This window comes from Schistocerca nitens, chromosome 6 (genome assembly GCF_023898315.1).
Source record: "Schistocerca nitens isolate TAMUIC-IGC-003100 chromosome 6, iqSchNite1.1, whole genome shotgun sequence".
In the NCBI taxonomy this organism is placed as follows: Eukaryota; Metazoa; Arthropoda; class Insecta; order Orthoptera; family Acrididae; genus Schistocerca; species Schistocerca nitens.
In genome coordinates this window covers 60612299-60684387 of record NC_064619.1, presented here as the reverse complement: position 1 = coordinate 60684387, position 72089 = coordinate 60612299, and positions in this window count along the sequence as shown.

Genomic DNA, 72089 nt, shown 5'->3' with positions numbered 1-72089 from the left:
GTGATAAGCTTGGGTACTGCAGGTTGCGAACAACATAAAAATTCAATTAAATAAAAAAATAAAATGTCTGCAGTCCATATAGTCTACTGGAGCGAAGTAGCGGACTCTAAGCTGGTATACGATATTACCGAACACCTACCCGCCTTCCTTTGGTTCTGTGACTGTCTAAACTCCAGTAAAGGGGCTGGAGGCGTATAGTATGCATACTGCTCAAAACAGTACTGCCTACTGAAGATATGTTTATACACACGTTGAAGGAGACATTCATTATTACTTCGTCATCTTTGTTCGCCTCTCGTCGGCTGTAATTACGTTCTGTTTCCGTAGAAAACGACTCCTCAGGCGGAACCATCCAATTATTCCCTCCTCTAGTTCGTAATGAGAAACACCGGAATCAAATCCCTCGTGGCCTGTCTTTCTATTTTAGGCGTTCTTTAGTTTCGCATAACCTGCCTGCAAGGTTGAAGGGGACTTCTCTTTGTGCGGAGGCAACCTGTTTCCTGAGCATTTATGGGATTACAGGGCGATTTTGGTACGCGAGGCCAAACCAGGACTGCCACTTTGGAGGCAAACTGCTAAGGGCGAGCTCTGCTAATGGCGCTAAAATTACACGTCGCGCCGCGCCTGTCCCACGACGAATTACAGGCGGCGTGGCGGTCGTTTCAGGTCTTCCAACTCGCGAATGTTAACGCAGTTTCATCTCAAGTGTTTCCGGCAACTACAGCTTTGTGGTACCTGCTACTAACCAGGTGTTTGCGCGATGCATTTCTGTTATCTCGTCAGAATAAAAGCTGGAAATCTGCAGCAATGCTAAGGGAAATGCTCCCTTTGTAACAATTTGAGCCTTACAAGGGGACATAGCTGTCTTCAATGTCTTACTTACATTAATCGAGCTCTTTCAGAAAGATTAATCCGATTTCTCAGTACTGTATCTGCAACATGTAAAAGAATAGCTATTCATTTCTTTTTATTATACCGGTAACATTCTTTGATCAGAGCTAAACATGACTGTCACAGCTGCATAACCTGAAATGTAGATGACACAAGGAGCTAAACACTGTAATATGCGGTAGGAACTGAGTGGTGGAATCTCGGGGTCGGCATATTGGGGCTGTCTCCTCACATTTTATAAAACAATTGTCATCACACCACTTGACTGTAGCAACAAAGTGCATGGATCAGCTGGACCATTCTGCTTGAAGATACTGAATGCTTTTCACCATGCAGCTATTGCAATGACCACAGGAGCCTACCAGACCAGTCCCATACTTATCTTCTGTGCAGGAGCTGCTGAGCCACCTCCTACTATCTGCTGGGAACTCATCGTGGTACGTCATCTGTACAAAGTGAGGTCCAATTCCACACTTCCCATTGCCAGTACTGGGGCTGAATAGTCCATGAACTGAAGGTTTAACAATGGCCTAGCAGCTAAGCCTTGTACCATCCAAGCGAAGGAATATCTCCAGCAACTTAGTGTAACAGACCATTTCGTAGAAAGGGCTGGAACACGTATCTTCTCCGGATGAGTCCCAAGTCCCCACTTACCTTGAACATGACGTATTAGATAAAGGCAAACCTAATACTAAAAAATAATTCCATTTGCATTTTGTCGGTATTTCTTCAGATGGCTCTAAGTAAGGTAACAGTACCGGTTCTTCTGTTAGCCTCTCTCGTTATATAATTACAACCATGGCTCCGGAGCAGATGAAGCTTCTTCGCGGAGAAACATTCTATGGCAAACATAATGGAAAGTTTGGTAAAGATTTAAATATACATCGATGCTGCCCCCTTATCGTCATGGGCCTCATTTATGTTTGTTGTGCAGCAACAGTTTTTGTGAATCTCCCATTTCTGAATCCCTGCTGTGGATCTTTTATTTCTTTCCCTAAGAAGCTTATTATTCTGACTTTAGTAACTGTTTCCACTGTTTTGAGGAACATCTGTTGAGATAACTCTAAATCTATCATTTCTTTGGTCAGACCTTTATCATTTCCTTCAACTACTGGTACTTCCTTGTCGTTTATACGCATTTTGGCAATACGTCTTGCTCCATAAATAAGTTGATCAAGAATAACAGAGGATTAAGATATCTAGCACCGTGTTTGACCAGTGCTGCTGGTATACCATACAAGCCCTCTATATATTTATTTTAAATACTCAAAATACCGTTGAAACTTTCAATTAATCCCTCTGTTATAAGCTCTCAGTCAACCCTTTGGGACTTTCCATGTTCGTTGATATTCCTATATCTTTCTTTCGGAAGATTTCCGAACTACTTGTGTTACACACGTATAGAGGACCTGTCATTTCTTTCCCCTCCCTTGCCAGTATTATATTTGTATCTTTTGAGAGATGTGCATATTTCCTGTTCTCATGTGTGAAATTGCAGGCTCTTTTACAGATATTAAAAGAAGAAAATGTTTCTACATTTTGGTGGCAGGCCTTTCTGTATCTTGTGCTCACAGTGCATGTTTTCTTCTGGCACCTATAAACCTCATGCCTGTCCTGTCCTGGATCTTTCTAGTAATTTTCATAAGCCACTATAAGTAAATTTCTTGCCTCTTTAATTTCCATGTTCATTCAATTCTTGTACGATTTACCAGTCAGTCAGTCAGTTAGTTAGTTACGTGAAAGATTCCACTGATCAATCTCACGGAAACCGTTCTGATGTAGAACGTGTGAAATGCATGAGAAATGCATACATGAATCAAGGGTTTTTAAGTTTAAATTTCTTTTTACCTATTCCATTACCTGAAATGACAGAAAATGCGTATATTATACCGATATATTTGTTTATTCCTAATCAAGACTTCTTCTTTGGTATGGAAGGAGCTGTGAAGAAAATATGATTTCAGTTTATTTTTGAAACTATTACTGCTGGCTGTCGGATATTTTTTTCATCTTGTAATTAATAAAAAAGTTTTACAGCCTCATATTTTACCTCTTTGTATGCCAAGGCTAGGTTAATTAGAGGATAGTCTAGGTCTTTCTTTATTTTGGTAATGTAATCATAAATGTCACTGCTTTTAAAAAGGTGCATGTTGTTGAGAACAAATTTCACTACTCAGTAAATGTGTTGTGACGCTATTGTAAGAATTTCTAACCTTTTAAACAGATGCCTACAAGAAGTGCGATTATGACCGCCACAGATTATTGTAACCACTTTATTTTGAGCAGTGCAAGATGCGCGATTATGACCGCCTCAGATTATTGTAACCACTTTATTTTGAGCAGTGAATACTTTTTATCTAAGTGTTGAGTTACCCTGGAATATTTTTCCATGTGATACCAGAGAGTGAAAGAATGAGAAATATGTTAGCTTGCTAATTTCTGTACCCGCACAATTAGCAGTTATTCTGATTGGAACGGTCTCAGAACCTAGTCGTTTTATGATATCCAAAATATGAATTTTCCAATGAAGATTCTCATCTATACGTACACACAAAAACTTAGTATTCTCTACCCTGGCTACTGACTTCTGTTGGTGTGTTATATTTATTGAAGGAACTGTACACCTTGCAATAGAAAATTGGATGTTCAGTATGTTTTCAAAGTTTAGAGGAAACCCATTCGCAGAAAACCAATAAATAACTTTTCCAAAGACATTATTTGTCTAATTTTCTTTTGGAGTTTCTTTTACTGGATTAATAATGATGCTTGTATCATCAGCAAACAGTGTCAATTTAGCTTCTTGTTTCAGATAAGAAGGGTGGTCATTCACATTTATCAAGAATGGAAGAGGACCAATGATCGAACCCTGTGGAACACCTAATGTAATTCCATCCCAGTTATATGAAGTGGGAAACTTCATTAAATCACTTAATCCATATAAAGGAACAGTTTACTTCCTGTTCTGTAGATATGACAAACCACTCATATGCTGTTCCATTTACACTACAGAATTATAATTTCTGTAACATAATCTCATGGTTTATACAATTAAATGCTTTGGATATGTCACAGAAAATTTCCATTGTTGACATTTTACTATTTAAAGACTCGATTATATGGTTAGGGAAATTGTATATTACTTTTCAGGAGAACAGCATTTCTAAAATACTACCTGTGATTACTAACTACTGTTTAGATGGCTAACCACTCTTCAGTACATTACTTTCTCAGCGATTTTTTAAAATGGTGTTAGCAAGGATTCTGGTCAGTAATTATTGACATCTGTGCTGTCCCCTTTTTTGTAGAGAGGCTTGGGAATTGCATGTTTTAACCTACCTGGGGAAATACCTCTATTTAGTGGTGCATTACAGATATAACACAGAACATCAGCTGTATTGTCTCCACATTGTTTTAATATCTTGTTAGAAATGCCATCTACTACAACAGAACAGTTGTTTTCAAAGATTTAATGACTTTACTGATTTCACAAGAATTGTTACATGAAAAATAATCTGACAGAAATTTCTCAAAACTTACTCTTCCATGTACTGCTTGACTTCTTCTTTTGAACTATTCCCACCAATTATTTTACCTACACTTAAGAAATAATTGTTAAATACCTTAAGTACTTGTGTACTATTGGCTAAGATGATGTCATAGGCCTTAACAGTAATACTACCTACCCCAGTGGTTACTTTTCCTGTCTCTCTTCCAACAACATTCCATATTGATTTAATTTCATTGCCCAAGTTGATAACTTCTTCTCTAATACGCTCTTTTTTTTCCTGACAACATGTCTCAGTATGTTACTATAATTTATATAGTATAAAATTACTTCTGGCGCCTTATTAATTTTTGTCTCAGTATGTTACTATAATTCTTATAGTATAAAATTGCTTCTGAGTCCTTACTAATTCTTGCTGTCTCATATAGTTTTCTTTTTGTTTCTACAGACGCTGTAATAAATGTAGTAATCCAAGGTTTCTTAGAAAACTGTTTGGTGTTGCGTTTAGTAATTGTTTATGGGCAGCAATGACCAAAAAGGGATATAAATTTATTAAGAAAATATGTTGCAGTTATCATTAGAAATTGGATATTGTATACATCTTCCTGTTTAACAATTCTTAAACATTATCTGAAGTGCTCTATAGATACCAGGCTGACCAGCCCTACAGTTTTACTTAATGGTTTCTTAACTGTACACCCTGCTGAGTTTTGTAATTTAATCACTTCTGCATCATGGTCTGATTATCCACTTATCACAGGGAAAGCATGTGTTAATTTTGCATCCTCTTGCTCTACGAATACATTATCTATTAGAGTGCTGCTCTCTTGAGTTATACATGTAGGGAAGTTCATCACTGGTTCTAAGTTATATGCCATTAATAACACTTCTAGTTCACTTTTCGTATCAGAATTGCTTAGGAAGTTCACATCGAAATCACCATACATTAATAACTTCTTCTATTTGTCTGAGAGACAGCATAATAAGGGGTCAAACATTTATATGAATAGCTCCTAATCTCCTAATGGGAACCTGTACATAGTTACTAGTATCAACACTGCATTATCTACCTGTAGTTCATATGCACAAACTTCCAAGGGCTGATCGACACAAAAATTGGCTTACTTCAACAGTTATGTACTTATACCTTGTTTTGTGTAAATCGCAACTCCTCCTTTACCCCTGCTACATCTACAAGCATAAGATGCTAAATTAAACCAGTTTATACTGACACTTTCCATCCCCACAGTTACCTGGTGTTCAGAAAAAGTATCAATCTCATTCTTATCTTTGAGATCATCTAAACACACTAACAGCTCACCTATTTTACTTTTTATTTTCATGATATTTTGATGAAGTATATTGACACTACTCTTAGATTTCTCCATATTTAGTGCACAGAAAAATTTTTTATTGTATTTTTCTTGATTGTTGCCTGTCTGGATTTTGGCTTTATCTAATAAAAGATCTGTATATATTAGGACAACCCTAATATGTCACAGAAGGTTTTCAATTTCTTTAACTGAGTGTTTTGGATACAATACCACCTCACTTTTCTGCTTTCAGCAAAATTTTTTTGCCTTCATATAAACAAGTTTAGTTTCTCTAAATTCAGCCGCTTACTGTTCTCATCTTTTATATCATCTGGCAGTTCAATTGTTTGTCCACAATATTTGCAAGAACAATATTCACAAATTGAACTTTCTGTCTGTCTGAAGCCATTTTTGACAGAATGTGATCTATTAATGCACTTCATGTTTCTGTACATCTTGTTGCGTTTTGACATTTCCTCATAATGTGATAAAAACTTCTTGCAGAGCTACTATCTTTCAGCATATCTAAATATAAGTCACCTTCTATTATTATAAAAGAGTATTTCTTCAACTTTTTTATGTAGTAACGAATTTATATGCAGTTTTTTCAGCTGTTAGTGTTTCACTTTACGATTTCAATGTTTTAGAGATGGTTAAAAATGACAAAATGTCGAAATTGCACTCGTAAAATAAAACACTAACAGCAGATGCAGTATGGCTTCTTTTTAAAAAATTTGAACCGTTGTAAGGCGTAGTCGCCTACCTTGCTGTCAGCATGTACTGCTGCTCATCCACTCTTACATTTAGTTCTCCGCAGAATCTTACAGTTTGGTATACCAATAGAATGAATTAACTTAATTCATTCTCCTTTAAACCATGCTCTGTCATTGTGACATTTTGCGTATTTCAGTGACTAGTAACATTAACAATTTTTCAGTTTCTTTAATTTGATATGGGACGTTTTTGTACAGTATTTTGATCTTTTAAAATCTGTTGCTATATTTTTTGTATTGCTTTTTTCCTTCCCCTTGAAACCAGATATTTTGATGTTTACATCTGGTATTCCTTCCTCTGAGGCTTCATCGTATGGGTGCCGTCGCTGTTTTCGCTGTTTCCCATACCGATGAATGTTCTGGTGGCTAATGAATTGTGTCGCAGATGACAATCGGATATAAACAGCGAAGTAGGATGTTGTAGTTTCTTTCGCATGTTATAAAATGTACATCCAATCCAAAATAGTTGACGTACTGTCTCTAAAAAGACTACTGGAATCATAGCCGACTGGCGTAGATTAAGAAATGGAAATTATTTGTGAGCCCCAAAAAACTTAGGGGGAAGACTTCAGATATTTCGAACCATCTGCTTCGACATCACATGGAGAACCTACAGCGTAGGTGCAGGAACATGTCTCTAGTGCCATAAGGAAATTTCAGTTTTGGTAAAATTAGAGCAGCATCGGTTTACCCACAGGATGTAGTATCGTGGACGTAGTTATTTAAAACAAATTATCCTTTAGATTATAGTGGTAATTTATCATGCTTGATAAAATGCCGTGTGACTAGGGCCTCCCGTCGGGTAGACCGTTCGCCTGGTGCAAGTCTTTCGATCTGACGCCACTTCGGTGACTTACGCGTCGATGGGGATGAAATGATGATGGTAGGACCGCACAACACCCAGTCCCTGAGCGGAGAAAATCACCGACCCAGCCGGGAATCGAACCCGGGCTTTTAGGATTGACATTCCGTCGCGCTGACCAGTCAGCTACCGGCGGCGGACTTTATTCTTCATGTATTACGTGCTGGGAGAATCGCCAGAGCGCCTGGCAACTCAGCAGAGGATGACAGCGGTTGTCTTAACTATTAGTTCTCTATTACTGATACAGAGCCATTTGAGAAAAGCCCTGAAGTGCACCAAAAGACAGGATAAAACGATTTGTACTAGGAGTGATGGTTGTAAACAGTTTGCAATCCGTCAGACATAAAATGTTTAATCCTGTTGAAACGTGTATGCCTGAGTTCCGCAAATGTTTTATAAAGAATCGTACAGTAACTAGAACCAATCGAGGTAAGGCACCTCGTGACTTCCTTTGGTGCTTTGTTCCAGCTGGTGACATTCCCTCGCGTATATAACTTCTGCAGCTGACCCAAGTAATGTAAAACTCGAAACATGATATACCTAACTTCGTTTCTGTTAGCTTTCACCATCACAAGACGAAGTTGTACAGCTAACTCCAGTGAGTACAATTTAACCAGCTGTGACCGGCAGCTGGGCAGTTTTGTAAGGATGAGTGATGGCGAAAATATAAACTATTGTATGTGCAATACAGTCAGCTCCCCTCACATGTTTGTTGGGTCAGGTAACCACTGACCATATTGTACGACCTACGGCCCGCCACCTCCCCCCCCCCCTTTCCTTTAAATTTCATATTGACGTAGCACTAATGTAGAAAAAGTTGTTCGGTTCCGTACTTCATCCTCTTAGGGGGTCGACTCTTTTTTTCTTTCCTTTCTTATTTGCTAATTGCTAATGCTAATGAGCTTCCTCAGGGTTCATGGTATGTCCTTAACAATTTCAAAATAAGCTATTTCATCCGTTTGGTCATGAAAAGGTAACAGCTGGAGTTAGTTTCGCACTTATAGTATTGGTGTGGAAGTACGGACTTAGGTCTTTGAGGAATGTATAAGTTTTGTATTCATTAGATTGACCCATACTGTACAGAACATATCAACCCACAAATGCATTTTCTCAAATATAGTAAACCACAGCAGTCAAAGAGTAAACAAATTTTGTAAAGGATAAATATTTTCCCCTTATTTTCACTATATCATAGTCTAACATGACTACCGAGCGAAGTGGCGCAGTGGCTAGTACACTGGACTCGCATTCGGAACGACGACGGTTCAATCCCGCGTCCGGCCATCCTCATTTAGGTTTTCCGTGATTTCCCTAAATCGCTCCAGGCAAATGCCGGGATGGTTCCATTGAAAGGGTACGGCCGACTTCCTTCCCCTTCCTTCCCTAATCCGACGAGACCGATGACCTCGCTGCCTGGTCTCCCCCCCAAAAACAACCCAACCCAACCGTAATATGACTGCCACGACACTCTGTCCCTTTTTCGTTACGCACTGCGATTGCAGCGCGCCAAGCGGCCGGGAAGTTTTACTGCGGCGAGAACTTTCGAAAGCGAAAGCGAATCATAATTTTTTGTATTCTTCTGTAGAATAGTATCTAACGGTGGGAGCGTCTGTAGCGCAATACATTGCACCACAACAAGAAGGAAACGCCACATTTCTCTTATTTTAGGTTTCCTAACTACCCTAGAAGGTGAGACCCGCTGCATTACAGATCAGTTTATTTACGATTTTATTGTAACCTACAGATATTTACTAGTGAATGTCATCCTCTTTAAGAATAGGAAATCGCTTTTAAACAGCAGAAACCTTTTTGAGAAAGGCTCGCATATCTACTCAAAAAGTGACATTTTCGTCACTACACTTCCACTTACATCGGTGAATCTGGAACGTAGCTAAGGAGTACGGAATGCAATACCTACATTACACAAGTTAGCAGAGAAGTTACCACACCATTAGCTGAAGGAAGAACCACACAAACATGATAATGGCGGAACAGAAGCATTAAAACTGTTTCTCAACGCACAAGAAACCAGCTCCACAATTGTTGCTGTATCTGAGCCACAAACAGAAAGAATTTTCAATACACTCGCGTTTCAAGCAAAATTAATTACATTTACAATAATATTTACTCGTATATACTAGAACGTCGTGTGAAGTTTAAGACTATGCGAAATATTGGGCTCCTAGAAAGGCGTTAGGATTCAAGAAAGAACGTGTCATAAGAGCAGACAACAACAAAAAAAAAATCTTCTCATGCATGAAATATGAGTTTATATTCCTTTTTTCAGCCGATTAAGGTCCAGTTATACACATAATCGAAGGTATTTCTTCGCCATGAAGTTGTACACTATGTCACTTGATAATCTACCTGTGCTTGGAATACAAAAATTTAATAACTATTTCGCTAATTAACTAGAAAAAATGATTAAAAATCTTTAATTTTAAAATTGATTTCTTGCCGCTTGTGGCACTAGTGTCGCACCAAATGTGAGACGGTAAAAATATTCACAGCAGTGATTGTTGCAACTGTACATGTTAGACTGTAATATTGATAAGTAATTGTTTCATGACATGTCTCTTCTGAACATATCCGTTTGGAATGTGGCATCTAAGTGTGAAACAGTACTGGGCGCATTATAGAAATGGCAGAGTAATTCATTTACTTTGCCATAATGGATAAATTGCATTTAAAGTATTTGCATGTTACTTAAATCTTTGACATTGGCAGATATTTACAATTTTGTTTTGTATGCCTTTTATATTATTATTGATATCCCATGAGAAAAATTATTTTCCAAGATTTGATGGCAGTCCTGTCAGACTGGATAGCAAATACCACTACATAGTTTGTGGTAGGGAAGTTTGAACGTTACTAGAGCGCAAATGAACCCACTCTTCATCCCTATTATGGTATTTTCACCCGTATTTGTCCGTATGAGGACAAATACGGATGGCAGGTACAAACAAGTATTTCTTTAAATGCGTATTTTCAGTATTTCCCCTCTAGCAATACGGTGTTTTCTCCAAGAAATACCTCCCTCAATCAGGGTACAAAAAGTTTTGCATTAATCTTTGACGCCGATGAATGTTTTTACTTGATCGGGCTTGAAATGTCATTGCACGTAACTGTATTAATCCGGCATACGCAGAATACACTCGCTTATGGTGCAAATAATGCAATGAATAAAGAAAGAATGTACTTTCGTTCATTACCTCATGCGTGATACTCATAGTAAACAACGCGTCGAAACAAACGTGACAGCGGTATGTGGTTACCGCATATTGCTGTTTGCCGATTCCTGTTCAAATCGGATATTAAATTCCACGTACTTCCTGTATCGCTGATTACAATACCACTCTATTTGATTTTCACGACAGATCACGATGCATACAAATTTCGAGCAGTACGACAGTACGGAAGTAGTATTGACACATAGGAGCGCAGTGAACAAAAAATAAATGCATCATGCGGCTTTAAAGGGAACGCGCAGGTCTGTAATTTAAATTCTGAGGGGTTTTTATGCAGTCTGTTTCATGAAAGCACTCCTCAACAGTTTTCAGCTTTGTGAGCAGACCCATGTCGCAGAAAGTTTTTCTAACATTCATGAAGTAGATCGTGGAATATGTGACTCCTGTTCCGTTCTTGCTTTATCTCTTCCCACAGACATACCCTTTGCTCCGGAGACAAAACATACCAAAGGTTCTAAAACGAGTGTCTGCTATCGTTGCCTGCCGTAGGATAGAAATGAGGAGTGGAGGAGTCATACTATTTTATTGTGAGAAGACAGAGTTTTATGCAAAATGCAGGATTTGTGATGAGTATTTCTCGTATGTTGGAAGAGAGAACGAAACCTGTGAGTATATGTTACATCGAAAGCTCAGTTCTGTCAGCCTCAAGCGTTTGGGAAGATCAGTCTGTTTCATATAGATCATAGGAGGTGGTATGGGTTCAAGGTCACCTTTATTAATGATAATACACATTAAAATCACTAGTCACTGATATACATTCACATAGACGATGTCCTTTCAACCAAATAAAAACACCTTCATTACGCTCTACCCTACGTTTTCTACGAACACGGAGAACTAAGACCTAATAAGAATAATAATAAGACCTGCCAACGTTTCTATTCATCCTCTCGCCAATGTGATAAGTGCGATAAACAACCACATTAAGAGAATCAAAAGTCTCCACAGCTTGAGCAGTAGAAGGAGCACTATCAGTTGCAGTCAACCCACCATTACCTTAGTCCTCAGAACCACCAGAGCGAAGTTTAGGTAGACCCTGGTAGAAAAGCAGTAGAGGACCCAGTATTCAACAGAACAGAATTTGAGGAGAATAACTTCGTGTAGCCAAAACGATACAACAAATGGAGACTTTTTCAGAATACTTATATGTAACTGTAGCAACACTTCAGTGTAGTTTTTGCAACGTTTGGTGTGCCAGTAGGCCGTTCGCAAGTTCTAGAAGAGCTGTTTTATGTGATTTTGTAATAAGCTTCCAAGCGAAAGGAATAGAAATGGCTATCAGAAAACAGCACAATCTGTTTCTGGACAGCTAAGCGTCCGTCTGTTTTTAATTCAGGTACGTCCCAAATTATTAACCCCGATTGAAGTACACGGGTGAAGCCAAGAGTATGCCTTAGATAAAACGCTGGCGTGTTCTCAAGTGGAGAAAATCTCTGACTTACAGTTAATTTTTTAATACAGTTTACCGTCGCATTTATTTTCGCAGTGATTCCAAATTTCGTTGTTTGTATAGTATCTTCAGATCTAGCTGAAGAGCAACCAACCTATTGCATGTGCTGTACACAGCATTCATAACTCGCTAAAGATATGAAGGGAAACATAGACTACTTTGAGAGACATGTTTACTGATGAACTAAACCTCCTGATCACTAGGTACCCAGAGATTGAACAGAGTTAAGGGACATAGTAAGGGATAAAAGTTTCCATATTTCTTCTCAAAAATGTGTTGTGGAATTATGTTTTGGAGTAACTGATTACTTAGAGAGAAAGTATTGACTGAAAAATGTCAGCATTAAGAACAATACGTAACCAGAGTAGTCGCTGTTACTTTATTTCAAAACCCTAGGTTTCGGACTATGTCGTCCACCTTCATATCATTTAAACAACAAAACAATTTATACTTCAGTTCTAAAGTTACGTTTACGAAGGTCAAAAAAATGTGTAATCTGTTTTCAATACAAAAATAGTGTAACACACCACATGTCATTTTTATCTTTCGTAATGGAATTATGAGGTCAGCTTTATTTGGTAAAACCGTACTCTCGTTCTGTCAATTTATGTTTGACTGTTACAAATGGCTGCAGCTATTAAGAGTGCCCTCTCCCTGTACTAATAAAATTAAGATCTAATATGGGAACAATTCGTATGTAAAAAGTTCGTGAACACTGTTTACAGAACACTGATTGATATTATAATTTAAATTTAAAAACTAAATTTTTACAGGAGAATAACGCCAGTAGCTTTAAACGATGGTTTCCACACGTATTAGAATACCAAACTGAAATACTTAATACGTGATAAGTTCCAAGACATTATACAGAAGACGCTAATTGGGATTTTCTAGCTTTACAAAGGTACTTTTTACTGTAGGGGATCTTAAATAAATATTTGGAAACTTCTAAAAAAGTGTCCTCTTATTGTTGGACAATAGTACATTTTATTGGTTTTCGGCATGTGCCAGAATTCCATTTCAGCAGTGAAAAATCATTAATGACAATACGAACGTGAGGACAACACGATATCCAGTACCAATGGGGAGAAAATCTCGTACCCGGCCGGGAATGAAACCTGGACCACTTGGTTGGCAATCCGTCGCGCTTACCGCTTAGTTATTTAAGGCGGATATTGGGCCACAGTAGACGGTCTGCCTAAGCGCTAGGCCGAAATCGTCGCCACGAAGAAGTTTCCTCCGTTTCTTCAAATTCGCCGCATCCAGTGTGCTGCAGGCCACCCTAGCTGAAGTAGAGTAGAGCGTCCTGTCTCATCACAAATATACGAGGGCAGTTCAATAAGTAATGCAACACATTTTTTTTCTCGGCCAATTTTGGTTGAAAAAACCGGAAATTTCTTGTGGAATATTTTCAAACATTCCCGCTTCGTCTCGTATAGTTTCATTGACTTCCGACAGGTGGCAGCGCTGTACGGAGCTGTTAAAATGGCGTCTGTGACGGATGTGCGTTGCAAACAACGGGCAGTGATCGAGTTTCTTTTGGCGGAAAACCAGGGCATCTCAGATATTCATAGGCGCTTGCAGAATGTCTACGGTGATCTGGCAGTGGACAAAAGCACGGTGAGTCGTTGGGCAAAGCGTGTGTCATCATCGCCGCAAGGTCAAGCAAGACTGTCTGATCTCCCGCGTGCGGGCCGGCCGGGCACAGCTGTGACTCCTGCAATGGCGGAGCGTGCGAACACACTCGTTCGGGATGATCGACGGATCACCATCAAACAACTCAGTGCTCAACTTGACATCTCTGTTGGTAGTGCTGTCACAATTGTTCACCAGTTGGGATATTCAAAGGTTTGTTCCCGCTGGGTCCCTCGTTGTCTAACCGAACACCATAAAGAGCAAAGGAGAACCATCTGTGCGGAATTGCTTGCTCGTCATGTGGCTGAGGGTGACAATTTCTTGTCAAAGACTGTTACAGGCGATGAAACATGGATTCATCACTTCGAACCTAAAACAAAACGGCAATCAATGGAGTGGCGCCACACCCACTCCCCTACCAAGAAAAAGTTTAAAGCTATACCCTCAGCCAGTAAAGTCATGGTTACAGTCTTCTGGGACGCTGAAGGGGTTATTCTGTTCGATGTCCTTCCCCATGGTCAAACGATCAACTCTGAAGTGTATTGTGCTACTCTTCAGAAACTGAAGAAACGACTTCAGCGTGTTCGTAGGCACAAAAATCTGAACGAACTTCTCCTTCTTCATGACAACGCAAGACCTCACACAAGTCTTCGCACCCGAGAGGAGCTCACAAAACTTCAGTGGACTGTTCTTCCTCATGCACCCTACAGCCCCGATCTCGCACCGTCGGATTTCCATATGTTTGGCCCAATGAAGGACGCAATCCGTGGGAGGCACTACGCGGATGATGAAGAAGTTATTGATGCAGTACGACGTTGGCTCCGACATCGACCAGTGCAATGGTAACGTGCAGGCATACAGGCCCTCATTTCAAGGTGGCGTAAGGCCGTAGCATTTAATGGAGATTACGTTGAAAAATAGTGTTGTGTAGCTAAAAGATTGGGGAATAACCTGGTGTATTTCAATGCTGAATAAAACAACCCCTATTTCAGAAAAAAAAGTGTTGCATTACTTATTGAACTGCCCTCGTAATAATGTTAAAAATATCATAGAGAGTCCTAAGCGAAAAATCGCTTTGTTCATTCATCAAGTAATTTAGCGATTTTATCTGGTGGGTGTAAACCTATAGTTTCACTAATACATTCCTGTAAATCCTCTCTGGAGCTCTGTGCAGGGCTGGGATGGGGTAGGACGCTCTACCGTATTTCAACAGCGGTGGCGCGCGGAACATAACAGCGGCGAATTTGAAATGATGAAGGAAACTTGAGTGTGACGCTGTTTCCAGCTTGGTTGTTAACGTAACACGCTCAACTATCGTCCAATAGAAAGAAAGTAAGATATATATCTTAACCGTTTCCTGTTAGTTATTTAAGTTTATGTACAGTAACAATATGTCAGTAATGGTAGAAAATCCCTAGTACCATCTTGTTTATGATTACTTCCAAATGATTTACGTTTAATTTCAGTGTGGTATTTTAATCAACGTAGAGGGCATTCTATAACGCCACAGGAATTACCCACCAAACATAATTTCTTAAAAAGTATGAAATATAATTTTTTTTTAAATTTTAATATGTTTGCAAATCTAAGAAATCGTCATCAGTGTTTTATGCACAAAACGTAGGGTAGTTTCATATAGCAATTCTGTAGGTATTGTATATTAAATATACAGGGCGTTACAAAAAAGTACGTCCAGACTTTCAGTAAACATTCCTCACACACAAAGAAAGAAAATGTTATGTGGACATGTGTCCGGAAACGTTTACTTTCCATGTTAGAGCTCATTTTATTACTTCTCCTCAAATCACATTAATCATGGAAAGGAAACACACAGCAACAGAACGTACCAGCGTGACTTCAAACACTTTGTTACAGGAAATGTTCAAAATGTTCTCCGTTAGCGAGGGTACATGCATCCACCCTCCATCGCATGGAATCCCTGATGCACTGATGCAGCCCTGGAGAATGGCGTATTGTATCACAGCTGTCCACAATACGAGCTCGAAGAGTCTCTACATTTGGTAACGGGGTTGCGTAGAAAAGAGCTTTCAAATGCCCCATAAATGAAAGTCAAGAGGGTTGAGGTCAGGAGAGCGTGGAGGCCATGGAATTGGTCCGCCTCTACCAATCCATCGGTCACCGAATCTGTTGTTGAAAAGCGTACGAACACTTCGACTGAAATGTGCTGGAGCTCCATCGTGAATGAACCACATGTTGTGTCGTACTTCTAAAGGCACATGTTCCAGCAGCACAGGTAGAGTATCCCGTATGAATCATGATAACGTGCTCCATTGAGCGCAGGAGGAAGAACATGGGGCCCAATAAAGACATCACCAACAATGCCTGCCCAAACGTTCACAGAAAAACTGTGTTGATGACGTGATTGCACAATTGCGTGCGGATTCTCGTCAGCCCACACATGTTGAGTGTGAAAATTTACAATTTCATCACGTTGGAATGAAGCCTCATCCGTAAAGAGAACATTTGCACTGAAATAAGGATTGACACATTGTTGGATGAATCATTCGCAGAAGTGTACCCGTGGAGGCCAATCAGCTGCTGATAGTGCTCCGAACACGCTGTACATGGTACCGAAACAACTGGTTCTGCCGTAGCACTCTCCATACAGTGACGTGGTCAATGTTACCTTGTACAGCAGCAACTTCTCTGACGCTGACATTAGGGTTATCGTCAACTGCACGAAGAATTGCCTCGTCCATTGCAGGTGTCCTCGCCGTTCTAGGTCTTCCCCAGTCGCGAGTCAGAGGCTGGAATGTTCCGTGCTTCCTAAGACGCCGTTCAATTGCTTCGAACGTCTTCCTGTCGGGACGCCTTCGTTCTGGAAATCTGTCTCGATACAAACGTACCGTGCCACGGCTACTGCCCCCTGCTAGTCCATACATCAAATGGGCATCTGCCAACTCCGCATTTGTAAACATTGCACTGACTGCAAAACCATGTTCGTGATGAACACTAACCTGTTCATGCTGCGTACTGATGTGCTTGATGCTAGTACTGTAGGGCAATGAGTTGCATGACAACACAAGCACCGAAGTCAACATTACCTTCCTTCAATTGGGCCAACCGGCGGTGAATCGAGGAAGTACAGTACATGCTGACGAAACTAAAATGAGCTTTAACATGGAAATTAAGCGTTTCCGGACACATGTCCACATAACATCTTTTCTTTATTTGTGTGTGAGGAATGTTTCCTGAAACTTTGGCCGTACCTTTTTGTAACACCCTGTATAGAGGGCTTCAGGTACGCGCACCTGTCAAATTTCTTTTAATATCTTAGTATAAAGCGACAGCATGCAATTATGGTTTGATTAGGTAGATGTATGAGTTTATGGCGCTTTTGTTTAGACTGTTGATATTTCGGTTGCTATGGGTTCATTTATTCATTCTCATTTTTTCATTGTACTTCACCGTTGCTGTCTGAGTTTACATATTGTCATTTTGTCATTCGGAGAAGGTGAGTGGAGCAGTGAACCGCAAAAATATGAGTGCCAAGTGAAGAAATCAAAACATTTCCGACATACAGTCTTTTGTTTTATTCAACACGGGGGTGACAGCAACGGAGGCAGCTACACTACTAGACATTAAAATTGCTACACCAATAAGAAATGCAGATGATAAACGGGTATTCAGTGGACGAATATATTATATTAGAACTGACATGTGACTACATTTTCAAGCAATTTGGGTGCATAGACCCTGAGAAATCAGTACTCAGAACAACCACCTCTGGCCGTAATAACGGCCTTGATACGCCTGGGCATTGGGGTAAACAGAGCTTGGATGGCGTGGACAGGTACAGCTGCCCATGCAGCTTCAACACAATACCACAGTTCAAACAAGAGTAGTGACTGGCGTATTGTGACGAGCCAGTTGCTCGGCCACCATTGACCAGACGTTTTCAATTGGTGAGAGATCTGGAGAATGTGCTGGCCAGGGCAGCAGTCGAACGTTTTCTGTATCCAGAAAGACCCATAAAGGACTTGCAACATGCGGTCGTGCATTATCATGCTGAAATGTAGGGTTTCGCAGGGATCGAATGAAGAGCAGAGCCACGGGTCGTACTAAATCTGAAATGTAACGTCCACTGTTCAAAGAGCTGTCAGTGCGGACAAGAGGTGACCGAGACGTGTAACCGATGGCACCCCATACCACCACGCTGGGTGATACGCCAGTATGGCGATGAGGAATACACGCTTCCAATGTGCGTTCACCGCGATGTCGCCAAACACGGATGCGACCATCCTGATGCTGTAAACAGAACTTGGATTCATCCGAGATTTGACGTTTTGCCAGGTTCGTCGTTGAGTACACCATCGCATTCGCTCCTGTCTGTGATGCAGCGTCAAGGGTAACCGCAGCCATGGTCTCCGAGCTGATAGTCCATGCTGCTGCAAACGTCGTCGAACTGTTCGTGCAGATGGTTGTTGTCTTGCAAACGTCCCCATCTGTTGACTCAGGGATCGAGACGTGGCTGCACGATCCGATACAGCCATGCGGATAAGATGCCTGTCATATCGACTGCTAGTGATACGAGGCCTTTGGGATCCAGCACCCACCAATTCGATATTCTGCTAACAGTCAGTAGGTCTCGACCAACGCGAGCAGCAATGTCGCGATACGATAAACCGCAATCGCAATAGGCTACATTCCGACCCTTATCAAAGTCGGAAACGTGATGGTACACATTTCTCCTCCTTACACGAGGCATCACAACAGCGTTTCACCAGTCAACGCCGGTCAACTGCTGTTTGTGTATGAGAAATCGGTTGGAAACTTTCCCCATGTCAGTACGTTGTAGGTGTCGCCACCGGCGCCAACCTCGAAGTGAATGCTCCGAAATGCTAATCATTTTCATATCACAGCATCTTCTTCCTGTCGGTTAAATTTCGCGTCTGTACCAAAATTATTTCGTGGTGTAGAAATTTTAATGGCAAGTAGTATAGAAACATTTGCGCCGTATGTTGGGATAATGCTACTAGACAGAGCACGGCAAGGAAACAGTTTTCTCTTTTTAATGAGGATCGTTTTGACATTAGTGACTCTTCAGATTCAGTAAAACCTTTAGGGTTTGATGAAGATCGTTTGAAGGCATGATCCACAATGATTCACGTCTGTATACTCGAGAAGTGTGAAATGGTATGAACTGTGGTCATTCCTCCATAGTGCAACATCTGCATGTAAAGGGGAAAGTTCCAAAATCAGGTGTATGGACACCGCACGCCCTAAGTTAAAATCAGAAAAATCAGTGGATGGGCACATTTGTATCTGTGCTTGCTCGTCACTAGTTGGCTCGTGAACAACACCACCCTTTCCTATTCTGTATCGTTTTTGGTGACGATAAATAGTGTCTGTATGCTAACGTAGAAAAAAAAAGGAATGGTTGAGCCCAAACAAAGCAGCCACTCCCCATACAAAGACCTGCGCGCAACCATAGGTGATGATGTTACGCATCTGCTGGAACAGCGACGGTGTTGTGTACTACGAACTGCTTCCCCGAGGTGTAACCATCACTGCTGACATGTATTGTTAACAACGGTGACGTCTTGGACACACAGTCCCAAAACAACGACCAGGAAGACTGTGTGAAATGATACTACTCTACGATAGCACAGGCTGGCTGAAAGTATCCAACCAAAATTATATCCTTTTATTCTGTGAAAGTATCAGTGATAAGATTGTTCTAAATTAATTATTCAGCAAACCTGCACCTGACTGCGTATGTGAACTTGTTTCTTGCACTCCTCCATTTTGCCAAAAGTGCAACGTGTATTTGACTCAGCAATCAAGTCTAAGAGAATAATGCCGTTTGTGCACTGGCATTAAGATGGTACTGGAAAATTAACTTTTGGCCCTGATATTTACTTGGTTCTTTCATTGGTGGGTAACTTTAGTTTACTACTCATTTTCATATTCAGCACAAGCAAAGGATGTGGATTACGATTCAGGCTGTTAGATTTAAACACAATGTTGATCTCAATGTACATATTGTTAAATTTTTAAGTCATACATAAAACCTACTATTTCAAACATTTTCGTAGCACGAATCACTCTTACAAAAAATTTTACAAAACACTCACTGAGTCAAACCTTGGACATACAAATCCTAACTCTGAATATTATCTAACAAAAATCAATTTGAAATGATTATATATCTTCTCTCATTTACGTGCTAAAGTTTGGTCAGGGGCAGCGACCTACCTTAACGCTGTCACCACACGTCTGCTTCCTCCGGGCACCTACCTGCGACTCCCCAGTTTTTCACTGCACGCACCCGGCTCTCTTAACCATCAAAGATCCTCCTACTCAAAGATATTGTACTCGTTCCACATTGCGGTTGGCAACTACCGACTACTTTCTGGAGCTACCCTGATCAGACCTTAGCACATACCTTTCATAACCCCCTGGTCCACTGGACCAGAATTTTGTGGGGGGAACTGTGCAGTTAGCACGCAGTCCCAGAACAACGACCAGGAAGACTGTGTGAAACGATACTACTCCACGATAGCACAGGCCGGCATTCTGGTAGATAACGAGCGGGTTGGCGCAGTGGTTAGCACACTAGACCCGCTTGCGTGAGGACAACGGTTCATACCCGTGTTCAGCCAGCCTGATGTAGTTTCTCCTTGACTTCCCTAAATCGCTTCAGGCAAATATCGGGATGGTTCCCTTGAAAGGGCACGGCCGATTTCCTCTCCCATCCCTCCCTAATCCGAGCTTGTGCTTCGCCTCTAATGACCTCGTTGTCGACGGGACGTTACACACTAATCACCCCTTCCATTCTGGTAGAATAAAAAAAAGCGCTGTACAGGAGTTGGGTTGGGAAGTCATTCCGCACCCACCTTATATATGACCTGATGTTGCGCCCTGAGATTTGTCGCTTTTAGGCTGTCTATCGAACAAACTTCCAAGGAACTTTCGGATGAAAATGCGCCCCGAAAATGGCTCGACCAGTTCCTCACCTCAATACCCCGGATTTCTAGTCGCGGAGCCGAAAAGGTACGCAGCGTTCAGAGACCTTTTTCAATAGTGAAAGAGAATATTTCATCACTGAAGCATCAGTTATGTGTATCTGTTGTGGTTACTGAACTTATAGAAAACGTCACGAATTTATGCACCAACGTAATAGTATATAACAGCGACCAGATTGTTCCATTACGAAAGGTTTCTCTGTAATTACGACGTATTGGTCGATACACAAATTTTGTATTGTAATTTGATTACAAAGTCTTAAGCTGTGTAAACGAAAGATGAAAATCCTATTTAAATTTGTTTTTTAAGGGATCTGATGATGCTTGACATTCCCCGAAGCCGGCAATTTTTAAATAAAAAAAGTGACCTACAGACTGAAAAATATGAGTGTTCTGTATAAATCATGATCACGTATAGCTCCCTTGCGGCGAATAGATTCAGTTTAAATACATGTCGTGCTCATCCACAGTCTTCATTTAGGTAAATCTTCATTGAGGTAGGCATTTTAACAGCATCTCACAAACCGAATATTCGCTAAAGAAATTCGTAATAAATAATCCCTCACAATTTGAGAAAAATTGTAATGTCCATACGTACAACGCTAGATGGACCATACCTTCATTACCATGATTAATGCTGTTAGTGGCTCAGAGAAAAGTTCAGTACCTAGCAAAAAAATTTTTAATCATTTTGCCAAAACATAAAAAGCCTGACAGGCAACAAAGAAGGTTTTAAATCTAATTTAATATCATTTCTCCTGCACAGCTCCTTCTATTCCACGGTAGATCTTATATTTTAAGACTGTTAGCCAGTAAAAATAGAACTACTTTCTAAGTGTCGTTTATTGGATAAGATGTTGTAACCTCCCCACAAAAATATTCGAAAGACAATACTTAATAGAAATGGAGCCACAGCTAAGTGTAACCTTCCCGCAAAAACATTAATGACAAAGACAATTAAACAAAATTAGCAATCTGACCCAAGTATAAGTTTCTCACAAAATGAAAGTCAATTCAGTGATAATAAAAATCTCAGTGACAATGAAAATGCAAATAGACCGGAATGTCAGTCTTTGGCCCTGTGCGAAATCAGAATTAATTTCTTACCTCAATATAACTGCATGTCAAAGTTCTGCTCTTATTGTTGGCCGCAGGTTGGAGGAAATGCATTGCAATAATTATTATTTTTTTTTAAAGTTATCTGAAAATTTTCTTTAAGGAAATGCAAGGGAATCAAATGATTTTTTTTTTTGTTAAAAATTGTTTTGAAATCAACATTATTTTTGGGGCGATTCTTTAAAGTCAATTACAATGAATGTACATTAGATTATCTGATGAGCGCAAAGCTGCATGAATACTTATTTAATAAAAATATACCTCATCCTGAATCTCGACCATTGCGGTGCCGACGCCCGCCGACTGCTCTGGGCTACCACTACTGAACTCTCTCGCAACTAGATCGCAACTCTACTCGGCTACAACTGCCGACAGACTACTGCTCGCTACTACTGCCTCTGGTCAGAGATTCTGTGCCTCATCATCGCTGCCAACGAGTACATACGCCTTTCATAACCCTCCACTGGGGGGGCAAAAATTTGGCAGCGATGGTGAGTCATTTGGACTTGCCAATCGCGGCAAAATTTTTCCTTTAATTAATTTACATTTACATTTTACAAAAAAAAATTCAGATGTAGTACATGAATTAAATGTTGTGCACATGCACCTAGTACAAAACACTTCAGACAAGACAAAATATTAGTACAAAACATATTAGTAAATCAGAAAATTGTATATACAAATTATTTGACAAATAACAAAGTGCACACGCACTGTAAGATTCTGTAGCATTTTCAGAACAAAATCATGTTGACAAAGGACATGAGTGCACATGCACTGCAGTGGAGAATATATCAGCAAAAGACGAAATGTATATACAATGAATAACAAATGACATAAAACATATCACGAAATCATAAAAGGTATACAGAATAAGCACAAATCATATTGAAAAATGAGAAAAGTGCACAGGCACTGAAATTCAGTAGAAAACACATAAGTGCACATGTACTGAAAACTTTTGAACATTTTCATAACAAATAAACGCAAGGGTAGAAAAATCATCAAATCACAAAAAGTATATACAATATAGATGACAAGAGTGCACACATACTGCACTTCAGAACAAATCGAAAAATGTCTTTAGTATAATGGCAAAAAAATCATGTCGACAGGTGACATAAGTGTACTCGCACTGGAGTTCCACAAATCGAAAAAAATGTATAGGCCATGAACATAAATGGTGTTAGTTAAAAATGATTTTCACTATTAGGATAGGAAATGAAAGGATTGCATCATGGTTGTAGCACTTTAGTTTGCACACAGCTGCACTGAAAGTCCATATCTTTCCACAGAGTCACAACACTAAGTGATACAATCTGCAGTTCCGTTCCCAGAAGTATTTATCAGCGTATCAAGACACTGAAACGTCGTAGTAATATTCCATGCTATCATTTGGCAGTATGCCAGGTACACCAAACAGTGGGACCATAATAACGTCTTCGTCGCTTACGGTGGTGGACAGCATGTCGTGTCAACACCACGCTCGTAAGAGGCACACCAACGTAGAATTAGTGCAAAAACCAAATATAGTGCTCCATGATAATGAGGATGGACAAGACAAATGGATGTTACAATAATTTCAGGTAGTTAGGTCAGAAGGTGAAGGACATTATATCACAGACTAGTTTTGATTACATTAGTAGTTTGCGGTATCCATAGCCCAGTTATTGAACATTTCTGTACCAAGTATTTTAGTATTACAGAATAATGTTCATAAATTGTTTTACAGACAACATTGTCATTGCTCATTTCAATACCGTAATCAGTAGCATTCATTTCCTAATTACAAAGCATTATTAATTAATCATTGGTCATTTAAATACAGTAATCATCTCAATACAGTAATCACTAGCATTCTTTTCCAAATTACAAAGCATAATTAGTAGCATTAATTTCCTAGTTACAAAGCATTAGTAATTAATCATTGGTCATTTAAATACAGTAATCATCTCAATACAGTAATCACTAGCATTCTTTTCCAGTTACAAAGCATAATCAATAGCATTCAATTCCTTGTTACAAAGCATTATCAGTAGGATTCATTTCCTAGTTACAAAGCATAATTAATTAATGTTCATTTCAATACAGTAATCAGTAGCAATCATTTTTCAGGTGACATTATTCATAGCTGATCAGCATTACACAGAATTCTCTTAAACTGCTATCATTATTTGGGACTGGTAATACATTTTTGTTAGCAATGCATTGCGTTGGGATCGATAATTAATTGCTCAGGCATAACAATATTTGCTTTTGACCTATTGCTGCAAATGAGGATAGGTAACGTCATTCGTCATGAGTCAGCTGTAGCAAGGTTATGAAACAAGGCAGTATATGTGATCACATTTATAAATTATAGACACAAATGGGTAAAAAATAAAAATGCAAGTATTAGAACGGTATAATAAGTAACAGGTTTAGTAAGTATCATGAAAAGCTTCTGCTGGAAAATACAAAATGGATTATTAAGCTGAAAGAAGAAACGTAGACTATGCTGAAAAGTAGTGAACTTCAAATTAACAAGTAGTGAAATGTGTATAAAAAATGTTTTCCATAGCTGTCCTTTCCAAAATCTTCAGTCATCCTACTATGCAATATAACACCTGCTGTCAAAGCAAACTGCAACAAATACTTAAATAACTACATAGCATAAATTCATAACTTCAACATTATCCTCATCTGTAAAGAAAAACTTCATTATTCATATCATCATAATTCCATCATTATCATCATCACCTGTAAAAAAAAACTTCATTATTCATAGTAGCATATTCTTCATCATTATTCTTCATCAGCATTCATTATCATCTGCAAAAAGTCACTTCATTACTCATTACATAACTATTCTTTATCTCTACCATATTATATCACTTAAAACTAAGATGTGTTCTGTCTGACAGCTTGCATCAATCGCCTTGTATTCTGAAAGAAAAAAATTAGTTAAGACTGCTATTCTGCGATGTGTATAGTATATTCTTGTTAATGCTTGTTAATTCTGATCCATTTACTCGTCCTCATAAGGTTTTGTATCTTCTTTCATCTATTCCGTAGTTGAAATTCCCATTTCTGTTTAATTTATTTCCTTTACGCATCATTCCTTTCTGAAACTGATGAACAAAGATTAATGTCTTGTATTTAAATCATATACCCATTAGATAATGATTGGTTAATGGTGACACAATAAAGCATACAGCATAACATGACAGAAAAACGTAATATGTCAAAAGCATAGACAGTGTTCAAAGGCAAAAACGTACAGAAAATATCACAATGCAGCAGCAAAAAAAAGAAGAAAATGTAAAACAGTCACGATGTTGAGATATCACAGGGCAAAAATGTCAAAGTCAAATGGTGTGTGTTATACCTTAACTAGTTCACAGTGCATACAAACAAAACTTGAAAACAATCGTACATACATAAGAAAGACAAAATGTGACATTCGTTGTGTTCAGCTTGTATGTAGTGTAGTTAATAGAGGCGATAATTAAAGACTTCAATGGAGAGAGAATTTGATAAAATTAATGCGTCATTACAGAGAATTGCATAATTATTCATAAAATGCGTAAGTTCATCTGGAAAATATGCACGGTCTAGTGTGTAACGACAAGAAGAGCGACCTGCTAACCTTACCTTGCCGGGCACTTGCCAAGAAAAAATACAATCATCAGTAAGTAATCACGTGAATATAGTTACAGAAATGTTCATAAAAATTAGCAATTAGCATTACAGCGTGATAAATTGTAAAGTATGTTCACTCAATAAACGGTTTTATGTTTGACCAATGGTGGTTGCCTTTCGATTTTCTGGTCCTCAAAGTTTCGACGTGTACAACATTGGGGTGAGGAATGCTGCGAATCCGATATGGACCCGCGTACAGAAGTTCAAATTTACTGCACTTACCTTTTAATTTGCTGGATAAATAGTGTGTACGTACTAATATCTTCTGTCCAACGTGAAAGTCTCGGCGTCTACAAACCTGTTTTTGCTGTCTTCTCCGGCGCTCTGCGGCACGTTTGATGTTGTTCAGCGCAATGTCAATTATTTCGTGGTGTCTTAGTCGACGTGATCTAGGAAAATTTACTAACTCTTTGATTTTGTTTGGTGGTTCAACGTTTTTCAGTATAACAGACGGAGATAGCATAGTAGATTCATTTGGAATGGAATTAATTACATCTTGGAATGAGTGTATGTGTGTGTCCCAATTAACATGTCTTTTGTGGCAGTATATTCTACACAGTTTACCAATTTCTTTCATTAATCGTTCACAAGGGTTCGAAGAAGCGTGGTACTTGGATATATAAATCGGAGAAATGTTTCTAGCTCGTAACATGCGTGTCCATATAGCAGAACGAAATTGTGATCCATTATCAGAAATTACTTTCTTCACATGCCCTACATGAAATAGAAAATGCTTTACAAATGCTTTCGAAACAGTTTTAGCAGTAGCTTTGCGTAACGGAGTGAAAGTAACAAATTTTGAAGTGAGTTCAACAGCGACAAAGATGTAGCAAAAACCTCTATTAGTTCTCGGAATTGGACCAAAAATGTCTACTGTGGCCATATGTCTTAATTTAACAGGTACAATGGGATAGAATGGAGGAATATGTGAAGTGGTGTCAGACTTAGCTTTCTGGCAAATTTTACATGACGCTAAAACTCGTCGTATACGTTTTTCCATGTTTGAAAAATAACAGTTCTGTCTCAATATAAGAAAACATTTTCTTGCTCCGTAATGTGCGTAGCTTAAATGCGTGTACCATATTAATTTGTTAACCAGTTCGTCAGGAATGCATAATAACCAGTTGTTGCTGTCTGGATGAGAGCGGCGAAACAGAATGTCATTGCGTACAGTGTAGTGGTTCCTAATCGTAACATTATTCTTATCTTGCCAAAGGTGTTTAATTTCTTTCCACACATTGTCTTTGCTTTGCTCTCGTGCTATATCCTGTAGTGACGACGAAATAAAATTTTCAAATGCTACTTGCTGAATGTACATGACACTGAAATTTGCATTGCAGAAGTTGGTTGCTACGTCTTGCTGAATGTTGCTGAGAGAACGGGATAATGCGTCTGCTGTTACATTTTGTGTGCCGGGAATGTGAACTATTGTAAAATTAAATTCCTGCAAATAAAGTTTCCATCTACTTAATCTATCATGAGTAAATTTAGCCGAAAGTAAGAATTGTATAGCTCTGTGATCCGTGTAAACGGTCGTATGTCTGCCATAAAGAAAGTGTCGAAATCTCGTAAAAGCCCATACAACACATAATGTTTCTAGTTCAGTAACGGAATAATTTCGTTCAGCAGGTGACAAAATGCGGCTTGCAAATGCGATGTTTTTAATTACTGTAGAACCATCTTCTTCAATTTCCTGAAAAATATGTACGCCTAAAGCTGTGTTGGAACTGTCGGTGGCAATGGAAAAATTTCTGGTAAGATCTGGGTGCGATAAAAGTGGAGCATTCAACAAAGCATGTTTCAGGTTCACGAATTCAGAGTGTGCTTGCTTATCCCATGACCAAATAGTGTTTTTACCTGTTAATTGGCATAATCTAGGTGTGTCTAAAGCAGAGTGATGAATAAATTTGCGAAAAAAGTTAATTAACCCCAAAAAACTGCGTAATTGTTTCTTTGTCGTAGGAACAGTAATGTCACGTAGAGCTTGGAGTTTTTCCGGATCAGGCACAATGCCTTCTGCTGAAATTACGTGTCCAAGAAATTTTATAGAAGTTTTACCAAAATGCGATTTACTGAGGTTAACTGTGAGTCCTTGTGCATGGAAAGTTCGCAATAGTCGTTCTAAAATCAGATTATGTTCAGACCAGTTAGCTTCTGCAATAAGAATGTCGTCTACGTACGTCGTAATTCTGTCTTTAAGTTCTGTCGGAAGTATTGTGTTCAAACCGCGAATAAAAGCAGCAGAAGAAATAGTTAAGCCGAACGGTAATTTACAAAATTGATAACAGTCGCCGAAACAGAGAAAAGCTGTATATTTTCTGCAATTTGGATGAAGTTGAATTTGCCAAAATCCCGATTTTAAATCTAGTGTAGAATAAATAGCTGTACCGTGAAATTTCTGTAGCAGTTCCTCTAAAGTCTGTGGTCGATCGGTTTCATTAATAATTATGTCATTAATGTGACGCGAATCAAGTACAAGGCGAAGTGAGCCATCCTTTTTCTTAACAATATGTAGCGGGTTTATGTACGGACTAACTGCTGGTTCTATAATTCCTTGGTCGAGCATATCCTGCAACTCTTTTTTAACCTGTTCTCTGTGGATATATGGAATGGGATAATGCTTTGCTTTAAATGTATCGTGCTGTTTGACTTGAAATTCATACATAAAGCCGGACATAGTACCAGGAATATTGTCGAAAACTGGAGCTTGCTGCAAAAGAATTTTGTGTAATTGCGTTCGTTCGTCGTCTGTATTTGCACTGCTTTGTTTAACTTTATCAGAAATCATCTGTATTACGTCGTAGTCAGTTTCGTCTGGAGTATTATAGTTATGTACATACGTATCCGTGAACAATGTGGGATTACAGTCTATGTCACGTGTTGCGGAAATGACCTCTGTGCGGTTAATTGTTTGTTCTTCCGCAGATAATGAGTGCTGAAATTCTAAAGCCAATTGCACATTTTCATCCTTCAACATTAAATAAGAATTTTGAAAATCGACCACTGCGTCGTGTTGTACCAGAAAGTTCATGCCTAAAATAACGTCTGTTGTCAATAAGGGAACAATCCAAAAATTTGAATGAAAAGTATGACCTCCAATACAAAATGATAAATGCGTCTGTAATTTAACATCCACTCCTTTACTCGATACTGCTCCTTTCACTTTGGTTTTGCCTAAAGGTAATGTGGGATAGGTATTCTCTTTGTTGCACTCGTTAAAAGTTTCCTCATTTATAACTGACATAGGTGATCCGGAATCGATTACTGCTGAAAATTTTGATGAGCCAATTCTAATTTCGATGACAGGATGTGAAATGGTTTTCTGAACAACTGGTCTTTCCTGCAAAAGAGTGTCTCGGATGTCGTCGAAAGTAATAACATTTTCGTGAACAACATTTTGCGTGTCTAAAGTAGTGCTTGTGTTATTGGAAGATGCGTCCTGTACAGTATCTAGTCAGATTCTATCTGACGTGTTATTATTATCTGGAGGATGTTGCGACATTTCTACTATTTGAACAGTTCTATTACTTCTTCCAGACGTATTACGCTCTGGATGATACCTACTGTCCGGTTCATTCATGAGAATAGGTTCTTGTGGATAATTTTGCTGTTGGTATGACCGACTGTTGTTAGATGTACGCTGAAAATTGTGCTCATCGTTTTTACGTCTGTCGTGATACTCATTCCTATACGGAGCATTGCGATAGGAATTGAAATACTGTCTTCTCTGTACGTAGTCATTTCCTTGCTGCCGTGCGTTACTATTTGTTGTACCAGGGACTATACGTTCACGCGGTGAAACATTAAAGTTAGGCTGACCTTGTGCATTACATTGTTGGTTATGTATTCGAACCGGCTGACTTTCATGCTGTTGTGGTGGAAAACGTCTATTGTTACCAAAATGTGGTTCCTGTTGCTCATAATTTTGACGATACCGATAATTAGAGTTTTGTCTGTTACCAAAGTTCTGGTGGTTGTCAGTCCTAAAGCGTCTATCACTTCTACCATTGAAATTACGTGTCTGATTATAATTGCTGTACGTTTGCTGGCCTTGGCTGTTATACGAAAAATTTTTGTTTACAAACGAGTAATCAGATTGTTGTACTTCCAAGAGCTGTAACAGATCTCTGAATGCTGAAATACTTTCCTTTTGCTGACCGGTTAGAAGTGAAACTCTTAATGATCGTGGTAATTTAGAGATACATAATTGAATAAGTGCAGATTCACTATAGGGTTCACTTAGGTACTGGTTTTGTTGCACCATGTGCTCAAAAAATTGCGTCACACTCGGAAAGTTTGAGTTCTCATAGTTCGGTAAGCTAATTAGTTGATCTTTAATTCCGCGCTGTGTCGTCTTCGACCAGTACGCTGATAGAAAGGCATTCTGAAACTCTTCTACAGAATAGCATTGCCTCGCGATCGGTCTCATACGAGTTGCCGGTTCGCCTTCCAAAAAACTACAAATGAATTCAAGTTTGTGTGTTACAGGCCAAGTCGGTGGAAAAGCAAAGCTAAATTGTTGTATCCAATCTAGCGGGTGAATCTGTGTTCTGTCGTTTTTAAATACTTTAAACTTTCTCACTGACAGAAAATGTTTGTAATCGAAATTGTCGTCTCTGTGTGATGAAACAGGTTCATGGTTGTAAGAGAATCTGTTGAACTGTGATTGTTCGGAATCTAAGTCCCAGACTCTCTGTAGATTACCCAAATTACACGCGCTGCGTGAGTCTGGCAAATGTTTGAAAAGTGGCGTCTGCTGTGATGCGTTATTAACTGAAATACTTTTCATTTCTGTTACTTCCTGTTGTAAACTTGACAACTTTCTACGCAACGTGTTATTAGACGAATCGATCTCATTAATTGTCTGCTGTAGATTTTGAAATTCAGGTGTTTGATTAAATGCAACCGGGGAAGTATCGTCTGATTTATTGTCATTAGTAGTTTCGATGACGTCAATACGACTGGCCAATTCATCACATTTTTCAGTCAGTATTTTAACCTGATCATCGGTTTTAGTGTCAGTGGCATTAATCTGGTTTTGCAATTTTCGTGTAGTTTCGTTCAGTTTTCTAACGTCAGCTTTGACGACATCGGAATTCTGTGTTAGTTCTAATTGTTCGAGTCTGTCGGTCACTGTTTGAAAATCGGTTGTGTATGTGTCTGTTTTTGATTTAAGATCAGAAATTTCGTCACGTAATTCTGTGTTCGACTGTTTGATGGTATTAATTTCGTCGGACACTGTGGCAATATTATTGTCTACATATGTTTTTGCCTTCGCAAACATTTTACGTTTGTCTTCCTGTCTCTGAGCAGTGATTGTTTCCATTACTTGACGTTTTACTTTATTTTGATCATCAATAAATTTGCGGAAACGCGTATCACTGTTTTGTATGTGAACACTAAGACGTTCGTTAATTTGAGTGTTCTGTTGTTCGAATTTCGCGTCAATCTTTTCATCCATTGTGCGCGAAAGTTCTGCTGTCATTGCTTTAAACTCGTCGCGTAATTGTGTAGCTTTTTCGGAGCATTGTTTTGCGATTGTACTGATTTCCGCTCTAAGTGTTTCTGTTGTGGCTGTTTGCATTTCCCTTAATTCTTGAGCAACAGATCTAATTTCTTCGCTATTTTTTTTTGAACACGCCTCAATTTCCTCGCGTAACTGTTCCTTAATGTCATGGCACTGCTCGGCAACGGCTCTAATTTGTTCACTAAGCTGTCTGGAATCTTCTCTCTGTTGTCTGGAATTGTTATCAAATCTTTCATTAAACTGCTTAGTCATTTGTAGCAACAATGCCATGATTGGATTCGACTCAAAGTCAGCATTTCTATTCTCTGTGCTGTTCAATGGTGGATCTGGAATTGTCTCGCTTTCTGTAACCATTTGGTTATTTCGAGATTTACAAAAAGCTTTGTCAGTCGAACGTACACTGTCGGTCACTATTTCGGAATTAAATAAATCCGGCGTACTTTCAAACTGATACGTTCCACACAGTTTCAATAAAACATTAGGCTATGGTTCAAATGATCTATGGAACATGTAACTAATTAACTAACTAAACAGAGCAGATTCTGATGGAGCATTATTATATAAGCAATAAGAGCAGCAAAATGGGAAAACTACAGACATAAATGACTTTATCATTATTCAGCGTCTTGGAACAGACATCACGGAAACGTCAAAAGCAGGACGATTGCCGAAGAGTACTGAAACCTCCAGGTGTGAAGATATGATTATTACAAATAGTGATGGAGGAAGGCCTGCACACTCTTCTGTTGTTCTGGAGCTTTCAGAAGTACTTAAGGGCATACCGTTCAGTGCACATTGTTGAACACGGTTCTCCGCAGCAAAGCATTGATCCAAGTTCCCACGATAACCCAACAACATCATCAATTACGATTAATGTGGGCCACGTTCAGTCTTTCGTGCTTGACTACTTTCCCGATGTCGATGGAATGATCCAGAACGATAACGGTCTGTGTCAAAGAGCCAGAATCGTCCTACATTAGTTTCAGGAGAATTTCAGTGAACTCATGTTGAGATGAAGTTAGCCTGGTCTGAACCGGATGGAACATAACTCGGATGCCATTGGATGCCAGCTCCGCGTCGACAAACCACTGGCCCATATGGTACGGGAAATGTATGACCTGTGCGTAGACATTTGTTTCTACTTACCTCCGGTAACCTAACAAGGACCTGTGGAATCCATGTCCCAAACGTCGCCTATGTACTACATTCCAAAGATGGACCGAACACCTTAAGCAGATGGTCATAGTGATTTGGTTCATTAGTGTAATACGCAGTCCCATTCTACGGACTCTGGTCTCCGGTGGACGCTGCAACCCTAGTCACAGTGCACTACATACTCAGCTGTCACAGAAGTTTGTGACATCGTAACTTATCCATCTGGTTTTCATTAGCATTAACTACACTGGTAGAAATTTACCCAAAGTTTGCGTCATACTGCATGTATGTGGCCAAATAATAAGCGATGCCTCTACACAGGTTGCAAACGCAGTGCATCAAAAATTTAACTATTTTTGGAGCGATATCTTTGAAACACATCAACTAAACGCTTGTAAGGTACTCATCTGGGAGACACCCATGTTGTTCCTCAGCGGCCTGCTGTTTCCTTAACGTGCAACGGCAGTTATATCGGGCGAAGTGTGAATTTTCAGTCTCCAGTCTACCCGCCCAGCGTAGAATACGGGTCAGCCCCCGCAAAGTTTAGCGTCACGTTTGCGTTGTCGATGATGATGCCAAAGACAAGCTGAAGCCTGGAGTCAGGACGCTGCCTTCTGCTCTCGAATGACACAAAGAGGGGAGCCGAGCTAACGCCCCTATCTTAGAGACGGGCCACCTTCAAGTGCGCAACTTGTTCTAACTCAATGGCATTCTACGGCGGGGATTGGAATGTAATATAAGACGCTACTGTCTTGCGATGACTAACTACAGGTCACCACCTCTCCACCATTAGCCAACTGAAAGCTGACGATGAAAGTATTTTCGCCGCCAGTATTCGAATCGACTTCCTCCGGGTGATGCACTACTGAACAAGCTTGCGTTACTGACCATGATTACTAAAGTAGGTTCTTTTAAAGCAAAATTTTTTATGCTCTTTATTACTGTTGCCTGCTATGAGACTATGAATATATAGGGTTAATCCCAGGATAACACTTTTATGAAATTATAATTACATCCTCCGTCCTAAGGCTTCCGAGACTTATACCTGGCATGTAGGTGAAGTGAGTGCAATAACTACAGTGGCAGTTCGATGATATTACTACTGCAAGTAGCCAGTGTTAAGCAGTGGACTTTAGGCCGTAATCTGTCAACGTTGGTGTGTCACAAATCGCATAAAAAAATGGACGCATGCAATGACTTGATTCAAATGCGAACCGCAGGCAGTTCTTTTCTGGAAGAAATCACTTCCGACGAGACTGGATGTTAACAATATGAACCTACCACAAAACAGCAAAATGCGTAAATTCACAGGAAGGGTCAACGCTTTGACAAGACAGCCGCCATTAAAGGCAATGGGAAGTACATATCTCGCAGTTTCACGTGGCTGAGTGAACGTTCTGTGTGTTGTACTCAAGTGTGGGAGACTATGTGGAACACATGTGGCTTTAAAACCATCGTCTGAGCATCTCTCTATATTTTATTTATTCAGTCTCGAAACTTTTTGTATTTACGAGATAGCTACTACTATATACCTTCACTTAAAACATATCTGTTCTTAGCTCATGGCTGATCAGGGCGAAGAATTGTCATACCTGATGTCGTCCAAGTTGTTTTCTCATCACTTTATAAACTTCTCTGGAGACATACTAAATGCTTATAGCTAAAGTATTCTTAATACTTGTTTCTACTTCATCTACATTAATGAATAATATGTACTGCAAGCTAATTATGCCCCTGAAAACTTTCTTCATGCAGTTACGTGTTACGCTTTTCGTGTTTTCAACATATTTTCAGCTAATTTCTTCTTTCTTCGAGTAACAGTTTTTCAGACATTTGTTACTTCGTCTACAATTTAGAATCTAATCAACGGAATTTTACCATGTCACGGTCGCTTAAATTGAGGGCACTGTACGTAAGACTTCGGAATTGAGAAGCATATTTCTCCATTCTATTTCAAACGATGTTGTTTAACTTAAGAAAGCTTTCCATCTTAGTGTCAACCCACTTTTGACAACTAACCTTCTTCCAGCAAACAGGGGGAGAATTCTTTCGCTTTGACGGTGATTTCTCATCCCTCCCTTTCCATTTTACAACTCAAATAATATTTTTATACACTGAGTTCTCCTACGTGTTGCTACTGATCACTTTCATTTTCATGGTCCAAGTTATTTTCCCATGACTTTATAAACTTCCTGGAGCCATCCTAAATACTTGTGGTTAACGTATTTTTAATTACTAGTTTCTACTTCATCTACATTTATGACTAATATGTACTGCAAAATAATTGTAGCCCTGGAAACTTTCTTCTTGGCCTTATGTGTTACGATTTTTGTTTTTTAACATATTTTCGGTTAATTTCTTCTTTCTTAGGGTAACACTTGTACAGACACTTAATACTTCGTCTACAGTTTATAATATTTTCAACGGAATTTTAACATGTTACTCTGACTTACACTGAAAGTACTGTACGTAAGACTTCGAAATTCAAAAGAATATTTTTCTTATCTATATCGAAAACTGTTGTGTAACAAAAGAAAGCTTTCTACCTTAGTGTCAATTCACTTTTGACCACTAACTTTCATTCAGCAGACAGGGAGAAAATTCACTCGCTTTATTGGTGATGTGTCAGCCACCGCACACCCCTTTCCATTTTAAACAGCAAATAACGTTTCCCACAATTAATTCTCCTGTACTTGTTACTAATCACATTCATTCTGGCTTTTAATGTGTTTGCACGAATTCACCAGTGGTCTTGTTCTAGACTTCCAGCCTGACCGCCACTTGAGCAGGTAACTGTTTACTCATGCACTCTGCCCCAGCGCCGTAAGTGTTTGGGAGCTATAATATTAGTGGTGTTTGTACTTTGTTCATTTGATAAATCTACGAGTGCTATGCAGCCCGGGTCTTTAGAAATCCACTACTGGTTGACTGATACTTTTCATGTTACCTCGGACCAAGTGCGTACCACCTATTTTGACACTGAAACTTAAGTGTTCTTTGAGCAATTCCACTTCAAGTCGACAAGTTCCAATAAAGTATAGTAATCAGGCTTCCTTCCGGCATAAAAATGATTCCGCAGAGGGGTAATGCTTACGAATGCTGACTTTGAATATGCAAATTTTGGAGTATAGTAATCAGGTTTCCTTCTGGCATAGAAATGATTCGATCAGAGTGGTAATGCTTACGAATGCTGTCATTTAATATGCAAATTTTGGAGTATTTAGTATTCCTCCAAAGTTATGGGATGTTTATCTTAAGGAAGTTTTGAAGCAGTATGGTCGTGAGTGAGAGGCTATATCCATGAATGCTAGCCAAATCAATACAGGCTGCGTTATTACACGGCATACGGTTCGTGGAAACGCAAATCGAAAATAACATTTCGTCACATTTGCAAGCTTGTAGATATTTTAGTCACGTTTTGTTTTATGGTATACCTTGTAAAAGCACCCAGAGTAAGCAGCTGCTGCCTTTGTCATCCCTAGTAACGAAGTTGGGGCTACGTCTTCCCTCGTTTCTGATGATGACAGTTTTCTGTATCACTGCGAGTGATTTCTCGCCTTTGGAAGCAAAGTTTGACACCGTTCCTCCTACTGCTAGGGCAGCGGAGCACGCGGTTCATAACAACAGGTGCCGCAGGTGTCTGTCACTCCCACCAGTAGCGCGGTGCCACATAGCACTGGAAAACACACTTGACCCCTTAGCAACAAATAATCTTTAGTTAATAACGAGCATGAAAACGGATAAAGGGATTAGTGAACGCCGGCCGAAGTGGCCGTGCGGTTAAAGGCGCTGCAGTGTGGAACCGCAAGACCGCTACGGTCGCAGGTTCGAATCCTGCCTCGGGCATGGATGTTTGTGATGTCCTTAGGTTAGTTAGGTTTAACTAGTTCTAAGTTCTAGGGGACTAATGACCGCAGCAGTTGAGTCCCATAGTGCTCAGAGCCATTTGAACCATTTGATTAGTGAACACAGGGTTGTCCTAGCGAGATGGAGTATTGTAACCACCAAATCCTCCAAAAATAAACGAAAAATATACCTATTAAAAAAAGCAGATTAAAATTCCCTTGATGCCTTCCTGAGAGAAAATCTCCACTCCTTGCAAATTAATGATATAAGTACAGACCAGATGTGGCTTAAGTGCAGATAAGTAGTATCGGCAGCAATTGAGGGATTTATATCAAATAAATTAACAAACGAAGGAACTGATCCTCCTTGGTACACAAAACGGGTCGGAACATTTGCAGAAACAACGAAACAAACGTGCCAAATTTAAACAGATGCAAAATCCCCAAGATTGACGGTATTTTACAGAAGCTCGAAATCTACCGCGGGCTTTATTGCGAGATGCTTATAACAGTTTCCACAACGAAACTTTGTCTCGGAACCTGGCAGAAAAGCCAAACATATTCTGGTCGTATGTAAAGTATGTTAGCGGCAAGAAACAATCCATGCCTCCTCTGCGCGATAGCAATGGAGATACTATCGAAGACAGTGCTGCCAAATCAGAGTTACTAGAAACAGCCTTCCGAAATTCTTTCACAATAGAAGACGAAAAAAATATTCCAGAATTCAAATCAAGAAAAGCTGCGAACATGAGTATTGTAGAAGCAAATATCCTCGAAGTAGTGACGCAACTTAATTCACTTACTAAAATCAAGTCTTCTGGTCCAGACTGTATACCAGTTAGGTTCTTTTCAGAGTATGCAGATGCATTAGCTCCGTACAACCGTTCACGCGAAGAAAGATCCGTACCCAAAGACTGAAAAGTTGAACGGGTCACACCAATATTCAAGACAGTAGTAGGAGTAATCCAATTAATTACAGGACCATATCATTAACGTCGATATGCAGCAGGATTCTGGAACATATATTGTGTTCGAACATTATGAATTGCCTCGAAGAAAATGGTCTATTGACACATAGTCAACATAGGTTTCTTGTGAAACACAACTAGCTCTTTATTCGCATGAAGTGTTGAGTGCTATTGACAAGGGACTTCAGATTGATTCCGTATTCCTGGATATCAAAGAAATGGTTCAAATGGCTCTGAGCACTATGGGACTCAACATCTGAGGTCATCAGTCCCATAGAACTTAGAAGTACTTAAATCTCCATAAGAATAACACAGAGCGGAAGTGAGTTTTTCTGCAACACGGGTTAAGTAAATATACTGCACGCTGAAAATTTCTAAGTCCGAAAACAAGGTCACGCGCAGTGCTACGCGTTTAGTGACCGAGACTAAGTCCAAATCAAGGTCAAGCGCTTTAAGACGCGTACACCAACCAACAACGTGTTCTACAAATGCAGTCGCCTCACATTCTATCAATGCAGTAGCGTTTACAAGACAGTTGATACTTTTTCAATTACACCAAATGAGACTGGTCAACAGGAGTTACTACAAGGACCTATTACTTTTGCTGGTTGCAAGATTCAATTTTCTTGTACTACAACATAAGTAGTTAGTGGCAATTCATGGTTAACAATTGCTATTTTGAGAGGTACTGATAAACCATTACAAGGATTGGAGGCCTACAATGAGAGAGACATTATTTCTTATCGCACTTTTGCTGTTGGAGTTGTACCCAACAGGGATTATGGAACATGTGTTGTTACAACAGACAAACCATTTTCACTGTACACAAGGAATCGCAGGAGGATTAATGCAGATGATAAGTTAAACGTTTGGTGCAAAATGTCTGGTGTGTTAACTAAATATATTGTTGTACAAGGAGATATTACTTTGTATTACCATTGCTAATAAAGAGAACCTAAGGACATCACACACATCCATGACCGAGACAGGATTCGAACCTGCGACCGTAGCAGTCACGCGGTTCCGGACTGAGCGCCTAGACCCGCTCGGCCACCACGGCCGGCTTCTGGATTTCCAGAAGGCTTTTGACACTGTAGCAAACAAACGATACAGTGAAATTCTTATGGAATATCGTCTCAGTTATGTGACTGGAAGAGTGACTGTCAGAGACGTCACAGGTCGTAGTCATTGACGGAAAGTCATCGAGTGAAAATGAAGTGATTTCTGGCGTTCCCCAAGGTAGTGTCATAGGCCATTTGCTGTTCCTCATCTATATAAACGATTTGGGAGACAGCCGTCTTAGGTTGTTTGCAGATGACGCTGTCGTTTATTGACTAATAAAAACATCAGAAGATCAAAACGATTTAGAAAAGATATATGAATGGCGCGAAAATTGGAAGTTGACTCTAAATATCGAAAAGTGTGAGGGTATCCACATAAGTGTTTAAAAGGAATCCGTTAAACTTCCGTTAGAGGAAAAATCGGTCAAAGATAAAAGCCGTCAATTCAACTAAACACCTAAGAATTACAATAACGAACAACTTAAATTAAAGCCGTCAATTCAACTAAACACCTAAGAATTACAATAACGAACAAGTTAAATTAGAAGGAACACACAGAAAACGTTTGTGGGGAAAGCTAACCAAAGACTGCCTTTTATTGGCAGGACACTTAGGAAGTATAACAGATCTACTAAGGAGACTCCATACACTACCCTTGTCCGTTCTCCTTTAGAATACTGCTTCGCGGTTTGAGATCCTTACCAGATAGGACTGCCGGAGTTCTTGGAAAAAGTTCAAAGAAGGACATCACGTTTTGTGTTACCGCGAAATAAGGAGCAACAATCAACTTCTAAAGTGCCTTGTTGACAACTTCGGCCTATTGCGTCGTTGGGTCTGCGCCACACTCGAACACTAAAGTCGACTCTTACCAACTGAGATCGGAACTCATCTAAATAGGACACGGTTCTTCAGTCGTCTAGGGTGTGAAACGGGAAATGCGAAGGCTCACTGTAGTAGGGGTCAGTGAAGTGAAATGGATAGAAAAAAAGGATTTCTGATCAGGTGAGTATAGGATAATATTAGATGTTCAGATGTTCTTAGGTCTTCGGTCCCTAAGCCTACACACTACTTAACCTAACTTATACTAACTTACGCTAAGGACAACACAAACACCCATGCCCGAAAGAGGACTCGAACCTCAGATGGCAGCAGCCGCCTGGACTGTGGCAAGGCGCCCTAGAGGGCGCGGCTACCCCGCAGCCGAAAATTGTACGACTAGAGTTGGATTTGTTATGAATAGGAAGGTAGGGTGGAGAGTATGTTAATGTGAACAATGCAGTGGCGGGGTCATTCTTACCAGAATCGACAGCAATCCAACACCGTCAACGATAGTTCAGGTATGCATGCCAATGTCGTAAGCTGACGATGAAGAAATAAAGAAAGAATATGAGGATATTGAAAGGGAAATAGAGTATGTAAAGGAGGATGAAAGTATTACAGTCATGGGGGACTGGAATGCAGTTTTGGGGAAGGAGTAGAAGAAATGATTACAGGGGAATATGGGCTTGGCACAAGGAAAGAGAGAGGAGAAAGACTAATTGAGTTTTGTTACTAGTTTCAGCTAGCAATAGCAAATACTCTGTTCAAGAATCACAAGACATGGAGGCGGAGAGCAGATATAGACTCAGATCACAACGCAGTAGTGATGAAGAGTAGGCTCGAGTTTAACAGATGGTCAGAGAGAATCAATACACAAGGAAGTTGGATATGGAAGTACTAAGGAATGACCAGGTACGCTAAAAGTTCTGTAAGGCTATAGATACAGCAATAAGGAATAGCTCAATAGGCAGTACAGTAGAAGAGATATAGACATCTCTAAAAAGGGCAATAACAGAAATTGGAAAGAAAAACATAGGTAAGAAGAAGATAACTGCGAATAAACCATGGGTAACAGAAGAAATACCCCAGTTAATTGATGAAAGAAGGAAGTTCTCAAATGTTCAGGGAAATTCGTGAATACAGAAATACAAATTGCTGAGGATTGAAATAAATAGGAAGTGCAAGGAAGCCAAGAATAGATGGCTGCATGAAAAATGTGAACAAATGGAAAATGAAATGACTGTCGGATGGACTGACTCAACATACACGAAAACCAAAACAATCTTCGGAGAAATTAAAAGCAAGGGTGGTAACTTGAATAGTGCAACAGGAATTCCACTATTAAATGCACAGGAGGGAGCGGACAGGTGGAAGGAGTAAACTGAAGCCCGCTATGAGGGGAAGATTTGTCTCAGGTAATAGAAAAAGAAACAGGAGTCGATTTAGAAGAGACAGGGTATCCAGCATTGGAATCAGGGTTTAACAGAGCTTTGGAGGACTTAAAATCAAACGAGGCGGAAGAGATAAGAGATAGATAACATTGCGTCAGGATTTCTAAAATTATTGGGGAAAGTGGCAACAAAGCAACTATTCACGTTGGTATGTAGAATATATGAGCCTGGCCACATGCCATCTAACTTTCGCAAAGTATCATTCACGCAATTCCAAACATTGCAAGAGCTGCTAAGAGCGAGAATTACCGCACAATCAGCTTAACAGCTCATGCAGCCAAGTTTCTGACAAGAATAATATACGGGAAAATGGCAAAGAAAAGTGAGGATGTCTTAGTTGAGAATCAGGCACCAAATAGGCAATTTTGACGTTGCAGTTGGTAGTGGAAGTAAGACTAAAGAAAAATCAAGACACGTTCATAGAATTTTTCGACATCGAAAAAGCGTTCTACAGTTGAAATGGTGCAAGGTGTTCGAAATTCTGAGAAAAATAGGGGTAGGTTATAGGGAGAGACTAGTTATATACAATATGTACAAGAGCGAGGAGGGAATAGTAGAAGTGGAAGACCATGAACGAAGTGCTCGGATTAAAAAGGGTGTATGACAAGGATGTAGTCTTTCGCCTCTGCTGTTAAGTACGTACATCGAAGAAGCAATGATGGAATTAAAAGAAAGATTAAGGAGTGGAATTAAAATTCAAGGTGAAAATATATCAACGTTACGGATTCGCTGATGTCATTAGTATCCTGAGTGAAAGCGAAAAAGAATTACGTGATCGGCTGAATAGAATGGACAGTATAATCAGTACACAGTATTGACTCACAGTAAATCGGAGGAGGTCAAAGGTAATGAGAAGTAGCAGAAGTGAGAACAGCGAGAAACTTAACATCAGGACCGATGGTCACGAAGTATATGAAGTTAAGGAATTCTGCTACCTAGGAAGTAAAATATCCAATGATGGATGGAGTAAGGAGGACTAGCAATAGCAGAAAAGGCATTCCGGGCCTAGAGATGTCTCCCACTATCAAACATAGGCCTTCATTTAAGGAAGAAGTTTCCGAGGGTGTATGGTCGTGGAACATGGACTGTGGGAAAACCGTAACAAAAGACAATCGAAACATTTGAGATGTGGTACTACAGACGAGTGTTGAAAATTAGGTGGGCTGATTAGGTAGGGAATGAGGAAGTTGAGGTCAGAATCAAAAAATCGTTCAAATGGCTCTGAGCAGTATGCGACTTAACTTCTGAGGTCATCAGTCGCCTAGAACGTAGAACTAATTAAACCTAACTAACCTAAAGACATCACACACATCCATGCCCGAGGCAGGATTCGAACCTGCGACCGTAGCGGTCGGTCGGCTGCAGACTGTAGCACCTAGATCCCCACGGCAACTCCGGCCGGCAGCGCAGAATCGGAGACGAAAGGAATATGTGGAAAGCACTGCCGAAAAGAAGTGGACTGGATGATAGGACATCTGTTAAGACATGAGGGAATGACTTCCATGCTACTAGAGGGAGCTGTAGAGGGCAGAAACTGCGGAGGAAGACAGAGATCGGAATATATCCAGCAAAAAATTGAGAACATTTGTTGCAAGCGCTACCCTGAGATGAAGAGGTTGGAACAGGAGGGAAATTCATGGCGGGGCACGTTCACTCAGAAGAGTGGCGAACGAAAAAAAAAAAAAAACCATATTAAGCCGATATGTTCATGAGGCCAGGAGAAGCGCTGCACGAGATGTCGTGCAATTAACAAAGACACTCGCTTCGGTAGTCCGCTCCATAGCTCATTAACGCCAAATTTCACCGCTCTGTGCTAGCGGATACATTCGTCTTACGTTCCTCATTGATTTCAGTGGACACTTCACGTACTGTTGCTTGGCTGTTAGCTCTGACGATTCAACGCAAACGCCACTGCTCTTGCTCGTTAAGTGAAGGCCGTTGGCCACTACATTGTACGTGCTGCGAGGTAATGCCTGAAATATGGCACTCTCGACACACTCTTTATACTATGGGTCTCTGAATACTGAACTCCCTAACAATTCCTGAAACGGAATGTCTCATATGTCTAGGTCTAAGTACCAATTCGAGTTGAGAGTCTATTAATCCCCGTCTCGCAGCCGTAATAACGTTGGAAACCTTTCTACAAATGACAGCTCTGCCAATGCACTGTCCGTTGTACCCCCTGCAAGAGGTACTATCACCATAGGTATATGTGCAGATCGATACATCACGACTTTTGTCGATTCCTTGTTCTTTGTAGTGAAATTCCGCAATCTATTTCCTTGTAGCTGCTTCCATCATTCGTAACTTTGCTTCGCAGGTAATTAAAGTCTTTCTTTCCTGAGTTGGTTCATTTTTCAACTTTGCCACTGTCTTGGCTTCTTTGTTTCTGCTGCAGACTAGAACCGTTGTTTAATGTAAATATCACATACAAGGTCACAACGTGCGATCTTCACTTTATTTCCTAGTTTGTAAACAGTTCTCAATGTAAGCGATCACTTTACGAAGTCTACTTCCTCTAAGGCCCTGTTGTGCTTTACCGAGTGAGGTGGCGCAGTGGTTGGCACATTCGGAAGGACGACGGTTCAGTCCTGCGTCCGGCCATCCTGATTTAGGTTTCCGGTGATTTCCCTAAATCACTCCAGGTATATGCCGGGATGGTTCCTTTCAAAAGGGCAAGGCCGGCTTCCTTCCCCATCCTTCCCTAATCCGATGAGAGAGATGACTTCGCTGTCTAGTCTCCTCCCCCAAAACAACCCAACCGTGTTGGGCTTTCACATTGTCTTCTTTCATTATAGGAACTCCTACATTATCCAGCTCTACTTCTTCGTTCTCTTCGATAGTCAGAGCACTCTTCTCTTCTCTTGATAACTGTTCCAGTTATTCTTTCATTATTTTACTATAATTTCTTCATCATATCTTAACATGACCTCCCTGTCGTTAATGCCAGTTACTTTTGCCTTTCTTATTTGGAAGACCTCATTTACATCTCTCTTTGTCATGTCAAATTGTCTTGTCTTCTTGCAAGTATCTCAGTGTTCACAAATTTCTTTCAAATGCTGCTTTTTTTACGTTGTTTTGCCCTCGTATTAATCTTCTTCCTTAAGCTCTTGAATCTCTGCATTCCTTCTTCACCCTACGGGTTTTGAAGACGTTCTTTCTTTTATCATATTAACGACTTTCTGACTTATTCATTCTTTCCTATTCTCCTGTTTCTTTTTCCCTAATACTACTTCTGCTGGGTTTAAAATGCATTTCTTTATTTGATTCCATTTTGCTCTACATAGATATGTTCTCTCGCATCCTTAGCGGTACTGTTTGTTTGTGACTTACACTGATTTTTGGTAGACTCATCTTCAAGTTCCTTCCTTTGACCTTTAATCTTCTGAACTTTAGTTCACAGCACATCATAACTATATTACGGCGCTGTTGACATCAATTCCAAATTAGCTACTGTTGCAATTTACGTGATTCTTGAATCTCCTGGTGCTCTCCAGGTATATCTCCTCCAGGGATGAGTATGAAATGTAGTATTCGTTACGAGTAATTTACGTCTTATGCAGAACTCTATAAATCTCTCTCCTCTCTGATTTCCTTGTCCCAGTCCGTATTTACCAACTGTACTAATTTTAGTTTGTTTTCTTACTGCTGTTGTCCAATCTCCCAATAATTTAAGTTATCCTTCGCTCCTTATTTTCACTAGCAGTTTACTTACATCCTCATAACATTTTCCACTACTTCTTCTTTCTGCTCTGTTGTTAGAATATGGACTTCGTATAATTTCCATTGTTACTACGATTAGTATTTCACTGTATTGCACGAATCCCTTGACTCTAATCCCGGTTCCTTATGTAATATTATTCCCACTACACCATAGCCTGGTCTGGCTGCTGTACCAGAATTGATTACTCGATAATTTCCACTCCAGAAGTGTAGATGATGTGAGCATCTCATTTCCCCTGAAGCCAATACATCTAAATCTAATCCTTCCATCTCAGTTATCACGTCATTTCCCATCTGGAGTATGGGTCTCACATTCCAGGTACCAAACATTCTCCTCTTGTTGTGTTTTCCTGACGTATCTTCCTGAGGGATGTACCTGTGGTCTAGGGGTAGCGTCTTTGATTGGTAATCAAAACGTCCTAGGTCACGGTTCAAATATCGACTGTGTTGAATTTTGAATAAAAATCTCAGGAACGGCTGCCGAAGACATCCGGCATAAGACGTCACCCTCATTCTGCCAACGGCAGTATCAAGGAGGGCGGAGGAGTGCAGAGACCTCAGGAATCTTTCTTGCACTTGCGATGGGAAACTACCTCTAAAAGGCGCAAGAATCACCAGTGATCAACGGCTCAAAGATCTAGAAGGCAATGGAAGCCACTGCATTAAAGACATATAATGTGCATCCACATAACATGTGGCCAGTAATTGAAAAAGTGTCATGATGATCTCTACATTGTGAAATGGTCACGAACTGATCCTACATTTGGATCTCCGGGAGGGGACTACCATGGGGGAGGTGACCAAGAGAAAGCGATTGAATAATCAACGAAATGATAACGTTCGATGAGCAGGGCCGTGGAGTATCAGATTTTGTACCGTGGTAGGGAAGCTAGAAAACCTGAAAAGGGAATTGCAAAGGCTCAATATAGGTGCCGTGGCCGTCTGATACTTGAAATGGAAAGAAAACAAGGATATATGGTCAGAAGACTATAGGGTCACATCAACAGCAGCAGAAAATGGATTAACGGGAATGGGATTCTATATGAATACGAGGATAGGACAGATAGTGAGTTACTATGGACAGTTCAGTGATAGGGTCCTTCTCATCAGAATCAACAGACAAACCAACACCGACAACAGTAGTTCAGGTACACGCACCGACGTCGCACGTTTACGAGATAGAGGAAGTATGTGAGGACATTGAGCGAGTATGGCTGTAAAGTCAAGGGAGATGATATCTGACTGTCATAGTGGATTGGAATGTGGATATAGGGAAAGGAGCAGAAGAAAGGGTTCCTAGAGAATATGGGCTACTTAGGAATTAGGCAGGAGAAATACTAATTCATTTCTACAATACTTTTCAGATGGTAACACTGAATACTCTGTTTAAGAACGACAGGAGGAAGAGGTGTACTTGGTACGTGCCGGGAGGTACGGGAAGGTTTCGGTTACGTTACATTGTGGACATGTATACATTCCAAAATTAGATACTTGACTGTAAGAAGTACACAGGAGCAGATATAGACTGAGATCACAGTTTGGTAATGATGAAAAGTAGTCAGAAGTGTAAGAGACTAGTTAGGAATTATCAATGCGGACAGAATTGGATACGGATGTACTAAGGAACGAAGAGATACGTTACAATTTCTCTGAGACTATATATACTGTGATAATGTATAGCTCATTGGGCAGTTCAGTTGAAGAGAAAATGTCGGTACATGGCAGGTAATAGCGGAAAAACCGTGGGTAACAAAAGAAATACTTCGATTGATCGACGAAGAAAGGAAGTACATATAATGTCTGGAAAATTCTGGAATAGAGAAGAATAAATCACTTAGGAATGAAATTAGAAAGAAGTGCAGGGAAAGTACGGAGATAATGGCTACATGAAAACTGTAAAGAAATCTTAAACGAAATGACTGTCAAAAATACTGAGTTAGCACGTAGAAAGGTTACATTAAAAGCAAGGGCTCCAACATTAACAGGGCACTGGTAGTTCCACTGTCAAATAGATTGGTTAGGTGGAAAGAGTACATTGAAGACCACTATGAGAGCTTATGACATGACAGAAATAGAATTATGATTCGATAGGGAAGAGATATGGAATCCACTACCAGACTCTGAATTCAGGGAACCCTTGGAAGACTTAATATCAAATAACGCAGAAGCAACAAATAACATTCCATCGGAATTCTAAAATCGTTGGGCGAGGAGGCAACAGAACGACCTTCACGTGTGTAGAATGTATGAGACTGGTGATATACAAAAGGACTGGGGAAAACATCATCCTCACAATTCCCAGGCAAGTGAGAGAATCATCACACATTAAGCTTTACAGATCGTTCATTTAAGTTGTTAACAAGAGTAATATACATAGGAATGGAAAAGAAAATTGAGGATCTGTTAGATAACGACAAATATGGCTTTAGGAGAGGTTAATGCACCAGAGAGGCAGTGCTGACTTTCCGTTTGATAATGAAAGCAAGAACGAAGGAGTCTCAAGACATGTTCATAAGATTTATCGACCTGGAAATAGCGTTCGACAACGTAAAATTGTGCGAAGGTCGAACTTCTGGTTTCCTGTTGCCTTCTTCATCCTATACCGTCGATTTTCTAGTAGCGCATTCGCTTTAGGGACAGTTTCCCATCCCAGAGTGAAGGGAGTGCACTGTACCTCTACCCACTCATCCGCCCACCTAGGAGGTTTTTGGCATGTGGTAGAGTGGGGGGGGGGGGGGGGTTTACCATATATACCTGTGGTCACTCCGTCTGCAGACGCAGTTTTACGTCATTCCGTGGAGTAAGGTCTAGATAAAGATAATATTTTTAAGAACCAAGAGAGAACAACAACATCCGAAGACTGCTCGGAATAAAAAGGGTGTAAGACACCAATGCACCCATTCTGTCCTCCTGTTCAATCTATACATCGAACAAGCAATGACGGCAGTAGAAGAAATTTCAAGGGCCGAATTGAAATTGACGGTGAAAGAATATCAGTGATAACCGAGCTCTGACTTCGCGGCCAAAGGGTTATCCGTGTTTTAGTCTCCGATCTTTTTTGTTTTAAAGGCAGTTCCCTTCACTCAGTTAGTACGTAGTGGGGTGGATGAGCTCAGACTTGTTTGTAATTCTAGTACAGTTAACTGTGCTAAGACTATTGCTTCTCATAAACGGAGTATTTATTTATGAAGAGCGCATGGAATAGGAGTAAGTGGTTTAAACTGTTTGTTCTGCTGTCGATACGAAATTGTTTCATAAAGTCAAATGCTCTTGCTTGCATTGGCGAAATAAATACACCTTACTGGAAGTGTCAGGAATTCACTGAAACTGTTGGTTTGTTACGTTGGTATGAGAGGGAGCAATCATCCATTGGGTGGATTCACAGACAGCTAAATTAAAAGATTAAAATTAGTTGGGTTTGGGGCGTTTACTGCCAATGGATAATTCTAATACTTGTAATTGCTCTTCATGGCAAATTTCCTGTGTGTGTGTGTGTGTGTGTGTGTGTGTGTGTGTGCATGGGAAGTCGTATGTTTGTTCCCGTTATTAAGCACGTTAATTAAGCGCTTTGAGCTATAGTCTATGCGTGGTGCTAACAGGTTTATGTCACAGGTATCGTAAATTAGTCAAACCGAAAGGGCCAGTGCGAGGATTATTGTAAAGAGAAAGGGCAGCAGGTACACTGAGAGATCTACCGTTTGTAAAATTAATACCAATGTTGTTGTGCATATGTCCCCCTCTCCTACAATTTTAGTGTTGTTGGTTATCCCTTGGTTGTCAATGAATTAACAATGATTCTAATTCTTATTTAATTATCTTGGGTAATTTCTCGAGTGAGTCGTTCGTGAAATTATGAGATTTAATTTTAAGAGAAAGGCCCCAACCTGAAGATACTTCAAAATTTTTGCATTCATTGTTTATTGTCAATATTATTTTACCGTCAGCAATCGGAGTTGCAAAGCCAATAATATTCTTTAATACTGGTTATCGGAGTTTGTTAAACGCTTTGTGAAGTGACTGTATGTCTTTAACTATTTAAAGGTTTGAAGAGGTTAACAGTGAATCGGTTTATAAGGCGTGTTTGTAAAGTGGCTTGGCATCTTTTCCATCCGTTCCTTCTCCTAACATTTTAATACATTTTGATATTTTTTTTTCATCAGTCTATCAATCTTTGGTTTGATGCGGCCCACTATGAATTCCTCTCCTGTGCTAATATCTTCATCTCAGAGTAGCACTTCAAACCTACATCCTCAGTTATTTGCTAGATGTATTCCAATATCTGTCTTCCTCCACTGTTTTTGCCCTCTACAGCTCGCTTTAGTACCATGGAAGTCATTCCGTCGTGTCTTAACAGACGTCCTATCATCCTGTCCCTTCTCCTTATCAGCATTTTACATATGTTCCTTTCTTCTCCGATTCTGCACAGAACCTCCTCATTCCTTACCTTATCAGTCCACCTAATTTTCATCATTAGTCTGTAGCACCACATCTCAAATACTCCGATTCTCTTCTGTTCCGTTTTTCCCACATTTCATGTTTCGCTACCATACAATGCTGTACTCCAGTCGTACAGTCTTGGACATAAAAACTGACCGCCTACCAGCTGCCACGGAGTCTAAGTCCGAGTCCTTCACTTAAGGTGCACAATGAGATCGACCACCCCTGACAACGATAAGTCAAGCTATCTGCACAATCTGGGCAACACTGCAGGATGCGGAAGTGTCAGGAGGAAGTGTTGTATACTTCCGAGATGTCCTGTTGTGTCAGCCAGTGGTCTAGTGGTAATCATCGTGGACTTAAAGTTGCGTGTTCGCATCCAACTATATTTCGGCCCTCGTCAAAAGTTATGAGTCTGAATGAACATTGAAGATAATTCGCTTCACAGTTTACCCACAAGTGATAACAATACTTCTACAATCAATCCCGCAGGACAGCTCGTGGGTTCGTCGCAATTAGAACAGCTTACGCTCGAGCGTTTCCTCACGCTGCAGCGGCTACCGGCCACCGGCCAGACGCCACCCGACGCCTGAAATCGGGCGCCATCCAGGTGAACTCGGCGCGACGCTGTCAGTGTATGTATCAACTGTCATTTTCGAATTGGAAGCTCTAGTTATCATATTGAAGCTAAGCATTGGATTTTGTATACTTGACAATCATCAACTACGGTTAAGCGTTATTAAATTGGGCGAATGCTGAGGAGGCAGCTCGAAAGATTTGAACTGTGTGTGGAGCGAGTGCTCTTAGGAAAAATACGCCAGCAGATTTTCTTGTTTCAACGAAGATCGATTTGGCATGAATGGTGAACCACCTTAATCAAGTGTCGACTTGTGATACAAGTGATGGATTACCATTCAACCATCATGAAACATTTGCGTGAAACAGGCAAGGTTCAGGAGTCTGGTGTAGGAGTACTGTATGCTCTATATCAAAACAACATAAATTGACGAAGTGACTATTATTGCAGTTTTGCTTGAACATCACCAGGTCGCTCATTGAATATTCCTATACAGTACTCTTACTGGTGACGAGTCATGATGCTTTTGCCTTTAACTTCCAAAGAAGAAACGAAAGGCTGAGCTCTATCAAAAGACATTAACTTAAGCAAAGAGTAGTGTGAACATAAGATTTTCCATCTGATAGCTCCAAAAGTGTGTCCATCATAGCCGGAATTCGTTGCCATCAACTGAAACACCTTTCGGTCGGAGTGTAAGAAAATCGACCGAAAAAATGTGTGCTACTGTATGATAATGCACTCAGTTGATTTGAGAAACAATACTATCCAGGAGATTAACAGGGAAGTCATCTCTCAGTCACTTGTCCCTCATACCGTATAATCGTAAACTATTACCTTTCCTGCTCTTGACCGATCAACCGTCAAGGCAATTCATTTATAGAAGAAAATGCCTATCAAACTACACTTGTTTAATGACATCGTTAGAATCACTAGGTTTCTGCAGGCGTTGAATTTGTAATCTACCTTAGCATTGTTAGATAGTTTTAGATATTGTGAAAGAATATACCGTTGATAGTTAATTTATCTTTGATGATTCCTGTTGTGTTCAATAAACTAATGGAAGACGCACTTGAAATATTCACTGTATTAACACAAATTAAATTCAGCTTAGTACAGAAACGTCAAGACTGCAGTCTATCTTAATAAAGCATGAAGTGTCTGTAAGAGGACTGTACCTATTTTAACACGAATTAGCAGGATATTGCCGACTTTTGACTTCGAAACGTTCTGTATTTTCTTCATGTCCTGTATCATACTCAAGTATTACGAATATGTGGCAGTTAATAGATTAAATTGTGTGTTCACAACAGGCCGGCAAGAGTGGCCGAGCTGTACTAGGCGCTTCAGTCTGGAACCGCACGACCACTACAGTCGCAGGTTCGAATCCTGCCTCGGGCACGGATGTGTGTGATGTCCTTAGGTAAGTTAGGTTTAAGTAGTTCTAAGTTTTATGCGACCGATTACCTCATATGTTAAGTACCATAGTGCTCAGGGCCATTTTTGTTCACAACAAATTATATCGACAGAAAATTAAAATGGCATTATGAATTTTGCAGTACATAAGGTTTTACGCTCTGGCACTAACGGGCACTGAAAACAGCAAGACGAGTTTTGCTCCAGCGTTGTCTTACGATAACCTTATTGTGTTTCTATCTGCCTGCTTGTATCTCTACTATAAGCGAATTAAAAATCTCGCTTTCAGCGAGTCTCGAATGGCGAACAAAAGCAACTTACACCTGGTAGGCAAGCACTTTACCTTGGAGCCACCAAAGAGGAGCAGCACATGTGGTTTACTTGTTGGCACAGTAGCCACTATGACAGACAAATCGCAGCATAAGAGACGACAGTAGTTGTATTTCCCGTGTGGAAAGACTTTCGTGGACCCAAAAGCATTAACTGATATCATTATATCACATCTCATGTGAAATTCACTCTCATTATTCAATTGAAATGACTATATAATACAAAGCTAATTTACCAGGATAGCTCTGTGTCATCGAGGAAGTAATTCTTCGGTCGCAGAGTTGCCTAATGTATTCTGCCTTGTTGCCAACTTTCAGTTACACTGCCAGGTATGATACCAGCTAAAGTATTCTGTGAGTGACCTCGGAAGTATCTATAGATTCGTCTCAAAGTTGTGGTTGATAAGGGCTGGAATATCCTTATTATACGTCAATGAGTCATAGTCTGTAACTAGGTGTATAGGCTAGAGTGTAATTACTTGTAATACATCGAAGCACTGAGTGCAAACTAAGCGTCATAAATTAATAACTGCGACATTTATTAGTTTTTTACTGCCTTAATTGGACTGAAACCTAGTAGTTGGTCCAGTGGTTGAGTTGGCAACGTATCTTTGCTATACTATATTGTTCTTGAGATCACTGCCATTGGCACACCCACCAGAAGACAGGCATGATCTGGCTTCTTGTTGTCACCTTTTCTGGCAGATATTCTGCCGTTGCTCGAAATATGAAGTCTTAAGGTGAATTCGAAAACTTCATATTATGAAAATCTGATGCTTCTATTCTTCCAGATATAACGTTAAAAAATAGTTACAATAACTAGCATAATAGTACCTATGAACCAACAATTAATAGTGCAGTCATAATTAGTTCAATCTGAAAAACCCATCTGTCACATGGTAATTGTGCAAAACTGCTTTTTTCATCTGCACAGCACTGCAATATGAACTCAAGTGTTTCATAGGATTCCTATACTTAATTTCGTTGTAATCGTTTTCGGTGACAGTAGAGGAGAATCAAACCCATGTTACTTGAAATACACTTTTCCTGCATGTAACGTCGCGAGTCAATACGCAATAGCATTTATTGCACCATTTTGCAGAACGGCTCGTAGCTTTACAGCCGTTGGCGGTGGTAGATACAACCACTTGTATAGCGTGACTCATTCGCACCTGTCACTAGCCTACCCGTGGGAAGCAATACGTGGTACATGTGTCAATTCGAGCGACAGAATATTCAAGCCCCTAAGAATCTAAATAAACTATATTAAAAATTATTCAATGGCCGAGCGGTTGTAATCGCTTCAGTCCGGAACCGCGCGACTGCTACGGTCGCAGGTTCGAATTCTGCCTCGGCATGGATGTGTGTGATGTCCTTAGGTTAATTAGGTTTAAGTAGTTCGCAGTTCTATGGGATTGATTACCTCAGATGTTAATTCGCATAGTGCTAAGAGCCATTTCAACCATTTTTTGAACTGCCCGGCTTTGTTATTAAAAGGAAGAATGTGCAAAAATCTCAAATTTCTAGCTGACATACTTTCAGAGTTAGGGAAAATTACCTAAAACACCTAAAACCGACACTTATAAGATAAAATTCAGTTAGGATTAACAACAGTTTGTCTTTTTGTATCATTTGGAATCATTACTGAAGTTCACAAACTGTTAGGTCAATCTGTTTGAATGTTCATGATTAAAAACGTTAACGACTCTTGAGTTCTGTAATATAAAATTCAGAAAATATTATTATTTAGTTGTGTGAGTAAATGAGAGTGAGTGAGAGTGTGTATGCTGGACATATGTAAAGATTCAATATTATATGATGTACAGCATTACGTAACTGTGTCATGGAAAAGCTGTTTTCCTCACGTCGCTAATGACGTATGTCTAAGGGTACTTGCTTTTGTAAGAACGCAGCCAGAATATCCATACTCAAAGCAATAATTTTCTTAAGTTATTTCAAGATTAGTTTTCTTTTCGTTTGGTTTTGTTAAACATTTTATTAATATTCGCATGATGATGTGACGTAAAAACATCTGTGTATGTTGATTGCCGTAAGACAATTTTAACGCAAAAAGGAATTCGGAGGTTTGTTTTTATTGGCTGGTCATTTTGAACAACCAATCAGAGTTAAGCATTTCCCGCGCATTTGAAGTAGCTATAGGCTCTGGAAGGAACGGCATTAGTCACTCGCTATCGGACGTGCAAGTCTTGTTGAACGCTTCCGTCTTTCTTATGTGTATAATGAAGAAATAATTGGCTTCTCGCGTCCAGATTATCCTGCCGTAATAGCAATAACAATTACCGACAGTTTTGTGAAGTTTGGAAGTTTTTGGATTGTTTTGTTTGAAAGAGAACCGCGTGTGAACTTTCGGCCTTTGTTAAATTGCGCGTGGCAAGTTTCATATTCGTCTATGGAATATTTGGTGAGCAGTTTCTTTATTAGAAATCCACTGAAAAACACCTAATGAGAAACTCGTATACTGCAGCAGGGTAAAGACTGTAAATCGGGTAATAATTCGGTTTGGACTTAGTTACATCCCTCGCTGCCTTGTGTGTGTACTGGGTTGTCTGAACTGTGAATTGAGGACAGAGATATTATTCGTTAATTCGGGCTGATGGCAAGTTTTATTGTGAACCTAAGATAGTAAAACAACTTGTTGCAGAATTCTGACATTTTTTTAAAGTGATGAAGCAATCGCCCTCTACCCGAAAATTGTTATAAAGTATTAGAGGATAGTTTGCTACCAGAGTTAACGCGGACTTTGCAAGCATAAGTATTGACAATGTTTTCCTTCAACGATGCTTTTGACACCGTCTGGACAGTATCTACGTATGCAATGGAACGGGCTGGTGATCAGACGCCGTACTGAAGTAGGTGGAACTTGCGTAGTGCACAGTACGACGCGAGACACTGACCAAACAAATACGCCAAAATCTTAACCCGCCCGCCGGAAGTCGGATTTGAATCTTTGGCTGCAATTGCAGTAGCACAAGCTCCAGTCCGTCATTATCACTGAGTTTCCAATTATCCGAATAGCACTTAGCATAGAAATATGTGTGTATGCGTGTATGTGTGTGTGTGTGTGTGTGTGTGTGTGTGTGTGTGTGTGTGTGTGTGTGGTGTCGGTTATTAAAGAAATGTCCCACAGAACAGGCACTACGTATCCAAATAGACAGCCTTGATAAACAGTTAAATAACAAAGGACAGTTGTCCAGGCTGTCACAGGGCGTTAAAATACAGTTACGCTGGAATTTGTGCCTGGCCGGGTTCTAATCTGGATTCGTGACGTCTATTCTATCGGACATGTCCAAAAGAACGGACACCACAAATATATGCATATACAGGGTGTCTCAGGAGGAATAGTAGATATTTTAGCAGTTGCTAGTACAGACAAACTGCATAAAAATTCCACATACATGTTTCCACTTTCTATTCACTACAGAGATACAGCTGTTGTTACATAACCCTAACATGCTCAAAGGAAAGCCAATGAGCACGTTCAAAGTAGATTTTCAAAAATGCCCACACCAACTTCAATGCACTTTCGATTTCTCTTAATAACAACACGGTAGCTATCCTGGGTTAGTCTTTGCTTTCTTTTATGAGGGCTGTACTATTCACTATCCGAACGATCAAATCGGCTCTTGGGTTTAAGTGTGCACGTCTCTCCTTCGATAGTTAGGATGCAATTGCTTTTGAGGCAGTACAGGTGATTTGCGACATTTGTCTCGCCGTCCATGTAACGGGACTTAAGCGGCATACATTCTTAGTCATTACTTTGTCATAGCGCTAACCCATGTCATATAGATGCGAATCAGATTGTAGCGCATATTTCGTCAAATGACGATATGTCAGTATATAACTAAAAAGGAACAGTCCGCAGCTCGTGGTCGTGCGGTAGCGTTCTCGCTTCCCTCGCACGGGTTCTCGGGTTCGATTCGCGGCGGGGTCAGGGATTTTCTCTGCCTCGTGATGACTGGGTGTTGTGTGATGTCCTTAGGTTAGTTAGGTTTAAGTAGTTCTAAGTTCTATGGGACTGATGGCCATAGATGTTAAGTCCCATAGTGCTCAGAGCCATTTGAACCGTTTTAAAAAGGGACAGTAGAAGCAGGATTGGAGCGAGCTGATTACTTAACCGAGTGCAACATAGAGTACCTTTCTAGTGTGTCATTTCAGCTGCGTAGCTGACGGTAATATTTGTCAAGCAATTATCTGTAGAATTCATGTAGTACCCGCAGAATTATCTTTGTAGTCATACTATATCAATAGCAGCTCGCGAATGGAGTACTATGGTCGTTAAATCAGATTACTGAAGCAGAGTCCGTCCCCGGTAGCTGAGTGGTCAGCGCGACGGAATGTCCATCTTAAGGGCCCGGGTTCGATTCCCTGCTGAGTGTGAGATTTCCTCCGTTCAGGGTCTGGATGTTGTGTTGTCCTAATCATGATCATTTCATCCCCATCGACGTACAAGTTCCCGAAGTGGCATCAAAACGAAAGACTTGCAAAAGGCGAACGGTCTACCCGACGGGAGGCCCTAGTCGCAAGACGTTAGCATTTACTGAAGATGATGCCAAATGAAGAGAAGCGACGATGCCACCACACTGTCTTTACTTCGGTAGTCAGCACTAGATTATGTGCGCCACCATTAACGTTACGGGAAGCAGACTGACAGCATAACACCACCACATCAACTGACAACCTGTACCATTATCATCAAACAGTTGTTACTCACAGCGATTACAACTTGCTGATGTTTCTCAAGAACACCCGAGAGCGCCTCATGAATGTGAAGTTCCATTTGCATTACGCCTAGGACAGAGCGAATCCTAAATAACTGTAAGAGGTTACCCAGCGAAGGGAAGAGTCTACGTATTTTCTCGAGTTCTTGCAGTTTGATATTGATGTGGTTCCCAATGGTTTCACACCAACAGGTTCTTTTGGCTACAGGAATACTCAAGTGGGAATTATGAAACTGCAATTGCTAGAACACTCAAATACCTTAATAACACCTCATTCTGGATTGAATATAACTCGGAAAGCGACGTTAATTTGACGTTTCCGTTCGTCTGCTGACGACATATTGAATGAAGTCTGAATTGCACTCACAATTGTGTTGCCTGCCGCATGAATTCTCTAAGTGTTGTGGCAGCTGGCAGTCATTTCTGAATACAAACATGTGCAAATATCTTCACTGCACTAGGGGAACTCGCCTTTGTTAGGTTTTTTCGGTAGTGTTGTTAGCACAATGACATAAGGCAGTCATTTCTGAATACAAACATGTGCAAATATCTTCACTGCACTAGGGGAACTCGCCTTCGTTAGGTTTTTTCGGTAGTGTTGTTAGCACAATGACATAAGGCTCTTCTGCTGAAGAACTTGGTGTCCACAAGTCCTTAAATAAGAATCTGCGAGTGGTAGTAATGCATGAAAGGAAACAGACTGCTGGACAAAAGAATGGAGAACTCCTTCCTTTTAGCATTCCCGACAGGGTCTACGATAAGAATCTGGTGTTATATTATGCTTCAGAACCATAAACTGTTAATTTTTTCACTCCGTACTAAAACAAAAGCTATGATATGAAAGCTTAAATAGCTATATGCTTTCAAAAAATGGCTCTGAGCAGAATGGGACTTAACTCCTGAGGGCATCAGTCCCCTAGAACTTAGAACTACTTAAACCTAACTAACCTAAGGATATCACGCACATTCATGCCTGAGGCAGAATTCGAACCTGCGACCGAGGCGGTCGCGCGGTTCCAGACTGTAGCGCCTAGAACCGCTCGGCCGCCCCTGCCGGCTATATGCTTTTCAGAAACTTTAGCTTTTTGTGTTTACTTTCGCATTTCATCTAAATGAAGAGTTTTGATACGAGTGGAGGAAATTAAGTATATGCTTCCAATACATACTATTTCCTTGTATGCTACGACTACGTGCATCAGAGCTCTGCTGTTAATTGTTGTATGTTCGATAATTTTTGGTATTACATCACATTACATTGTGAGGAGCTTCCTATTTTCTTGGAATTCAAATAAAGTGGACATTTCATCAATGGCTAATATTCCGGTGACTATTGATATGTTACTCATTCAAACTACTCCATGGCACCTGTGAGTAGTCTCACGTTGGGTACTTTAAGAACATGAAGGCAGTGATGTACGATCGCTGCAGTAAGAGCCAAGCTGGTTTATTTCTGTTTACGGCGAAGCGTCTGCTGCAGTGTCCACGCTCGGCCAACGTAAAGAAATCGCGGCGGCGTTGGGTGCTGGTAACACTGCACTTGTCACGGCCCGCGACAGCAAAATCGCACTGTCTCTCCTAACGATATTATGGAGTTAATACATCTTACGTACTTAACGTAATGCACAGGACATGGGCTGGGTAAAAATTCAGTTTTTAGCTTCCAGACGGATGAAATACTTCACAGTGATTTTTAATACGATTTGTAGTTTTTAATTGTTTTACGTCTTAACATTCTTTATTTGTCCAATATTGTAACTAGTTTCGTTTTCAATCTCATTAGGTAATTAACCTTGTGAATTTTATTTAATACGTTTGTGTTCGTCATTGTAACAGTAAATTGTCTTCAGTTTATTTTCGCCTTTGAACGCCTCTAAACCCCCCACCCCTCCCCTCTCCCAACATAGACACTCACATACACGCTCATATACGCACTCATGGTATATAATGCTTTGCATCACAAAAGCACCATCCATAATGCATGCTCAGTGGAATCGGGAGACAAGAGTTCGCGTTGTCGCACAGTTTGAGGACGGAAATTACTGCCCGTCTGAAGTCAGTGTGAGTTGCAGGGTACCGAAGAGGACGGCTAGGCGTTGGTGGAAAAGCTGTATCGAAAAAGGCAGTATCGGAAGGAAAAATGAGAGTGGGCCAGTGACGAGGACGACCGATGTCTGTTCGACTGTATGCACACCAATCCACTCCGCAGTTGCCCTTAACTGGGGGGGGGGGGGGGAGGGGGAGTTTCCTGGTAGTGGAAAAACTGTGAGGAGGGGGCCTGGAAGGTCATAGGCTTTTAAGCCGAAGAGCTGCTATAAAGCAACGCTTGGTGGATTATCAGAAGATTCACCGTATGGCTTTTGCGGAAGAGTATATTGATATTGACTGAAGCAGAGTCATATTTCCTGACGAAAAATATTTTCTTCCGTTACGAATCCTCCGGTTCATGTGAGATATCAATTGATTTATTGTATATACACTCCTGGAAATTGAAATAAGAACACCGTGAATTCATTGTCCCAGGAAGGGGAAACTTTATTGACACATTCCTGGGGTCAGATACATCACATGATCACACTGACAGAACCACAGGCACATAGACACAGGCAACAGAGCATGCACAATGTCGGCACTAGTACAGTGTATATCCACCTTTCGCAGCAATGCAGGCTGCTATTCTCCCATGGAGACGATCGTAGAGATGCTGGATGTAGTCCTGTGGAACGGCTTGCCATGCCATTTCCACCTGGCGCCTCAGTTGGACCAGCGTTCGTGCTGAACGTGCAGACCGCGTGAGACGACGCTTCATCCAGTCCCAAACATGCTCAATGGGGGACAGATCCAGAGATCCTGCTGGCCAGGGTAGTTGACTTACACCTTCTAGAGCACGTAGGGTGGCACGGGATACATGCGGACGTGCATTGTCCTGTTGGAACAGCAAGTTCCCTTGCCGGTCTAGGAATGGTAGAACGATGGGTTCGATGACGGTTTGGATGTACCGTGCACTATTCAGTGTCCCCTCGACGATCACCAGTGATGTACGGCCAGTGTAGGAGATCGGTCCCCACACCATGATGCCGGGTGTTGGCCCTGTGTGCCTCGGTCGTATGCAGTCCTGATTGTGGCGCTCACCTGCACGGCGCCAAACACGCATACGACCATCATTGGCACCAAGTCAGAAACGACTCTCATCGCTGAAGACGACACGTCTCCATTCGTCCCTCCATTCACGCCTGTCGCGACACCACTGGAGGCGGGCTGCACGATGTTGGGGCGTGAGCGGAAGACGGCCTAACGGTGTGCGGGACCGTAGCCCAGCTTCATGGAGACGGTTGCGAATGGTCCTCGCCGATACCCCAGGAGCAACAGTGTCCCTAATTTGCTGGGAAGTGGCGGTGCGGTCCCCTACGGCACTGCGTAGGATCCTACGGTCTTGGCGTGCATCCGTGCGTCGCTGCGGTCCGGTCCCAGGTCGACGGGCACGTGCACCTTCCGCCGACCACTGGCGACAATATCGATGTACTGTGGAGACCTGACGCCCCACGTGTTAAGCAATTCGGCGGTACGTCCACCCGGCCTCCCGCATGCCCACTATACGCCCTCGCTCAAAGTCCGTCAACTGCACATACGGTTCACGTCCACGCTGTCGCGGCATGCTACCAGTGTTAAAGACTGCGATGGAGCTCCGTATGCCACGGCAAACTGGCTGACACTGACGGCGGCGGTGCACAAATGCTGCGCAGCTAGCGCCATTCGACGGCCAACACCGCGGTTCCTGGTGTGTCCGCTGTGCCGTGCGTGTGATCATTGCTTGTACAGCCCTCTCGCAGTGTCCGGAGCAAGTATGGTGGGTCTGACACACCGGTGTCAATGTGTTCTTTTTTCCATTTCCAGGAGTGTAGTATCGAAAATGAAATTGTTTTCGATGGAAGTGACTTTAGGATATTGTAATGCAGAATAGTTGTTGTAAAATAGTTTTCTTGTTATATTGTTAAATTTGTTTTGTATCGCTTTTGTTACATATGTGGATGTGTTGAATTCGTCAGCGTTTTTATAAAAAAAAAAAACCTTTTGGTATTGTAGGTGCACCAGCAACAGGGAGGGCGTGTCAGTCCGAAGTATCTAGTGGAAAGAGAGAGAAGGGGACGCTTTTCTTTTGGCGTTTGGGGCTATATCTCGTCTCTGAGAGCAGGACCCCTATGGCATATTGAGGGGAACCTAAACGAAGAGGCGTTTGTTAACTTTTTAGAACACATAATGAAGCCAGGTGCTGAGCTGCTGTATCCACAAGGAGACATCTATTTCCTGCACGTATGAACAAATACTGATTCACTCTTTTCCTATGGCCTACAATCTATCCAAGAAGCATTATATTCCGTAGTTTGGTAGTCTCTTGATGTTCCCAATATTGTTGTTGCATTTTGCTCTCGTCCTGATCTCGTGAAAGTAGATTCCACTTCGCCCTCGTAGCCCCTAGCCACACTCATTATCCGTAATTACATTAATGAGGATCGTGATGTATATAAAGATGATTTGCTACTTCCTCCTATTTTCTCCATTTGGCTTTCTTAGCGTCTCGTTGTGCTTTCAGATTTTTCATTTTTTCCATCGATATTGTCCTAGTCGCTGCCCCTTATATGTAAACTACAGTTGTTTCCAGAAAGTTCTGTGCATGATTCCCCAGAGTTATAGAGATGTTAATCCCATACAGTTGATTTACCATTGCATTTACGTATTACCTCTTTCATGTGTTCAATTGTTATAATATCTTGGAAATAAATGCATACTTTGTTGTTATAATTCTTCTAATCACTTTTACTAAGCATCTGTTTTCGTTAACTAAGGACCACATTCGACATTGAAGAGCTCGACGTGATTAATTTTTAGAACCCATTGCTTTTCCGTTTGAGTTGATCCCAATATTATTTTTCCTCATTGCCGTCCATTCTGTGGTCTGCTTAATTACATGTCACTTTGAATCTTCTCTTTCATAAAGCGTTCAATGGCACCTGAATGGTCATTTTTATTTTCTGAATTTTCTACCACTACTACTGCTACTACTATTGTTAGAATTTCATTATTGTTTTACTTTTTATTTTCATTGCTCAGACACATATGTAATCACATAAAGCGAATTATAATTTGTTGCTGTTATTTTTTTGTTCTTCCAGAATTCTTTCATCATGTCGCTGTGTTTAAAGTGCGTTCTTCGTCCATTATCTCCTAGATATGTTGGGTTTATCTTCTAGAACAGTTTCCCAGCGGTGGACGTCTGAAGGCTTTTCGATCGTCGATGTCTGTGGGTGCGATGTTGGCATTTTTGAGATGAATTTGAACTTGTTTGATCCAGAATTGTAGTTTTTAGTTTCTGTAGATTCATCAACATTTACTTTATTAGGAGACTGTCATCCAGTCTTGTGATGTGACGGTAGAATTTCAGTCGTCGCTTGCGAAAATCGGTTTCGGTGTTGGAATACTTTTCTATTGCTGCGTGTGATTTTAGACGATATCCTTCACATATGAGTTTTGGCCCAGGGTTTTTTTCGAATGATTTTTCTTTCAGCTATCTTGATATTCTCGAGGTCCCCTTTGTATAAAAGGTTTAGTGTTTCACTGGCGCAGTGTGTTTGACAACAGTCGTGTAGTGTCGAATTTCGGTTTTGATGTTAATGCATTTGTAGTTGTAGATGCCCGCGATTTTTCCACATGCTTTCTTAATTTTCAGTTCGCGGCTTTTTTGCACTAATCTTTCTGTACTTAATCTAAGTATTTAAAGTAGTTGACCTTGTTTACTGTGGCGTGATTTGTGATAAAATTTTCTGTTTTGATGTGTTTTGTGGACATGAATTCCATTTTTGAGAAGGAAATTTGTACTCCAACTTCCTCAACACATTCTTTGAGAACTTCTATTTGATGAATTGCTGTTTGTTCATCTCCGGAAAAGATCGAAAGGTCGTCAGCAAAGGCTAGGCATGTGACGTTGATGTTATGCTGTTGCCTTCCTAGCCTAATGGGTCTCCAGATGTTTCTGTTCCTCATTTGTTTTTCCCACTCTTTGATGGCTTTATCTACGGTGATGTCGAAGAGTAGTGGAGAGAGGCCATCGCTGTGCTGGACTCAAGTCTTGATGGAGAAGGGTTGCGAAATTTCTTCGTTGAATTACACCTTGGAAGTTATGTCTGTTAGGGTTTGTTGGATGCGTCGTCTTATTTTAGGATCGAGATTGCATTCTTCGAGTATATTACAAAGGGATTGTTGGCCGATGGAATCGTGGATAATTCCTGAAGTCGACGAATGTGCAGATGGTTTGGAGATTTTTTATGGCTCGTTTTTTCAGTGTGGATTTCAGGCTGAAAGTTTGTTCGGTGCCAAATCTGTGTGGTCTGAATCCTGCTCGTTTTCACCAATAAGGGGTAGGACTTGTTCTTGTGCGAGTTGTAAGAGGCACGCAGATATGATTTTATAAGGGACTGAAAGGAGGGAAATTACTCTGTAGTTATTCACATCAGATTTGTCTCCTTTTCTTGTGGAGTGGGTGGATCAGTCCACATCTCCAGTCGTCTGGGAGTTTTTAACTTCGCCAGATTTCCCGAATGATGTTTGTGATTTCCTGTAATGATCGTGATCCAAGATTTTTCGGTAGTTCTGCGATGATTCCGTCTCCTCCTGACGACTTTTCGTTCTTCAGTTTTTGATGCGGTGCTGGATTTCTTCCTGAGTCGGTGTATCGGCATCGGGTGTAGTGCATCTTGGGGATGTGTGTGGGTATCCTTCGGGTGGTTCGGAGCAGTTATGGAGATCGGAAAAGTAGTAGGCTAGTTCTTCACAGTTTTCTTCGTTGATGAAGGCGAGTTTTCCATTTTGTTTCTTGAAGGGCAAATTTTGTGGTGACTAACCTTTACATTTGTTTGCGAAACCTCTGTATAAATTTCTGCTGTTGTAGTTGTTGAAGTTGTTCGTCTATTGATTTCAGCTGTTTGGTATAGCAAAGATACGTTGCCAACTCAAGCACTGGACAAACTCCTAGGTTTCAGTCCAATTAAGACAGTAAAACACTGATAACTGTCCCAGTTATTAATTCATGACGTTTAGTTTGCACTTAGTGCATTGATGTAGTTGCGTTTTTTTTCTGGTGGTTCTGTTTATCTGTTTGCGGACATCGAAGAAGTGTTGCAGGGTTCCTGCCGATTTGTTGTTGTTGTAGTTTTGGAAGGTGAGTCGGCGATTGATGATGGCTTCATCGCAACTGGAGTCCCACCATGTTTTGCTGTTTTCTAAGTGGGATTATTCTTTCGCTTTTCTGACAATTATACTGCAGAAGTTAGTCCAGTTGTTCGACGGTTCTTTTTCCCATTCTCCTGTGACATTGGTTTCTAGAATTTTGGATGGGTCGAATTTTTGGATGCACTGATTTTTTTAGGTGGACTCCCTTCAGAGAGAATTTCTCTCTAACTCGTGTGAGTTAGTGATCTGAGTCAATATTTGCGCCTCGTCGGACTTGAATACCGTGGATGATTCTGTTGTGGGTGTAGGAGATGGGAACATGTTCGATCTAGTATTCACCAAGGTTCTGGATTGGGGATCAACATGTTTTCTGTTTTTCTGGTTTTTTACAAAGTGGGTGGACGTCATTTTGAGGTTGAATTGTTGGCAAATGTCAATCAGATGTGTGCCGTTGGTGTTAGTGTTTTGCCGGCCGGTGTGGCCGAGTAGTTCTAGGCGCATCAGTCTGAAACAGCGTGACCGCTACGGTCGCAGGTTCGAATCCTGCCTTGGGCATGGATGTGTGTGATGTCCTTAGGTTAGTTACGTTTAAGTAGTTATATGTTCTAAGGGACTCATGACCTCAAATGTTAAGTCCCATAGTGCTCAGAGCCATTTGAACCATTTGTTAGTGTTTTGGTGTGCTGAATTTTTACCGATGATTTTTCTATAGGTTTCTTCTGCCCAAATTGAGTGTTGAAGTCTCCCATTAGGATTTTCACATCATAATGGTAAGTTTTGCTTACGGATTTTGCGAGTGTGTTCCTGAATTTTTCGACATAATCGGCGTTTTTCTTATTTTTAATGTTGGTGGGGGCATGTGCATTGATGAGTTTATATTTTTTATAGGCGCTCTAAATGTGCATAGTCATAAGTCAATTCTTTATGGGTGTGCTTTCTTTGAGAGAGTTGATGATGGATCTGTGTACGAAAAATGCCATACTAAAGACTGGTGCGACTTTCGCTACCTTTTGTTGTGCTTTGCTTGTGAAGATGCGATAATTTCCGTAATGAAAGGTTTCATTGTAAATTACTCATATTTCTTGAAAAGGAAGGATGAGAATTTTTTGGCGCTTGATCTCTTACGTAAGATTATGTAGTTTTCCTGTTTGGATCACTGTTCTGATATTTAGTGTTCCAATGAGGATTTTCTGCTAGTAGGGAAGTTTAGCAGTGTAGTGCCATCAGACGCCAAATATGGCGTATTGACACCACATGTAGTGGGTGGGTGCCAGGAGGTGCCGTATTAAACTCAGCGAAAACTTTCTAAATGGTTTATTTGTTTGCACTACAGTGTCCCGTTCACATCGGTCCATGCCACTGGGCCCCACAATGCTGAGGAAGCACCCCCAGCAGCCCGTGTAATGCAATGTTGTGTTGTGCCGGCCTTGTATGCCAGCGGAGTTCGGCGTCATCAGGATGCTGCAACTGACTTGGTGGTCTGCATCCCCACCGACTCAGCGCCGCTCGGTGTGAGCCGCAGGTGGCCAGCTGCGTCCTTCTGCTCGCTGGCGTGACTGAGATCGTGGTGACAAACAAGCGCCCGCTATCCGGCATCTGTATCTGCAGCCCTTGCATCGGGAAGTCTCCGGCGTTTGTCAGGAGCCAAGACGACTGCGCGCAGTAGTAAGCTGAGGCCAGGCCTGCCCTGGCTGGCTGTGGACTCTGCGTCAGCCTCAGAGGGTTGAACCAAGGACCCGCCGTGGACCAGGATGCTGGCGCCCCATCTGTTGCTGCGTGTAACCCGGCGGTGTCATATGCCCTGCTGTCCAGGAGAGCTGCCACACCTGAATTAATCTCATTAGAAAACAACACCTGTTTCTACTCGGATGCGCGCCTCTGTTTCGCTAATGCGTCGCTTCGCGTAACATACGCACCACACCTGGTTGCGCCAGTGGGCGCCTTCTACCTATAGCTTGCACAATGCGAACCGCTGTGTTTACTCTTTTGAGCGGTTCGTCGGCCCTGTGGCCTCCATTCCACTTCACAACAGCTGGTCAGCATAGATTACAACAATCTGGCCCGAACCTGGCTGCAACTCATGCTCTGAATATCGCACAAAACTAACTTTCCCTATCCTAAAAGGTGGTGCCGCTACAACAGAGATCTCCAATATTCTCTACCTGTACTCCCCTGAATCCTAAATACCAGTTACCGTCTGTCAATGGGCGTGTTGCGTACAACCTGCAAGTTCATGTTTGCTTGTGTTTTATTGGTTTGTCCTGCATGATACCAGGACTGGATGGGACCAGAAGTTGTTTAAGCCTTTGGAGCAGAATATTTTCAGCCAAGCTCATTGAGCTAACAGACGCTGGCCAGAGTACTGGTGATTTTCAGGCAGATGTGCCTGCATTCTGGGTTCAACGGGTTGAATAGCTGTCGAGGATTATGTTAGTATTTGGTCCACTCCAGGTATTTGATATCCTCAGTCCCACCCATATATCGGAGCCTTTCTCCTATCCGCTACCTGGGGAGGTGCCCGATGGAGGATCTAACAATGTTACTCGGGATATAATATTATTATTTTTATAATAATAATAATAATAATAATGATGATGATGATGATGATGATGATGATGATGATGTCAACAAATCCGATGTGGTTTATCTTCCCACCATTGAAATAGAAGTGTATTCAGAATGAGATTTTCACTCTGCAGCGGAGTGTGCGCTGATATGAAACTTCCTGGCCGATTAAAACTGTGTGCCAGAGTGAGACTCGAACTTGGGACCTTTGCCTTTCGCGGGCAACTGCTCTAGCATCTGAGCTCCCCAAGCACGACTCACGCCCTGTTCTCTCAGCTTCACAGGTAGTGGCTGAAGCGAAGTTCTGAGGACGGGGCGTGAGTCGTGCTTGGGTAGTTCAGTTGGTAGAGCACTTTCCCGCAAAGGTCCAGAGTTCGCCTCTCGGTCCGGTACACAGTTTTAATCTGCCAGGAAGTTTCTTAGATGTGTATTGTTCGATTCAGTATTCGCATCACATAAATATAGGTGATAATTACGTTACATTACTGCTAGTAGATATATTCCTCAGTTTACGTTAGACAGTTGTTACCTGTTGCTCCATCAAAATAATTTTTGAGTGCAGCATTGTTGCCATACAGACGTTAAAATAATCCATTTTTTTTTAATTTCAGTTCAATACCAGGTCGTTGTAATCGGATTAATCCAGTCAGTCTTAATGTGGAATTCCGACTACGATTTTCATCATATGACAGACTCGGCAAACTACATTCCTTATCTGACTGTTGCATCTAGATCACTTAACTATGGCAGGGCCTGAATTCTTAAACACTATGGAATATGCTAATACAATGTGCTTATTACAAATACGTTATTTACAAATAAATATATGAAGTAACGAGATAACAATTTATTTGCAGGACCACAGCGCCATCCATCACAGCAGACTAGAGCAAGAGTGGTTTCAGGGACTAGAGAGGACAAAGCTGTTGCCGTTTGTTCCACGATCACCGGATCTCAATCCGATAGAGAATATGTCGGCAGAGGTAACGAGGTCATTACCTGTGGACCTAAAAATGTGAGAGACCTTTGTACGAATATAGAAAATGTATGGTGGGAAGCAAACCATCACGCTACACTATCGAGGAAATTAGTGGAGTCAATGCCCCGACGCCTTCGAGAAATCTTACGTAACGATGGAGGGTGGGATGGTTACAAAAAATATACATGTCCACAAAACACATATGGACAATCATCTGATAATCAGTAAAGCTTTGCTTTGTCGCAGCTCTTTATCATACAAGTTCATTTCATTTCAGTCTCCTTCTCACAGTTCTTGCGATGCAGAGTAACTGAATAATCTCATCCACTCTGCGCCAACTCAGAAATTGATTGACACATGTATCGTTTAACAGACAGTAATCGTCACTCTCACATATGTGTGTATGTGTGTGTGTGTGTGTGTGTGTGTGTGTGTGTGTGTGTGTGTTTGGTTTCGCGTTCACACACAATCTGAATTAGTACTGTTAACCATGGACACACAAGCAACATTAAGTATTGTATCACATATTACTGTAAAGTACTTCAATGCAAGGGCTACTTACTTTAAACTGAATTTTCACCCAACTCATGCAAATACATATTACGTTAAGTACGTAAGATGTATTACCTCCACAATATCGTCAGCAGGGACGGTACGTTCTTCTTGTAGCAGCTCGCGACAAGTGCAGCGATTACCAGTGCCCAACACGGCCGTGATTTGTTTGTGTCTGCCGAGCGTGGACACTGCAGCAGACGCTTCGCCGTAAACAGAAAGAAACAACCTCAGCTCTGTTTGCAGAGAGCGGACATCACTGCCTGCATGTTCTTATAGTAACCAACATAAGACTCTACTCACAGGTGCCATGGAGCAATTGGAATGGGTATCATATCAACAGTAATTAGAATATTAACCATTGATGAAGTGTCCACTCCATTTGAATCCCAAGAAAATAGGAAGCTCCTCACAATGTAATGTGAGATCAAATAAAAAATTATCCAACACACAAAAATTAACAGCAGAGCTCTCACGCACGCAGTAGCAGCATACAAGGAAATATTATGTATTGGAAGCATATACTTCATTTGCTCCACTCGTATGAAAACCCTTCATTTAGTATGCAATGTGAAAATAAACACAAAAAACTAAAGTTTCTGAAAATCATATGGTCATTTCCGCTTTCATATCATAGCTTTTGCTTTAGTACGGAGTGAAAAAATAAACAGTTTAGGGTCCTGAAGCGTAATATAACACCAGATTCTTTTCGTAGACCCTATCGGGAACGCTAAAAGCAAGGAGCTCTCCATTCATTGGTCCTACAGTCTCTTTCCTTTCATGCATTACTACCACTCGCAGATTCTTATTTAAGGACTTGTGGACACCAAGTTCTTCAGCAGAAGAGCCTTATGTCATTGTGCTAACAACACTACCGAAAAAATCTAACAAAGACGAGTTCCCCTAGTGCAGTGAAGATATTTGCACATGTTTGTATTCAGAAATGACTGCCAGCTGCCACAACACTTAGCAGAATTCATGCGGCAGGCAACACAATCGTGAGTGCATTTCAGACTTCATTCAGTACGTCTTCAGGAGACAAACGGAAACGTCAAATTAACGTCACTTTCCGAATTATATTCAATCCAGAATGAGGTTTGTTGAGTATTCTAGCAATTACAGTTTCATAACTCCCACATGAGTATTCCGGTAGCCAAAGGAATCTGTTGGTTAGAAACCATCGGGAACCACATTAATATCCAACTGCAAGAACTCGAGAAAATACGAAGACTCTTCCCTTCGCTGGGTAACCTCTTAGTGTTATTTAGGATCCTCTCTGTCCTAGCGTAGTGCTAATGGAACTTCACATTCATGAGGCGCTCGCCGCTGCCCTTGACAAACATCAGCAAGTTGTAATCGCTGCGAGTAACAACTGATTGATGATAATGGTACAGGTTGTCAGTTGATGTGGTGGTGTTATGCTGTCAGACTGCTTACAGTAACGTTAATGGTGGCGCACATAATCTAGCGCTGACTACCTAAGTAAAGGCAGTGTGGTGGCATCATCGCTTCTCTTCATTTGACATCAGCTTCAGTAAATGCTAACGTCATGTGACTAGGGCCTCCTGGCGGGTAGACCGGTAGCCAGCTGCAAGTCTTTCGATTTGACGCCACTTTGGTAACTTGCACGTCGATGGGGATGAAATGTTCGTGATTAGGACAACACAACACCCAGTCCCTGAGCGGAGAAAATGTCTGACCCAGCCGGGAATCGAACTCGGGTCCTTAGGATGGACACTCAACTACCGGGGGCGGACTCTGCTCCTGTTACCTGACTTAACGAACATAGTACACCGTTCAAAGGTATAGTATTGTTACAGAGATCATTGTGTGTGTATTACATGAATTCTACAGTTAATTGCTTGACAAATATTACCGTCAGCTATGCACCTGAAATGACTCACTACGGAGGTACTCTGTGTTGCACTTGGTTAAGTAATCAGATCGCTGCAATTCTGCTTCTGCTGTTCGTAAATACTTTTATACTGACCACTCGTTATTTGACTCTACAATCTGATTCGCATGTATATGACATGGGTTAGCGGCAACACAAAGCAATGACTAAGGGTGGATGCTGTTGAAGTCCCGTTACGTTGATTTAATGACAAATATTCGCAAATCACCTGTACTGTCTCAAAAAACTATTGTATCTTAAATTTCGAAAGACAGACGTCCACACTGTCACACGGTGTTGAAATACAGCAGTGACGGTAGATGGTTATTTGTGCCTGACCAGGGTTCGAACCTGGAGGCGTGGCTTTCTAGGCAGACGCGCTGAGGAAATTTCCATATTTGTCGCATACCACATTCACGGTACCCCCCCCCCCCCCCCCGTCGTCCATTATTCCAGTCACTCGCAGCTACACTGTATTCCATCGGGAGTTAGGACGATGACCTGCGTCTACCACTGAAAACTTTCGATGCCCCGTCGAGACCTGAGTTATTATACAGGACGTTTGAGCAGGAATAGTAAATATTGTAGGAGGTGGCAATGTAAACAAAATGCAGAAACAATGCCCTATAACATGCATCCAATTTTTATAAAGTACATACAGCGGCGTTCAATCCATTTTCGTTCCGTATGTTAGTACTTACAGGACCCTGAGCACTTTTTTTGCCCAAGATGATCCCCAGACATAACCATTTGGATTTTTGCCTGTAGAGATTGTTGAAGGCGAAGTCTACATAGAAAAAGTAAACCGAAGATCCGATTTGATAGTTCGGATTATGAATAGTGCAGCCCTCATGAAAGAACGCAAAGACGACCTCAGAACAGCAACTACTCCTGCCAGTGATAATAATGGACTGGAGCTGCATTAACCTACTCATTTCACTAGCTGTAATTTTCTGAACTATTAATATTTAATAAGTGATTTGGAAAATTTAAGTTTGCGACCTGATTTCTGTATGCGTTAATTACAGTGTCTATAATCGTTTACTTTGTGGGAAACCTGTTTCTTTCTTCCCTAGCCTATACTACAGCAATATTCTTGGTAACTCACTGGATGTGCTACTGCATCTGTAACCAAAGACTTAAATCCTGCTCGAAATGGGCATTTCAAGTAATATGGGTTTACTCCTCCTCTACTGTCACTGGAAACGATCACAACGAAATTAAATACAGGGATCCTACGAAACGCTTGAGTTCATACTCCGGCGCTGTGAAGATTAGAAAAGTAGTTTTTCACAAGCAGCAGATAACAAATGGACTCTGTCCAATTAAACTAATTATGATTGCATAATTAATTGTTGGTTACAGGCGCTATTATGGTGGTTATTGTAACTATTTTTTGAATGTTAGAGCTGGAAGAATAGAAATATCAGATATTACCCATATGGAATTTTCGAATTCACCTTAAGTATTCACATTTCGAGCAACGGTAAAATATCTGCCTGAAAAGCTGACAACAAGAAGCCAGATCCTGCCTGTCTTATGGTGGGTGTGCCAGTGGCAGTGATCTCAGTAACAATACTGTATAGCAAAGATACGTTGCCAACTCAACCACTGGACAAGCTCCTAGGTTTCAGTCCAATTAAGACAGTAAAACACTAATAATTGTCGCAGTTATTAATTTATGACGCTAAGTTTGCACCCAGTGCATCGATGTATTCCAAGTAATTACACTCTAGCCCATAAACCTAGATACAGAAATACGAATAAAACTCATTGACATATAATGAGGATATTCCGGCCATTGCCACCCACAACACTGAGACGAATCTATAGTCACTTCAGATGTCACTCACAGAACACTATAGCTCGTATCTTACCTGGTAGTGTAACCGAGACTTGGCAACACCGCAGAATGGGTTTGGCAACTCTGTGACCGAAGAGTTACTTCATGGAAGGCACAGAACTATCCTGCTAAATTGGCTTGATACTATAGAGTCATTTCAGTTGAATAATGCGAGTGAATTTCACTTGAGATGTCACATAAGGATATCAGTTAATGCTTTTGAGTCCACGAAAGTCGTTACACACGGGAAATACAACTACTCTCGTCTCTTATGCTGCGATTTATTTGTCATATCGGCAACTGGGCCAACAGCTAAGACACATGTGCTGCAAGTCTTTGCTAGCTTCGAGGTAGTGTGCTTGCTCATCGTTCGCCTATCGGGACTCACTGAAAGCGAGATTTTTATTTCTTTTGTAGCAGAGATACAAGCAGGCAGATAGAAACGAAATAAGGAAATCGTAAGACAACGATGCAACAAAATTAGTTTTGCTACATTCGGTACCCCTTAGTGTAAGAGTGAAATCCTTATGGTACTGCAAAATTCATAATGGCACTTTTGTTTTCTGTCGATATACTTTTTGTTGTTGTGAATACACAATTTTATCTATGAACTGCCACATATTCATAATACTTGAGTATGATACGGGACATGAAGTAAATACAGAACTTTTCGAGGTCAAAAGTCGGTAATATCCTAATAATTCGTGTTAAAATAGGCACAATCATCTTACAGACATTTAATGCTTTATTAAGATAGACCCGCAGTCTTGACGTGTCTGTACTAAGCAGAATTTAATTTGTGTTAATACAGTAAATATTTCAAATATGTCTTCCATTACTTTATTGGTTACAACAGGAATCCTCAAAGAGAAATTAATTATAAACGGTATATTCTTTCACAATATCTAAAACAATTTGACAGTGCTAAAGTAGTTTACAAGTTCTATGATTTTAGAAACCTACCGGTTCTAACGATGCCATTAAACCAGTGTAGTTTGAAAAGCATTTTGGTCTATACATGAATTGCCCTCACGGGGAAAGGTAGTAGATTACGAGTATACGATCAGAGAGATAGGTGTCTGAGAGATGGTTTTCCTATCAATCGCCTGGATAGTTTTGTTTCTCAAATTAACACACGGCGTTATCATGCAGCAGCACACATGATGTAGTTTTGTCGCTCGACTTTCTTACACTGTGACTGAAAGGTGTCTCAATTGTTGCCAACGAATTGCAGATGTGATGGACACACCCTTGGGGAAGAATTTGTAGGGCAAAATACACTTTTAAGCTATCAGATGGAAAATATTATATTAAAACTACTCTTTGCTCGGGTTTACGTCTTGTGGTAGGGCTCAGCCTTTTGTCTTTTCTTAGGAAATCAACGATAAAATCATCATAACTCGTCACCTGTAACAGTATTGCATAGGAATACTCATTGGGCGACCAGATGATGGTCAATCAAAACTGTAATAATAGTCACTCTGTTGATTTCTATTGTTTAGAATTAGAGAATGCAGTACTCCTACAC